This window comes from Gadus macrocephalus, chromosome 19, assembly GCF_031168955.1.
Source record: "Gadus macrocephalus chromosome 19, ASM3116895v1".
NCBI lineage: Eukaryota > Metazoa > Chordata > Actinopteri > Gadiformes > Gadidae > Gadus > Gadus macrocephalus.
Window position 1 is genome coordinate 6,349,978 of NC_082400.1, and position 70,896 is coordinate 6,420,873.

The 70,896-nt window shown below is 44.2% G+C and overlaps 4 protein-coding genes and 1 long non-coding RNA gene across 6 annotated transcripts; 1 reads left to right on the forward strand and 4 right to left on the reverse strand.

The window, feature by feature from the left end:
* Positions 1 to 2,952: 2,952 nt before the first annotated feature.
* On the reverse strand, positions 2,953 to 15,959 carry LOC132447893 (BCL2/adenovirus E1B 19 kDa protein-interacting protein 3-like). The gene is given in 6 exon segments (XM_060038905.1): positions 2,953 to 5,839; positions 6,060 to 6,197; positions 6,646 to 6,755; positions 7,534 to 7,612; positions 9,280 to 9,517; positions 15,677 to 15,959. Coding segments are annotated over 6 exon segments (699 nt in total). The 5' UTR covers positions 15,762 to 15,959; the 3' UTR covers positions 2,953 to 5,790.
* Positions 15,960 to 16,309: 350 nt separating this feature from the next.
* Positions 16,310 to 29,176, reverse strand: LOC132447887 (serine/threonine-protein phosphatase 2A 55 kDa regulatory subunit B alpha isoform-like). Its single transcript, XM_060038899.1, has 10 exons — positions 28,882 to 29,176; positions 27,538 to 27,609; positions 25,332 to 25,429; positions 24,264 to 24,429; positions 23,509 to 23,621; positions 21,432 to 21,609; positions 20,671 to 20,835; positions 19,927 to 20,096; positions 18,992 to 19,083; positions 16,310 to 18,605 (listed from the first exon to the last, which is right to left on the reverse strand). Exons 1-10 carry the CDS (start codon positions 28,886 to 28,888, stop codon positions 18,257 to 18,259), a joined length of 1,410 nt encoding a protein of 469 aa, XP_059894882.1. The 5' UTR covers positions 28,889 to 29,176; the 3' UTR covers positions 16,310 to 18,256.
* A 2,547-nt stretch (positions 29,177 to 31,723) lies between these two features.
* gsna (gelsolin a) lies at positions 31,724 to 50,727 on the forward strand. 2 transcript variants are annotated; one of them, XM_060038915.1, is made up of 18 exons: positions 31,724 to 31,882; positions 37,464 to 37,664; positions 38,157 to 38,311; positions 38,551 to 38,712; positions 39,221 to 39,370; positions 39,661 to 39,750; positions 40,324 to 40,456; positions 41,668 to 41,972; positions 42,376 to 42,509; positions 42,992 to 43,082; positions 43,305 to 43,331; positions 47,333 to 47,503; positions 47,852 to 48,026; positions 48,478 to 48,599; positions 48,879 to 48,956; positions 49,068 to 49,128; positions 49,640 to 49,873; positions 49,918 to 50,727. In XM_060038915.1, the coding sequence occupies exons 2-17, from the start codon at positions 37,469 to 37,471 to the stop codon at positions 49,807 to 49,809; spliced, it is 2,220 nt and encodes a 739-aa protein (XP_059894898.1). In that variant the 5' UTR covers positions 31,724 to 31,882; positions 37,464 to 37,468; the 3' UTR covers positions 49,810 to 49,873; positions 49,918 to 50,727. The 2 variants fall into 2 exon arrangements, with proteins under 2 accessions (XP_059894898.1, XP_059894899.1); XM_060038916.1 differs by lacking the exon at positions 43,305 to 43,331.
* LOC132447903 (uncharacterized) lies at positions 44,529 to 45,697 on the reverse strand. The gene is made up of 2 exons (XR_009523254.1): positions 45,457 to 45,697; positions 44,529 to 44,802 (listed from the first exon to the last, which is right to left on the reverse strand). It is a non-coding gene; the product is annotated as an uncharacterized LOC132447903 (long non-coding RNA).
* stom (stomatin) lies at positions 49,969 to 59,119 on the reverse strand. The gene is made up of 7 exons (XM_060038917.1): positions 58,758 to 59,119; positions 57,191 to 57,300; positions 56,780 to 56,852; positions 54,930 to 55,012; positions 54,341 to 54,544; positions 53,818 to 53,952; positions 49,969 to 53,030 (listed from the first exon to the last, which is right to left on the reverse strand). Exons 1-7 carry the CDS (start codon positions 58,819 to 58,821, stop codon positions 52,842 to 52,844), a joined length of 858 nt encoding a protein of 285 aa, XP_059894900.1. The 5' UTR covers positions 58,822 to 59,119; the 3' UTR covers positions 49,969 to 52,841.
* Between the last annotated feature and the right edge of the window lie 11,777 nt (positions 59,120 to 70,896).

The following is a 70,896-nucleotide window of genomic DNA, read 5'->3' on the forward strand; positions in this document are numbered from 1 at the left end:
GAACTGTCCCCTGATGATGTATGGCTGGGATGTGAAACTTGTCTCCTCCATGGCCTGTTTCCATAACAACGCCCAGTGTTGAACATGGATGTGAGCCTGCTATTCTCATGGTGGCCAGTGTGTGTGTGTGTGTGTGTGTGTGTGTGTGTGTGTGTGTGTGTGTGGGCGGTATTCTGTGACAGTGTGTGTGCAAACAGGACATAAAACAAACACCTTGATATGTTAACTACATGCTGACCGACAATAAACCTGAGATGGCGGTTGTGTTGGTAGTTGTGTTGGTGGTTGAGGCGGTGGAAGCAAGGGTTGTTGGGTAGAGAAGGATTAATGTGGAGGGAGTGGAGGGGATGATGATGCTCGTGCTGATGGGGGTGGCGATGGGGTGGGTAGGGTGGAGCTCGGGGAGGCCGAGGGATGGTGTTTGCCCTCTGGGCACCCCAGACATCAGATTGATATTAAAACGGGCTGGGCTTCAGTACACGTAAAACATCCTGTGTAGAATAGAGCCATTAAGTCTGTACAGACACAGAACTAAAGTCAGTTGTGTTGTGATTCAAAACACACCATAAAATATGGTTTGACAGCAGTAGTATGCAAATTAAATGTTAGAATTTTGGGACAAAATACTAATTTTAGCGTCAAACATTCAATGAATGAATGAAGGAATTACTTAATTATTTAATTCATATTTTAAGTATTTAATGAATGATTTGAACAGCTGTACCTATTGTGTTGATTCTATAAACACCTCAACTGAATGCCACTCCTCCCATTCAACAACTCACAGATTAGAGGTTTCCTCCTTCTTACAAACCATCCCTCTCCACCTTTCCTACTCTCCTCTCTTCCTGCACCTCCTCTCCATCTGTCCTTCTCTCATGTACACTCCGTCCTTACTACCTCTCCTCGTCTTCTCTACACTTCTCCGTCTCCTCTCCATCTATCCTCCTCTCATCTCCACCTCTCTTCCTCTCCTCAGCATTTCCTCTCCATCTCTCCTCTCCTCACCGTCTCCTCTCATCTCCTCCTCTCCACCTTCTCTCCATCTCTCCTGCTCTCCTCTACTCCTCCCCATCTGCTTTCCATCTCTCCATCTCTCCTCCTTTCCTCCGCCTCCCTCCAACCTTCTTACCCAGGCTCAGAACACCTGTTCTCAGCCAATCCACAGGCAGCACAGTCCTGCTAGCTCCGCCCACTGCAGCTAACCCCGTTGCTATGGGTTACAGGGTGGTGTCCACTGCCTATGTCTGTATTCCCTCAGTGGGTACACTGCATAGGAGAGAAAGACACTACTTTGTTGTGGGATGTAGAGGTGTGCGGTGGGGGAGATATCAAACCAAACATAGAGGGTCTGTAGCTTAGATAGAATGATGAAGTAAAACGATAGCGATAATGGAAAGGGAATCATAGTGCCCTCACTCACACACACACACACACACACACACACACACACACACACACACACACACACACACACACACACACACACACACACACACACACACACACACACACACACACACACCCTTGCTCTTGGGGAGTGATTCTGCAGAAAAGATAAAGGGCTGATTGTGCAGCCCTGATGCGACCACAGACTCTGATCATTTACACATCCATACCCATCCCCAACCCAAACTTAGTGGCCATGATTAAGTACATGGTAGTAATATCAGCATCATCTTCCAATAACATGCACATTGTAATAGCACAACAATGTAAAAAAGGTGAAAGATGCATACTTCAAAACCGGTTTCATACAGGAGGTGAGCAGTTGATTTGAACGATAACACCAAAAGCAGGAAAATGTAACATGGATTACTCAAGGTAATTTCAGACATTTGAGATGCCAAACTATTTAACATATTTTTGAACCGGTTTCAGATAAGAGGCATACAGTTCATTTGAACGATTACTCAAGGTTAAGGACGGCCAAACCACCGTCTATTTTACATATTATTTTACCCTGTTTCAGATATGAGTCGACTGTTGATTTAACAATGACGACAAACCTAAAAATATCTCCATGGTAACAGGCATAACAGCACAGCTGGCAATGTTAAACAATCACATATCGGTAGACGGAGGTGTTCAACACAGAACAGATGTGTCCATTTGTCTAATTGTAAAGAGACCCAAGCTGCGCTCACATTACCGTAATGATTCATTCACATTTACTTTGATTACATTTTACGTTTATCCCTGATTGCTAATGCAGCAAGTCCAGAGAAGAATTATATGAAATTGTATCAGATCTCATAAAAAAGTGGATTTGATTGGGACCTATCTGATTATAGATGATGTGTGCTATCCACACTGCTTGGAAATCATCAGATCTGTGTGATATGGAGAGGAATCAGGGTGCCATACCCTTTGCAAACACCAGAGAGCGCTACTTGAGTTGCTAGTGGTTCGATAGCCACCTTAAAAGAATATGCTCAGAGGCCCAGCTCTGAGTGGAAATAAATAATGACTGGAAAAGATTATTGAACATGGTCACAGAACCCTCCGAAAGTAAAGCACCCAGAAAATGCAGTCTTAGAAAGTGCATGGAATATCAAAAACTGAGGAGATCAAGCTTGTGTTTGTATTGACGTGAACGTTAGGCTCCTTTCCAAGAATATTATGAAAGGCTTCCAAAGCAGGAATCAGGAACAGAAGAATAAAGTTAATCTCTTTTAAGTAATAAGTGTTTCAAATGCTTCTTCCTTATACTATGACATGAGAAAGTCAGCAGACCTGGAAGGGAAATGCCACACATTCCTTTTTTAATTCTCCCTGACTGTAGGTCCAATTAGTTCAACTGCCCTCTACCGTATCCGTCTCAAATATGCTTTAACTTTGAAGGCCCTTTGAAGGAACTGTTCAATTAAAAAGTATCTCTGAAAGCTGATTTTCGGATCAACTCGATTGGACCAATGACCAGGAAACACCAAAACAAACTCTGCAACTTGCTTGATTCAGATAATCTTTAATGACAAAATGTTTATCAACTTGTTAATGAAAAGGGAGAAAATTAAAGCAATACACATTATTGTGGTAACTATCGTTACCGTAGAGGTGTGGAAAATCATTTTCTACACGCTTCGTTTCCTTTCTTTAAAGCAAGAGGCCTCCTCAACATCGGGTTGTTCACATCTCATATTTTGGTTTGATTGTACAAACAAACGTTGGGATCATTCCACTTACAGCACACTGCTTGCTCTGCATGCATCGTCCATCACCGACAAAACAACACAAAATAAAACCAAACCGAAATATTCCTCAACAACCACGAAAAAAACTAGAGTAAACAAAAATGCTATACACTTTTTTCTCAAATGTTGCCATGGCCAAAACACACACAAACAATCTGCTTTGTGGCACAAAAAGGTGGCAGAGAGACAAAGAGAGAGGAGAATATCTGTGGCTTTCCTAACTGTAAATAAAGTCTCTGAAAAGCTCAGGAAGTTTCTGGAAGGCTCCTGAAGCCTACACCTGGATTCCAGGCTCATCTTAATTTAGGAAATGAATACAGCTTCATAAAAAACTGAAGGAAAAAACAAAATCACTTCCAGGTCAGATGGCAACCTCCTACTGGCTAGACTGGGGTAAAAATAACAAATGGATGGTTCAAATAAAGTGTACACAGTGTGTATAACTTATGAAAAACTATGGACATTTACTGTTTATATTTTCTGGCAAACTTTGTAGGAGGACCATGACTTTGTTTATTATTACCATTATTACCTGGGGCCAGTATAGCAGTCATAACAGATGATAGAAAAGATGTAGTAAAATATCAGTTTAAGTCACACAAGCTACACTAAGCTTGATCAAATAGGCCACTGTTTACACAACCATCCCTTCTGAAAAGATCCGGCAAGAAAGTCTGTCCGAGCATCATGTTCGTTATTACATTTACTTTAACCGTTTTAAATCATGCTTTAAAAAGGTACGTGGCTTACCATGCTAGTCACGTACCCGATATAAGAAATAGAGTCGGAGGTTAGGGGGTAGGGGTTAGGAGTAAAGTACTTGGGGGTTAGGGACTAGGAACTAGGGGTTTAGGACTATAGATTAGGATTTAGGGTTCAAGGGTGGTTTCGGAGTTAGGGTTTGGGGAATGAGGGTTACGGATTAAGGGTTACGGACTAGGCGGGGTTGAGGGGTTAGAGATTGGGGTAGGGGGGCAGGGTTAGGGGGTAGGTCCAGCCAACATGACCACTGCCTTTGGCTGAAAAACCCTCAGAAGAGTAGAACAAAAAAAAAAAAATCTTTCTATCCTTTTTCCGTTCAGAATGCCGCCGGGACAGTATAACTTTTATCTGCCTGTTCCAGCTCATTTTTGGTAGAATATTAAAAGATATGAATATTTCATGACCAAATGTCTAGGTTTTATAAGATAAGTTATTGGAATCAGCTTTAAAAAATATTAAATATTTATAACTAATTTCCTTTAGTGAAATGTATTTTTTATATTATAACTTTTTTATATAATCACTCCAAACATCAGAATTTAAGAAAATCTGATGTTTTGAAAACACTTTCAACTTCATCATTTCACTTCCAAGCAAAACCAAAAGAGAAAAACATGAGTATACTATTAGGTATAGTAGAATACAGGTACAATTAAATTAAATTCCCTCAGAGGGGGAAAGAAAATCACAAGTATTACTTGAGGGCAGACAAGCTAATGGTAGGTAAAGGATGAGGGTGGGTGAAAAGCCCAGTTTGTACCAAGAAAAAAGGGAAATCACTAGGACATGGTACAGACACCTACAGCATCGTTTCACGGGAATGGCATCAGCATCAACTCACAAGAACTGCCGAAGAACAGAAAGGTTTGTGGACATCGCAATATTGGCACCCCAACAAAACACATTGTACGGTTTCACACCAAGAGGGAACACAACCTCCTCAAAATACAGCTCTAAATGACCGTTATTTGTAACGGGGACCCTCATTCGGAGATTGAACGGAATACTCTTCATAGTGGTGCAGTACAGTAATACAGAATGTTTTCCGGCAGGATAAATTAATTTAAATAAAATCTCCAGTGCAAGGCAAAGCTATAGGTGGACTGTGGCTGCTATAACTTAAAATCTCAATAGCTTGGGTTCCACAAGGCTGTGGAAAAAAATAATAGATACAAAGCCGATAATAACGATAACCTCTGAAAGCGACCGCGTAATCGCTAAACAAAATGGCCGCCTTCAAAAGTAGGCTCTCTGTCATTCTCCTGTCCGATTGCTTGGTTTGATTGAGTGTTGGCACAAGTCCTAAATCCTCTTGCTTCTCCCTCTGATTCCCTTTAATGGTTGACTCTCCCGTGCTCCATCTACAGCTCATCAACACGTGTATTAACAACAGTAGAAAGAAAAAAGTAAAAGAAGAGGAGGAGTAGAAGTAGAACTAGGTTTTAGTTGTTGTAATATCGTGCCCATGAAAACAAACGACACAAGAAAGAGAGAGAAAAGTATGACCTCGGTAATCGTCATTCCATGAAAACCGTATACAAAATGGGCGAGTGAGGGGTTGAGATGGGAAGGGTATCTACACAAGGAGAGAGAGAGAGAGAGAGAGAGAGAGAGAGAGAGAGAGAGAGAGAGAGAGAGAGAGAGAGAGAGAGAGAGAGAGAGAGAGAGAGAGAGAGAGAGAGAGAGAGAGAGAGAGAGAGAGAGAGAGAGAGAGAGAGAGAGAGAGAGAGAGAGAGAGAGTCAAGGAAGAGAGCTAGGAGGAAGGGGAGAGGGAGAGGTCATGACCTCGTCCTCCTCCACAGAGCCCCCCCCCCCCCCTCCAGATCAGGTGGTCCTAGAAGGAGCTGGTGGCCGTTGTGGTGAGCCGCTTCCCAATGTACACCCTAGAGAGGGGAGGAGAGAGGACATCAACCATCAAACAGGCAATGGTGCTTGCTTTTCTCCTAAACTTGTATATGAATGATAATATATATAATATTAAACTTGCACCATTTCACTTTGTTCCATCAGCTATTTACTCCATAAACAAACATCTGAGATGGAAATGTTCTCCAGAATAAAACAAACCAATAACAAGAAAAATCGTGGATTGGCTATTCTTACCCCAATCCGAGTGCCAGGATGTGAGATATTAGCAGAGAAGGGATGAACACTTTGAGGAACTCAGAAGAGAAAAGGCCTCCCTTCTTCATCGCCCCGGTATTCCTCATGCTGAGCGTTCCTGCTCGCCGTGGGTGACAACTCCCTGTCGGAATAATCCGAAAAGCGTTAAATACCGTTTGTACAGTTATTGCTAAAGAGTATTTTGTAATGTTTTCTTTAAAGTAAATGCCTCAGGGTTAGAGTGTCATCTAAAAATAATCCTTGCTAGTTGCCTTTTGGATAATTCAGTAAAACGTGGAGTCACTCTGATAAAGATTGAATGGTTTGATTGCGCTCAGTCTCACTTTTAAGTTACTTAAGTGTGCAGGCAAAATTACTTTAGGTAAATGTAGGATGTCGTTCCTTGCTTTCCCATTAAAAATCGTTAGTACATTCTTGAAATTAAGCCTTTAGTGGCATATTGCATTAACTAATAGATTATAAGATCATATTTTTAAAGGTACATTTACTAAACGGATGAATGGTATATCCGTTAGTCTGTCCATCAGTCATGATATTTCAAGTGCAGCAAGGCCAGTAATCAGACTCTTACTTTGGAGGAATGTTTTCTGGTCGACTCGACCAATCAGCGACCCAGTCTGTGTCCTTCATCAGGATGTCCATGTCTCTCTCCTTATCCACCACCTCTTCTTCTGACTACACACACATTTACAGACAAAAAGTCATAACAACAAACGTAACCAGGAAGTCGCTCTCATTATAACCAGCCTCCTCTTACAAACAATCATATACAACAGGCAAGAATGTATCAGGACGTCCCCTGCCTTATCTAGGACATTATGGACACACACACACACACACGCGCGCACACACACACACACACACACACACACACACACACACACACACACACACACACACACACACACACACACACACACACACACACACACACACACACACACACACACACACACACACACACACACGCGCGCACACACACACACACGCACACACACACACAGTGAATTGGTCGGGGCTATGTCTCAAAGGTTTGGGTGTTTGTGAGTGCGTGCAGTTTCCTCAGAACTGGATTACCATAGCTCAACGTGTCCAGAATCCCAATAACAACACATCTAATAATAGCTTTGTACTTCCACTCGTGTGGAACACACAAAAGCAGTTTGTTATTATAATCATAATAAATCATCTATTTTATTATTACTAATTGCTATTATTTTCCCCACAGAGAAAATAGCCAACATCAGAGAGAGAGAGAGAGAGAGAGAGAGAGAGAGAGAGAGAGAGAGAGAGAGAGAGAGAGAGAGAGAGAGAGAGAGAGAGAGAGAGAGAGAGAGAGAGAGAGAGAGAGAGAGAGAGAGAGAGAGAGAGAGAGAGAGAGAGAGAGAGAGAGAGAGAGAGAGAGAGAGAGAGAGAGAGAGAGAGAGAGAGAGAGAGAGAGAGAGACACTCACTTGGCTGCCTCTGTGGCTGGTAACGTCCACATCGAAGATGATCTGGCCTTCGTCCTGAGGGGTGTGTGGCCTGGGGGGGCTGAACAGAGCAACCAACAGTTAAAGAAACAAACAACTTATCCTTTACACAAACACTGCAAGGAAAACGAACCAACCCCACTGAACCAGTTAGACACAAACTACACCCAAATCTAGGTCATAGTTCAGAGGATGTCCTGCCATCAGTCAATGAACTGTTAATAAGGTTTAACATGGCATCTAAAACTAAACCTTAGACCATATGCAAACGTGTGTTTCACCAGCACCAGAGATTATTATTGTGAATGAACCTACAAATATTGTTAATTTATTTATATCTATGATATATATCCACAATATTTAGCATTGAATCCTTATTGATGCAGTTACAAATGCATTTATAGTACGCAAGTGAAATATCAATACAAGACATAAAAGTACATGCCAATGAAACTACATGATACAGTCCCTGCATGCATTTAATCTAGCAGTCTGATGTGTTCGGTAGATTATTTATCCATTTTTAATTTATTACGATTTTACAGTTTGAATGTTTTCAAAGAGCAACCAAACAAGTACATAAAACAGCAGGAAAAGCACCCCCTATGGTGAAGCACTGGTAACTGTGGAATTGTCACCCAGCAAAAGTAAAGTGTTGCTGGGGGACATCAGCCATATAGTAAACTATGGAAGTGAACTTGCAGTAACCTGGGCTGTGTCAGGTCCCAGTGGTATGAGTTTAGAGTGTGGTCAGCCTCTTGAGTGTCGTCAGAGTCTAAATGAGCATCTGCAGGTGAGTCATCAACAGCTGACGGTCACCGTTAGCTAATAAGCTGTGTTATATGATGATATGAGTGCGATGCTATCTGTGGCTTGAGTTTACAGGAAACAGGGCTAAATTAAGTCCTACTAGTATTTGCTTTTATACAGCAGACATTTATAGGTTTGAATAATTGCTGTTTACTTAATTACAGCAATTAGCCATATGCCATTAGCCATGTGGATTTTTTTGTGTCAACTGAAGGTTCAAGAGCTTTTATCCTTTGTAGGCGATTCCTGCCAACACAGGGTTCTTCCTAGGAATATTTAAGTGCTGTGGGAATTGGCATTGGATAACTATTAAAAAGATAGGCATTTATAGAGATAGAGTTGTTTTTTCTGCTGAAACTACCCACTCAAATGTTACCAGCTAATTTTAGGCCTTAACACTAATTCACGGCTCGGAGACAGTCCTGTTTAGCTCTGTTTTGGGGAAGAAAAAGTATAACAGTGAAGCAGTTTATTTAAACACCAGGGAGGCACTAATGTGTAATTCTAGATAATTAGCTTAACTCTCCAGGCTGTTAGTAAACCTTATAATAGGGGAAATCTGCCTTTGTTCACATTTCTAAACACCAATCTTGTTGCAACCACAGAGTCTAACTAGTAGTTACAATCTCGTTATGGTTTTGTTGGTACTCCTTTTGAATAAGCGACTCATCAACACATATTTGAAATCCTTGGAAAGACATTCAAAGCATATCCCCTAACACGAACAGGAGCTAGGCTACTGTGGCTCTGCAAGTCCATGGAATCAGCTAACGGAAAGCAAATGCTAACCTAGCAAACTCCTATGCTCGACTTGCAAATGATGAATTTGAAATCAAACAACATTCATCTCAATCTGGGTAAGTTCATCTCGACGTATCCCTTGGACCAATCAGAATAAAGAAGAACCTCTCCCCTCACCTATCACAGGAGGAGTTACTGCGGCTGGACTCGTGCTGCGCGTCCAGCAGGATCTTCTCCATGTCTCCGTTGTGGATGGAGGAGGAGGAGGGCACGTGCTCCAGGCCCCCCACCATGGCCTCCTCTTCCTCCACCTGAGGCAGGAGGGGCAGGAGGGGCCCTGAGGCCTGGGGCCCCTCGGGGGACGACTGTCTGAGGCTGGTCAACCCCCTGTTCATCTCCAGCTCCACCCAGGAACCTGGGGGAAGGACAGAGAGACACTCAGCCCTGGTACACCACCAAGTCCTCAAGGCAGGATGCTAGTCTCTTTGGGGATTGCGTTTTATTAGGTTTTTTACAGCCTTCTAATAATAATAATAATACATTTAATTTAGAGGCGCCTTTCAAGACACCCAAGGTCACCTTACAGAGCATATAGTCATCATTCAAAACTATGTAAAACAGACTAGGAATAAAAGGAAAACAGAGGTTAAACATGAAGAATGATAATAATTAATAACACTCAAAGACGCCTAAAGTGAAGGGGGGACCTCACTAACCACCACCAATATGTAGCACCCACTTGGGTGATGCACGGCAGCCAATCGGTGCCAGAACGCTCACTACACACCAGCTTGAGGTGGAGAGTTAGGGATGAGGTGGAGAGTGAGGGAAAAGAACATATTTAAACACTATCGACCATATTTAAACACTGTCGATCACATTTAAACAATATCGACCACATGTAAACACTATCGACCACATGTAAACCCTATCGCCCACATTTAAACACTATCACCCACATGTAAACCCTATCGACCACATGTAAACCCTATCGACCACATGTAAACCCTATCGACCATATATAAACACTATCGACCACATTTAAACATGCATGGTTCATGCACATTACTTTTAATTCAGAATCAGAACATTAAAAAGTGTGCTCTTAATAAAAGGACGATACGTTTCACGTCTACTGGCCTTTACTAGTTGCCAAGTTTTGGCAGTAGTCGTCTAGTCGTTATTCAAGGAAGACAGAGAGGGAGACACAGAAGGTTCAAGCACTCTACTGTGAAATGTCACACAATAATCAATTGGTTATTAAAAATGAGTTCATGTAAATTGACCGCATTTCTGTAGCATTTTTCTACCCAGTGGTCACTGTCAGCGCTTTCACAATTATTGCCTTACATTAGCCCCTTTAAACAGCCATTCACACACCGACGGCAGTGTCAGCCATACAGGGCGACAGCAAGCTCGTCGGGAGCAGGAAGGGTTGGGTGTCCTGCTCAGGAGTTTTTAACCTCATGGAGCGTCCCGCCACCCAGGGCCTCGGCTTCACTGGCAGCTGGGTTGCCGTGACGACAGACATAACAGACACATAAACATTAGCCGAGCATTTTATATTGAGCACGATTGGTAACGTCACAAGTATTAAACACTTGAACAATGAACAACAACAGCATTTTATAGGTTTAAACTCGCTCTAAATCCAGTGTGTTGGTCATAACATGTTACTTGCTGACATTCTCCAATATCAATGATAGAGGATGATACATTCTCTATCATTTATTTGATAAATTATGTTGTCCACGACTAGTTGTCTAGTTGATGAAAGTCGTGGTAAGTAATTGACTAGTTGGTAAAACTAGTGGCAAGTAATCAACAAATTGACTAAGTGATGAAACTAGTGGTTAGTAATCAACTAGTTGACTAGTTGGTGAAACTAGTGGTAAGTGATCAACTGTTTGACTAGTTGGTGAAACTAGTGGTTAGCGATCAACTGTTTGACTAGTTGGGGAAACTAGTGGTTAGTGATCAACTGTTTGACTAGTTGGTGAAACTAGTGGTAAGTGATCAACTGTTTGACTAGTTGGTGAAACTAGTGGTTAGTAATCAACTAGTTGACTAGTTGGCGAAGTGTTAGCGATCAACTGTTTGACTAGTTGGTGAAACTAGTGGTAAGTGAAGGACTAGTTCACTAGTGCGTGAGCCCCCTACACCTAGGCCTGCTGGGTTTTTTGTACTTATGGTTGACCTTTGCCTCTGCACATGAAGCTCACCATACATAACCACCGCGTTGAACCAAACACAACACCCCGATGTAATCCTCTACAAAGCGTTCCAGAGCAGCAGTGAGCCGGGGCTCCCGTTGGCTGAGCCTGAAGCCTTCCCTGTGTGTTATGCACAGGAGGGCAGAGCCCTCCTCAGAGCCCTGGGGTTTCTTTGGCCGAGCAGACCTCCCGCCCCGTGGGTACGTGACCCGGGGCACGGAGCGCAGACCACGTCTCAGGCCGTTTGGAAATGTAACACAGGGCAGGCGAAAGAGGGCAGGGCACGTATTTCTGAAATGTAAGACCCGGACATAACATCTCATTCATTAAAAAAAAAGGAGAATTTTTCCTGTGTTCCGCCATAGGTGTTTGGAAAGCAGCAGCGTGCAAGGCGGGCCACATGACCCTACGGTGCTAAATAAACACCCGGTTCATGTGAGGTGGCCTGGCAACCTTTAAGTGGTGGGCAGCACTGTTGTTTAGTCAGGGGGGGGGGGGGGTCAGTGACCCACGCCCAAACCCTGGATAGTAACTCCTAGTAACCCCGTACGTAAGAACACACACACGACTCAGCAGATCGCCCTCATGCTGGATTAGTTAACATGCCAGGCCTTGAGCCAGGTTGCCGTGTGTTGACAGCCTATTGTCCCCGCCTCGCCAGCTCCGAACACGTTGCCATGACGCCGAGCGGGCCGAACGTTCCGGCCACAGAGCGGTTATCAGCTGCTCGAGACAGACAGAATGACACGCACACGCGCGCGCACACACACACACACACACACACACACACACACACACACACACACACACACACACACACACACACACACACACACACACACACACACACACACACACACACACACACACACACACACACACACACACTCTAGTTTGATCCCCTGAAGTCTAAACACAGAGACTAGGATTGTTTTGGTTTAGCATAAAAGTTAAAGCAAAGCCCTCTTCAGTCCACATATATTTACTGGGGACTTGGATGCAAGGCTTTAACATTTGGGGTCAACATGTGTGCTGTTGTGGCAATTTATATATTAGATATTGCGTCAAGGACAGAAAAGACTTCTGAATGCAAAAACGCACACAATAGATGTAGACAATTAACCTATAAATGTATGCATACACCAGTCTTCTCTCGAGCAGAGTGAGTTCACAGAGCCTTTTATTTATTTATGTAACACTTTTCCTACACAAGGCAGACTCTTGTTTCTCTTGTAAACTGTTTCTCCCCCTCCCCCTAATGCATTGGTCCGTACATCATGTGAGGGATATGTTGACTCACGGGACTTTTCTGGTATAGATAAGGACGTCCTTTAGACCGGTCCACCCCAGGGAAAAGGTCAACTAAGTGGAACTAGGTAACACCAGTTAACAGATGGTGTGGCCAGATAACCCAGCCTGAAGGAAACCAAGCTTACCTGATTAAACAACATAGGATTTTCCATCAGAGTGCTGGCCTCTGTACACACCTGTGTTTCCTTGTAAACCAACACCGACACAAAAGCTATTGACTTGACGATTGACATTGAGGGCTCCCTTTGGGAGATGTTGTGGTCGTGTTTCACCACAACTTGGGGGGGACACTGACTTGACTACTGAGAAAACGGTACAGAGGTCTTTAGGAGGTGTTGAGAGGCGGGCTGGGTGTTTGATTACACAAGGTTAAATTCATTGAAATACTCAATTGGACTGCAGGGATTTTGATGTACACACACAGCGTGTGTGTGTGTGTGTGTGTGTGTGTGTGTGTGTGTGTGTGTGTGTATGTGTAACACTCATTTATTAGTGAGTCATTGGCTTTTGAAACAAGATTGACTTAAAATCGAGTTCAAATCCTTATCAGTCATCTATTGACATGTAGGTGAACAAACACGTCATGTAATATCTATTGATAGCCAGTGTGTGTGTGTGTGTGTGTGTGTGTGTGTGTGTGTGTATTGAAATCCCTGCACACCACTGGAGCATTTAAATTCATTTGGCCTGACAACAACCTGACCCGCGTTTCCTCACCTCCTTAAATCCTGTTCAACTCAAAACTGTCTCCAGAAATAGTCATGACACTGTCCCTCCCATGTTGTGGTCAAACACAACCCCAACCCCCCCTGGAAGCAGCCCCCAGAGTATCATGTCAATAGTTGGGTGTCTGTTGTTGGTTTACAAGAAAATAAAAGTGTGTACTCAGTCCCAGGACACAAGTTGACCAACACATCAAAGTCCCCTATAAATATAATTGGTGTGAAGGAGCGTGGCTTGGGTGATGGGCTAAATGAGCGATTAACAATAAAGTTCATGCTTGTTCTGCTCTCAATAACAATGAGACCAGGTTCAATGCCCACCTGACACTATTTGCTGTGTTCAGTGTTTATTCTCCACTAGCCAACAACAGCAACATGATAACGTCTGCTGTGAGTGTGCTGTCCATCATTGCACCCGGTCGTAGCAGCGATCCATTGTACAGCTCAGAGCATGGCAGAATATGCAAAAAAAAAAAACATGGCTTGAAGATCCAGCAGACTGGGATGACATACCTCCGGTCCCTGTCTCGGGTCCCTTGTCTCAGCCCTTTCTTTCCTTCCTTGACCGCCCCCCCCACTCATCTTCCCGACCCGATCTGCTGGCCTCTGCCCTGAGCTGTGCCTAAAAGTCACCCTGCAGGCCAGGCCCAGTCTGACGGCGACCTGCGATGAGCTGAGCTGATTGGTGAGGACAGAAAAAGGTTAACGCAGGACTTGACACAACATGCGCGAGTGCAAACTAAATGTCAGCCACCCCAAAAATTAGCACGGGTTTCATCAGGACCTTGGCTAAATAAACTAAGATTGAGTGATCAATAGAGACAGAGAGAGATAATAGAAAGGGAGAAAAAAGTTATTTAAAGATCCAACAAGTAGAATTGATTGGCATCTAATGGAAGGGACTTGGGGCAGAAATTGAATATAACCTTCATAAGTCTGTTTCAATTAGTGTTCCCATGAAAATATTTTTTTTTTTGAGTTCTTGTTACCCTAGTTAGAGCCCTAAATATCTACATGGGTGTTGGGTCCTCTTCCATGGAGGCCGCCATGTTGCACAGCCATGGTTCTATGGTAGCCCAGAACCGAAAAACAGCTCTGGAGAGAACAAGTTTTTGGTACTGTCATTGATGATACTATGTAATCAAAAAGCTTAACCCTCTCGTATGCAGACATTAAAATCAACTTCTGACCAGCACCTTTACACCTTTCAGTCGGTCACACACACACACACACACACACACACACACACACACACACACACACACACACACACACACACACACACACACACACACACACACACACACACACACACACACACAGGCGTTATTCTTTAAGTGTCCTAGGATCCCTCTCTGTGTGACAAGGACACTGCCGCACAGACAGAGCTCCACGTGTCCACAAACACATGGCGTCATATCCATGTGTCCTAGAAGCTAAACCCTCTCTTGGACGTGGACATCAACTGCTCCCCAGACGGAGTTCCCCACATACACATACACGTGTCTTTATAAATAAGTGTCCTATAAGCCTAAAGCTCTCTTGGACGTGGACATTAGCATCAATCTCTGCAGAGATGGGAGAATGTAAGCTACGACCTATAGTTCTACAAACTGAATAACTAAATATAAAGTATCTGCTGGCACATTCCACATTACAAGCCAGGTGGCAAAAGGGGAGATTTAGTTGGTTGCAATCTGCAACCTGACCGCTAGAGGATCCCTACACTCCATTAAAACACAAGCGTAGGCCTTTTGTTTCATGTTGTTTTAATGCAATTAAGGACATTCGTCCGTCTCTCCTCTCAAAAAACATTTACTAAAATTGCTGAGGCTCGACGCGTTGGCCGACATATATGCATACAAATCATAATTACCTATACACAAAATACACAATTAGAATCAATAACTTCGTATCCAAAGCCTAATTTTTTTGTTTTCCTACATTTTAACGCATTATAAGAGTGGCCATATTTAGCTATTTTTATTCACCAGTTTTTCACATAAATCTCGCTCCTTGTTGATAACATCTTTAGCCCGCCTCCATATAACGACAAGGATCACCGAATGGCTTTTTCGCTCATCAGTCAAACGGAAAGGACACTTACTCAAACGCTATTGGCCGAGCGGCTGTCAATACACGAGCGGAACATAGCGTTCCTGCTCCTCCCTCCGAACCCTTCATTGAAAAACCCAACCTGATGAGACTTTTAATTGTGAATTACTTGTTATAAACCTCCATAAATTCACTGACGTGTACTCGGACACATCCACCAACAAACACAACAAATGGCAGACTTTTACAGTAAAAAGCGATGTCTCTATTTACCGTTTAGTCCCGCGTCTCCGTGGTTATCTGTGGACGAAGTGGAAGAAGCGTCCGACATGGTGTCTGATGACTGACTGTTTTGCATAAGAGAGACCGTCAACGCAACACACTATTTCCCCGGGCGCACATGCAGACGTGCGCAACGCTGCGTGCAACAAACCAAACCGGGAGGAACTGTATAAACTATGTTCGGGAGAGCGGTCGTGCAAACCAGGGCAGTGCAACCATGAGCTGTGGGGCGTGTGTGACGCGCGTCTTCCTGGAGCTGTGTGATGACGCCAGCACAATAACAAAGACGGAAGACTCCCATTACGCAGAAAATAAATCTGACCCCACCACTCCTGGCCCAGAAATTTGCCCGAAGAATGTTAGAACTGTACAACAATAACCATCCCTTCTTTAGAAATCTGTGCAGTGATTAATTATTGGCTCAGGCCCGTCATCTGTGACTTAGTGTGACATGTCACATATTTTATTCTATGAAGATTTAATGTGTAAAGCTTCTCTACCGTTCCACGTGATTGAAGCAGCCCCACACAATTAACATAATCAATATGAATTATGTTAATTAAAATACATATGAATAGGTTCGCATCGCTACAAATGCATCAAAAATCAGTCATTCACAAAATGGAAAAAGTAGTTAATTTATTAACTTCTGTTATAGATTAAAACGAAAACGCACTTGTTTTGTCCAACTTATAAACAGGAGACAATATTGTGAGAATTTGCTAACATTTAAATGAGGTACTAGGAGACATCAACTGTTTTTAGTGCATCCTATATTGTACCACAACATGATAACATTATCGTCTACAGTAGTTACAAACATCTTAAAATCAACGTAATGCCTCGAGCCAAGACCTTATTATGCACTCTAAAAAAGGACACAGCAAAACCAAGTCCTTTAGTTGCCAGTGCAGCGATGGCATCCAGTGTCAAGGAAACCATATGGCACAGATCAAAGATAACTACTGTATGTTCATATATTTACGGTATTAAGAAGAACTGATTCAGCGTTTTGGTATTCTGAGAAACGACGATACTTGCGTAAAGTACAGGAAGGTCAAGCTTCATCGGACACATTAAATCCAGTGCGGCATTTGTTCCTTTCCATAAATACAACACTCTGTACAAGTGGTCGAATATAAACCTGACTTACTTTCTCCTTTTTATAGACAAAACTGAATGAGGAAAAGAATACAAAACATGGCCAGAGACACAGACAGCGCACGCCTGTGTCTGAGGTATCAACACAGATCCTCGCGTTGAATGGTGTCCAGTGGAACCACCCGGTACCTGGTCAGGTCACCGGGGTCCGCGAGGGCGCTGTACCCCTCCCACCGTGTCTCAGACTTGCGAAACGAAACAAAAGTCTTCCAAGATGGAGGATGCGTTAATTAAGAGCCACTCACACTAGGGCTGCGGCCCTGTGCCCGAGCTCATTTGCATACTAAAGTCTAGAACGTTTGGCTAGTGTGACCACGCCATCCGTATTCCAGCACGGAGCAGCCCCTTGGCCACGGCACACTTGGGAGAGATGTGCCGTGGCCAAAGTACAGATGCTAATGAGATGATACGCAACGTGAGCTGGATGACGTAGTCCTTGCGCGACCCTTCTTTCTTTATAGGTCCATGCCCTTCTTCCCCACAACAATCATTTTAAACAATGGCGGCAAGCGGTTCACGAGTGGGTTTACGTTGGTGCGATAGTGAAGTCGAGTGTTTACTTGGAATTTGGGCCGACGACAGCATTCACGTTGTTGTTCTCCATTGTTGTTATGGCGGCAAGGACGCTTGGTGATGACGTATTTATCGTATTACGACGTGATGACGTATGTATGAAGGAGCAATCGTGCCCAGGCCACGGCCTTTGGGAGCAGTGTGACCACGGGCCAGCGGCGGGAGTGGGGAGGGGGGGAATCGTGCTGAATCTTCCTGCAGCACGGAACAGGCAAACGGCCCTAGTGTGAGTGGCCCCTTAGGGGTGGGATGGAAACCTAAACAAAATGTTGTCATGACTGTGGCGAGTGTGCGAGGATTAGTTGTAGGATAGAAGGAGGATGATCTATGTAGAAAACAGAGCAGTGCGGAACCGTTGAACCCACACCCACACACTTTCTTGCTAAATTTCATTTTGTGAGAGAAAAAAAAAAAAAAAAAAAAAAAAAATGGCACAGGATAAAATATAACCAAATCTTCATATGTTTTTAAGAATTTTCTTGTTTTTACAATATATTCATAGAAATAAGGACAAGAAAAAAAGAAAGTGCATCCGGTACCGGATAGACAGACAGACACCCAATAACACATGATGCCTGGAGGAAAGGGGGCGGGGCTAGAACAGGTAGCGGGAGTTTGAGCAACAAAATGGGAAACGAAACGAATGGCACGTCATTGAAAAGTCGGAGGGTTCGAGTGTCTCGTTGCCACAGACACGCCCTAGGCAACCAAGGGAGAGACTTTACCCCAGCAACCACTGGTCTCAACAGTGAGGGAAACGCTGAAAGGGGGCTTTCAAAAACAGATGGGATAAAAACAAAACAAATGGGAGGAAGAGGAACAAAATGGCCGAGCGCCTCAGATCGTACACATCATGTCGGACGCGGAGAGGTCGTCGGCGCTGTCCGGGTCGCTCACTTTGTCCTGGAAGATGTAGAGGTTGTTGATGGTCGCCACGGCGATGATGTTGTCGTTGGGGTGCCAGGCCGTGTGCAGGATCTTCTTGTTGAAGTCCAAACTGTCCACGCTGATCTCGTCCTTCTTGCGCTTGCTGCAGCCGCCGCCGCCGCCGCCGGTGCAGACCCGGCGCGGCTTCAGCAGCTGCAGCGGCAGGTTGTGCTCGCGCGACGCCTCCAGGGTGGCGTCACGCCGCTGGGCGCGGTCGAACATGCGGAAGAAGTTGTTGTACGAGCCCGTCATGACAACGCTGAGCGAGGGAGGGAGAGAGAGACAGAGGAGACCAAGTGAGTGTGAGAGAGAATGAACTGCCAGCAACAGAAGGACAATGCAACTTAAAAAGGCCCCTATTTTATTCTTCGGAGGAGTTATAACAAGCCATTTCTAAATCTATCCACTTAGGGCAGATGGATCCACCTCCAGTCTCCCAGTCAGGGTAGTCCATTTAGGGGACCATAGAGTTGACCTACGTCCGGATGGACACTCCCACCTGTGATGTTTCAACGTGGACTCATTTACCAAGGGCTTGTTATGGCTTATACTCTGCAAGTCCTCACCACGGTGGGGAAATAGAGGCGCTTTCAAACGAGAATAGAAAGAGAACAATAAAAACGTCTAACGGTATTTTATGCCAACCTGTCGTTTCCGTTCCAGCAACATTCAAACTTGTCGAAGAGGCAGTCGTTCTCGTAGAGGGAGCACATCTTGTTCCTCAGGTACTCATGAACCTAAGAAGAAAGAAGAAAAAAAAAAACATATTAAAGTTTACCATTTCAACTAGCTCGTTGCTTAAAATAAACTGGACATATCTTGAGTTTAATGCTGATCGATAGGGAGTGCAATAATGTCATCATTAAAAAGCTAATCCTAAAACGTATTATTTACTAAGAAAACAAGGCTTACTATGGGCACTCCCAAAACCCCTCCCACTCACGCCACCCTGCCGGCCCAACGGCGCTAGGTCTCGTCAAACAGTCGCACAGTGAGTCAGAGTGGACCAAACGCGGTTCTGGAGTTCATTCTGAAAGGCTCCACCCTGAAACCCAGGAGGGGCTCCGTCTTACACAGTGCAACATTAACAGGGTTTCTCGTGAATGTATTGAAATAAAAACGAAATCTTAGTTTGGGTAATTCCTGAATGAAACATGTTTCATACATCACTGGTCAGAAGTTAGTCTCTGAAAAAGCATTTTCTTTCAGGCTACTGTGGCTAGGACATCCTCTAGTGGTCGGTCATCAAACGACAATAAGATATTCTTCAGGATATACAGACAGGAAATGAGGGATTACATGCATTGTGTTTCAATCATCTTCTCAATGACCACAATACTGAAATGATCCATGAGGAAGATGCATTTAATGTTAACATAATATAAATATATTTAAATGACGCGACTCCTCTTTGAAATATTCAAATATGCAGACCGCAATCGGATTCACGTCAGTGTTGGGCTGCCAAATTTACAATCGATATTCAAATATTTTTGGACTAGTAAACCACCATTACATTAAAATGTCTAAATTAACCAACATAAAAATTAAAACGTGCACTCGGTTCTGTGGCCCCCTACCTGGTAGGTCTCGATGGGCCGGGTCTCCATGTTCAGATCCCAGATCTTCACCGTCAGGTAGTCGCGGGTCATCAGGTAGCGCCCGCTGTGGCTGAACTTGACGTCCGAGATGGAGGAGATGATCTCAGAGAAGAAGGAGCGGTTGCTGGGGTCCTCTGGCTCCTCAAACACTGGGGGGGGGGGGGGGGGGGGGGGGGGAGGCGGTCGCACGTTGAGTCAGTGAACAACACCACATTCAGAACTTTTTAACACAATCAAAAGGACTCTGGTTGGTTTCTTTACTTCTTACATAACGTTAACTTATCAGAGTGTTAAGTATTTTGATACTTTTGCGATGCCGTCGCAGAAACACAGCCGGTCAACATTTCCGTGAACCATTAACATGTCTACAATCAATCAGTAGCTGATTTGACATCCTCCTACGTTTTTGTTCTGTCCCAGTAAACCCATTTGCTACCTGCAAATGCTGCACAGTACGGAACGACAAACACTCTGCATGCTGTGTCCCACTAGCCTACCGCCCATAGTCAGAAAATCTGTTTAAAGATAATCAACATGTAAGCTACCGATACCGTCATTTAAATATTCACATTGAGCAGACGTTTTCCTATCAGGCAGAGTAAAAACAAGGTACACAAGCGCGTCTCGTGATCTAAACAAACTGTATCAAGTGAAAACGCCCCATGGGCCGAGGCCCGGGTCACAGCGCCAGTAAGGTGGCGCGCCCCCCCAGGGCCGACGTACGCTTGGTGTGCTGGTCGCAGAGCGCCGACGCCCTCATGTCACACAGGCGGATGCTGCCCTTGCTGCTGCTGTACACCAGCGTGTGGCAGTGGTGGGGGTGGAACTCGGCCGCCGTGATGATCTCCGTCAGGTCCTCCATGTTGGCCGGCTTGATGTCCACGATGTCTGGAGGGGGGGGGGGGGGTCCGAGGTCAAGGAGAAGACGTGCAGGAGGCCGTGGGTGGGCTGTTTTGTGTGTGCGACCGTCGCATGTGATGAATACAAACAGACACTCAGATTGAAGAGGTTGGCTTCACGTGACAAAAACAAACCATTGAAGGAAGGATTTAGGGAGTTAGGGTATGTTGTAAACATATTGCCCGTAAAGCCCTTTGAGACTAAATGTGATTAAGGGCTATTTAAATAAAATTAACATGACATGTGGATCATACTCTGCGTTCCCTACATATAGTAAACATGCTAAGACAATACACTCACGATTTTAGAATATCTTCCAAATAATGAGATAAGATTTGGATATGAATATAAACCAATTCAATAGCCATGTTGAGTGGGTGGGTCACCTGAGATAAGAATCTACTTCAACAGTGAACAGTTCCACCGCTCTTCTAAAGCTAGATAAAAGGAGTAGGCATTTGCCGTTAAAATAAGTCCCTAAATGATAGAGAACACACCCACACACACGCACGCGCGCACAGACACACGCACTCACACACGCGCGCACACACACACACACACACACACACGCGCACACAGGATACTGAAGCTGCGGTCGTTGATCTCCAGGTTCCAGAGGTTGACGCGGAGGTCGTCGGCAGACAGGTAGGTCTCGTGGTCGGAGTTGACGGAGATGGAGTTGATGTGGTAGGTGTGGGCGTTGGAGAACACCCTCCTGGGACTGGCCTCAACCATCAGGTCCATGGGCCGGAACACCGGCACCTGGCCGGAGGAGGTGGGGATTAATGGTAGGATCCGTGGGGGATAGCAGGGCGTTTGGGTCGCGTAGCAGTGTGTGAGTGAGTCAGGTGTGAGAGTGACATTCAGTGCGTTTACATGCAGTCATTATCGGATAAAGAAACGGATAAGACCTCAACCGGAGTTTTAAAGCGCGTGTAAACACCTTTACCCGATTTACTTCGGACCGAAATCGGTACATGAACGGACAAGCGAGATCGGATAAGAACACCTAGATAATCCGATCATAGTCCGGTTTCTACCTGCGTGTAAACCCGCATCGTATCTCGTATCGGATTTTGCGTTCTGCTCATGCTCGAGATCTTGCGGCCGGGGGACGTGAGCCGGAAGTAGAAGGAGACGGTAGTCGGGTTGTTGTCGCCATAGACATAAAAATAATTCTTATTTCTTTATAAATATAAATATTTAATTATTTCTTTAGATGTTAATGGTTGTCGCCGTCGGAAAACGAGAAATGGCGATTTATTTAAAAAGGTGACGCAGAAGAAGGAGGAAGGCGGTGTCATGCCATTACCCCCTATAAGAAGTGTATCATCATCAAGATGCATTTTTAGTACACACTACGCTTCGATTTCACCCAAGGCTGAATTAAAAGTACATGTTCTCCTAAACGTTGGTCATCAACGAGGTTGTAAAGTAGTAACATCGGGCACATCTGCCAAAATAAACGTTTTTTTTCTTCTGACGTGTATACGATCATTATTCATTCATTGCGCCGCGACCGAACTGACGGGGATATTCTCTGATATTATGAATCTTAAAGGCTGCGTCGGGTTTTCCGACTCTCTGGTACATCCACAACAAAGACTCATAGTGGGGGTTATATCGGCCATGGTGGAGAAGGAATTGGGAGAAAAGGAATTTTGGCTTTGACTCTCTGAAGTCAAGATTGAAACGCTACATGGAGGAGAAAGGGATTGTTGCCATACAGCTGTCAGTTCACTTCGGGTCCATGTCATTTCTCCGACTCTACATTGTTCCTACCTCTCGGTCAATGCGGACTCCTCCGGCGGCTGAGCAGCGGGAGGAGTCCAGCCGGAGTTGAGTGGTCGGAACAATGAAGCGTCGGAGAAATGACATGGACCCGAAGTGAATGCTCCGGCCATTATCCGATCTCTTAAAGGCCATGTACGTTCGGATAATTGACACGGTCCGTTCCGAGTAGCAAAATCGGTGTAAGGCTTAATCCGATCTAGCTTTCCCATGTAAACGCACTGATTGAAGTGTAAAACATTGGCAGAAGGATGGTCCAAGAATGTGATGACCATAGAAAAACACTATTAGTCAGACTATGTTGAACAAGAATTAGGAATAGAAATTACAGGTATGGAGGTTTTCTAAATATAAAAAACGGCAATCGAGTGTAAAGACTGAAAGGAATGTAGTGCCAGTTATCCTCCTCCTAAGATAACTAGGAAAGCAATTACAGGCATGCAGAATCAAACACGCTTGACACGAAACCACAAATTCCAATCGAAATGCACCATAGAAAGGTCATTGAATAATATTAACTGTTCATAATACGATGGTAAAAGAGTGACGGGTAATGTCTGTTGAAGTGCACTTTCTCCGGAAAGTGTCAGAGAAGAGTGAAACAAACCAACAATGGCCAACATACAACACCAAACACAGACTCAAAATCGAGGTCCTATGAAAAGGTTACAAATCAAATTGGCCTGTTTCCTCAAAGCCTCAATACTGATGCTTAAGATAGGTACCTTGTTCATTCCCAAAGGGAATTTACGTTTGTTACCGGAGTTCTTCTAAACCTTCAAACTATTAAAAATGGTCAAGTAAATAAATGAGCGTTGTAACCCCGTCAGGTGGTGACGCTCAGCGTCAGTGCTAATGTGGAAGACTCACCCTCAGTGATGTCACGTTACCGGGGTTGATGTAGCGGCCGTCTTCCTCCTTCAGGTTGTAGCCCTCTGGCCTCTTGTCGCGCTCGCTGATCTTCCATAGCTTGATGGTTTTATCTGGAACAGTTAAAAAAGAAAGATAGAAAATAAATCGAGTTGACCTTTGAAGCCAACATACATGGGCATGGATATCCTAAAAACTAAAAGAAGACACTGAAAGTCCTGAGTTCAGACCTTTATTGGTGTAATTAAAAGCCTGTTTGCGGATGGGCTTCAAGCTGAAGGACGTATAAAGGTTAGGCTACAGGTACAGAAGAGGCATTGTGGGTAGAGACAATGTTTAACAAATTGCTGCGGCAGGGATGAATACAGCGAAACACAAAACATAAGATTAATTTCAGCCACAACACGGGCGCCCTGCCAATATAAAGTGGACCGATTTTATTTTTAGATGGGGGACGGGGGGGGCAGCATGGCCACCGCAGACAGGCTGAAGTCCCAGCTCGCTTCAGAGCAGAAACCGAAACATTTATCCCTTGGTTTGAAGTAAAAGGCACGGTTAATATTAGGCTGATGACAGATGTATAAAATAAACAAAGGAATGAGCAGGGATATTTCTTTTGAGTGGTAGAATTATGATGAGCAGGAAAACACTGAAATATGGGCGTGTCCAAGGATGACACAATGATACGGTTGAAAGCTCATTAAACAGTTGAAGGTGGGGATCAAAGTGAAGCACAAAAGAAACAAGCCACCGACCGTTGGTCGACAACAGGAACTGCGAGGCGTTCTGCTGGGGCAGCCAGCGGATCTTGTTGATCTTCTCCTCGATCTCCAGGCTCTTCAGGTAGTCGAACTCGGGCTCGTGGCTCTGGAAGGTGCTGTACACGTTGTACTCGCTGCGGTACTCGGGGACACTCTTGTTCTGCAGGGGCCGCGGGCGGAGGAATGGGACACCAATAGGTTTCAAAAACACCCAGACACACAGGGAAATATTTCATGCATTTAAAAGTTACATTTAATTAGTTATGGCAGATCTGTTATTAATTTTTCCTGCATCTTGTCTTTTGTCCAATTTATTTTAATTACTATATTCCTGTTTGCTCTGACGTCCAAAGAACTTGAACATACACATCCATATTTACCATGCTATACATTAATAGAGGGATTCGGGACAATGAAACTATGGGATTTTCTGGATTTATCAGAGCAGAAATAAACCAATGAATGGCTTTCCCAGCGAGGTGAACAAATCCACTTTACTAATGACACAGTCTCCCTAGTCTCTTTTGTGTTGCATTCTTTGACAATATACATCCGTGAGCGCGTGCGTGCGTGTGTGTGCATAAGAAAATATAAGTGCACAATTGAGTCAGTTTTCCTCTGTAAAAGTTGATAATGCATAATAGCCCATTCATAAATTGACACCCAATACAACATTCACTACTCGTATAGATTCAATCATGCATTGGAAACAATAACATGTAATGAGGCTAGAAGTCAGTCGATGAGATGTCAGGCCCACTGCGTCTTCACTGTTAATTCATGACAGAATGTAACAGTGATCACCACGTTGTGGTGAACTACACTCAAATCAAAAGAGGAACAATTGCTGAGACCCACAACAATTCAATGCAGTGGTCAAATTGACCTTTTACTCTGAACCATTGTTCTCTACTTCCCATTGGTATTGGTATATAACTAACCTTTACTTCATGTGGCTACCTCTACTTCCTGTTTGAATCAGTATGAATCCAACCTCCACCTCAGGTGGGTATCAGTATGAACCGTGCCTCTCCCTCCTGTCGGTATGGGTATGCAACGCACCTCTACTTCCTGTTGGAAGATGACCACGCGCCCCCCCCGGTCCCCGGTGGCCAACAGCTCTCCTGAATGGTTGAACTCCACCGTTGAGATGATGTCCGCTGAAACACACACACACACACACACACACACTTAATTGGCCCTTTCAAGTCTCAGGAGCGCTACACTGCCCCTGGTTTAGAATCCAGACAGCAATTATCAAGGTTCTATTAAACAAAAGATAGCTCATCACAATTGTTATACATGATATAATGTTTGAATATAAAAGAAAAAGGGTGCAACTGGTCAAATATCCAACTAGTATGCCATCGGTTTTTCCAGAGGGTTGTGGTGTACAACCCCATTGTACGAAACAAGAAATGCACAGTTCCTCCTAAAAGGTCTTCGGTATCTCCTCCTCTCTCGACATAAACACTATTCAATTGTTATCTATTGCGCACCCCAGGTTATGTCTTACCACTTTAAGTCGTATTTCACATTACCCCGGCTAAATTCCTGTAGAATCAACACAGAGACATTGCTGCAGCAGTGACAATGTGCTTTAATAGGAGTAGTTCTTTAAACCACTTTAACTTCCAACATAAGCATCAGATATTAAGTTTAATTCCCAACCGAAAACTACTCGGTTCTCGGTTGGGGCTTGGCCATGATCTCCGTACAGCTGGATAGGCTTAGCCCCAGTCGATGAGGAAACAGCCAGGTAGTCACGGTTAACCCTGACGATGTGGTCCGTTCTGGCAGCGGGGAGCCCAGATACGGCTGGTGCATCTGGGTTTCAACATGCAAACAACTACCATGTTGTTCTAGAATGCACTGCTGGGGGAACTGAGACTAGTGTTGCCAGGCTAGCAGTGCTGTTTTCACACAGTGATAGTTGACATTGTATCGCCCGTTTGGGGTATCGTAGAATAACGCTAGATGTCCAATTTACAGAATGAATGCAGCGCTTCCCACAGATCAGGTAGCATTGTGTTGTGCCCAATCTCGCACAAAATACATTTTAAAGTGGATCGGCCCACTAACGGTCTAACACCGTAATATATATAAACTTTAACCGCTTTTTACATTAATCGCAAATATCCCGCTACTTCGGGTTTTCCTTTGTAGGCGCGTTGAGAGGAGGCGCGGGCGAATCCACTATAAGCTGAGGCGGGGTAAAGAGCGGCATTGTGGGTAACAGGAAAATAGCACGCTGGAGCAGATTAGGGAAGACAGTCAGAGACAAATTGCCAACCCTAACCCAATAATGTACAATATTATACCAATTGCAAATATTGGTCGTGGGGTGCATTGTACAACTACAACAGGTTTTTCTAAAACGTGTTTTCAGGCTGCATTATTACTTTAGGTAAATATCTCTGCAACACAAAAGACATATTTTGAATGTTTTTTTAATGTTTCAAACTAATAATCTGACACGTTTCATAATATCCCCATAACACAAAGTGCATTAATAAAAATACCACGCTCAACCGGCGTCCAGTTAATCCGGTTCAGCCGTCAAGGAGCCAGAGTGGTCCGCCCAGCCAGACCGCGGGCATAAGGATGTCAGGGTATGTAGAGCAGACGGAGAATTAGAACTAACCTACTTCACAGACACACAGACTAAAGGTTGTGGTTGGCCGGCTTTGTGTAGGCTATTGTCCTGAAGGTCTGTTGGCAGGGGGTTCAGAGGGGGATGCCCCTGCTTCTGAAAGCCTTGGAGGAGCTAAGTGAGGCTACACAGCTGTCCCAGATTGACCACCTCCATCCCCGGTGTGATTGCAGACAGGAGTGAAACGTGTCACTGGTACACACACACACACGCGCTCAGTGATTATGGACCACTGGGTTTGTGGAACGGTTCAAGCATAATACTATTCATAGGTTTAGTATTTAACCTATATTTTATCCGAGGCATTGGGAACAAATCCTCCCCTACAATGGCAGACCTAATAGAGTTCAAGATAATTCAGTGAATTCTACGTGTTCAATACCGTTTGTGCTGTTCCTAATGCATGACTACACTGACGTGGAGCAAAGTGAGACAGATCCCTCAAATCCACCACACAGTTATATACTGCAGCCCTTAGAGAACATGCATTTCCATTCCAATTAATTCAACCTGAGCTTTAGTTCCACACAGACTCAAGTCCCAGCACCAAGACCAGGCTTAAGGAACGACCGAAGCCCAGGACTGAAGACTGAAATCCTCAGGTGTGTGTCTTACCTTCAGCCACATCATCGTCGATGGCTCCCTTGACCTGAGAAAAACACCACTGCATGTCTTCACTCCCACCTCCTATACATAAAATATAACAAAAATGGTGTTGCAGCATTAAAACATATCTTTATAACTGTTTAATGCAATGACTACTCCATCCCAACAAGATTCCTTACTGAGTATGCATGTATTGATTGATAATTATGGATAACATAGATCAGGATCTATGTCCATGTGCAAATTCCAATATGCCACACCCCCATCAGGATGAATAACTGCCTAGGTACCAAAGAATCTCACACAATGACATAGCCAACATTTTTACATTGTAGTGAAGACTGCATAAATACGCACTGACTTCAAGTTGAAACAGGCAAACGTCTATTTCCCTTAAGGCCCTTAACAGGTTATACACTGACAATGCACATTGCACAACGATACACTCGGCATTGTTTTGATAAAGTAGGGCATATTACACAATTAAACAAGTTTGATACTGCCATGATCTCACTATCCAGTATTATAACAATGCATGGAGTGGCTAAATTTGACACACGGTTTAACATGGAGAGATATTGGATAATATGCAGAAACATGCAGATTGTAAACTTGTAGTACATGTTCAGTCAGAAACAAATATGTAAGGTATGCTTTGCAAACGGATACATATTGCATCACCAGTCTATATTTCCTAATCCTTAATTCAGGCTGCAGTCTGAACATCGGATAACGCACTCGAGTGCACTTAAGGCCGATTCATAAATTGAATATTATAATGTGATCAGTCAAAGTGGGCCCGGCGTGCTGTCTAGCAGCAGTGCTGCAATGTCAAAGTTGATGCTAGCGCTGTCTAGCCACATTCTCCATGTTCAGGTCCCTTCAAAACTTTGTCAATCAACTTGCAAAAGCTAAAGCACACTTTGCATCCAGCTCTCAGTGTGGATGTGATTTGGCTCAAACGCACACGCACACACACATCTCTAGTAACCACACCTGCAGAGAAACACACGCTTTAACTTAGCACCGCTAGCGTTAGCTTCCCGGACCCAACGCCTGGCCAGTGAACGCGATAACGTTAGCTCCAGATCACGCTAGCCGGGGCTAGCTTAATCCAATGCAAATCAATGGAACTCTTTAGCTTCAGATAGCTCATAGATAGCTCAAGCTAGCCAGGAGTAAGTTAGTTTGCTGGCTAGTGAGGCTAAACTGGTCCGCTAACGTTAGCAGCCTCAGTCATTGCAAACACATTCCGACGCAATCATTATAAACTTTGCATACAAAAAAACCCAGATAATAATTAATTGACTGGTGTGTCATGTGTTCAATAAGTCCGTCTTAACGTTTTATTACCTGCCATTGTGAGAGTGGGGCTCGTCTCCGTCGGTCACGATCTGTCCTCCCACTCCCACGCGTCAAGACACGGGAACTTTTCCAGTGTTAAAACCCCGGTGCGTTCAACTACCACCAGCCAACCTAGTCTTTTAATCTGAACCCAAACACGTCTTCTAACTGTATGTTTGTTAATAATTATTTCAGTATCACTAGCTCGCTCTATATCTCTCTCATCTGCCGATACTGTCTCCCCACCACTGCATCCGCACAAACTCTCCTTTATTGTTGTGCACACGCACACGCACGCCCGAAGGCACTCAGAGCGGCGCGCAAGACAATCGCCATTCACTGTCAATGCATGGATGGATGGAGGGGCTCCTGCTGCCCAGGGATCCTGGGAAGGAGATGTCTGTGTGTAGATGCGGTTGGGTATTTGGAGGTTCAATTCAATACAATTCAATTTTATTTGAACAGCCATTAATTACCGGTAAAATCACAAAGCGCTTAAAATCCCATATATTTATGACGTCCCCCTGACCCCTAGCACCCAAGAGGGCAAGAAAAAATCCCCTTAATTAGCAAGGAAGATATCATCAGGAGGAACGCAGATTTGGGGATCCCTCCTTCCATGGATGATCATCATGAGTGCATGGTTGCCGTAATTGACATATATATAGGCCTACATATATAGAGGCAAACTGTTCAAACTACAGTGAGTGTATTGCAGCGTCCCTATCGGGACTGTACTGAATATTCATTGATATTTTGTGAAACAATGGTCTCAATAACGATGCTAAAAATATGCAATGTAAAGAATATTTTAATATTATTTTTTAAAGAAAAGACTAAATAAAGTGATAAACAGAATATGAGTCGTAATTGTAATATCACCACGTTCACTATTTTTATTTAGGTGCTTTATTATGTTCACCCTTTTTCCATGCAAGCCGTGTCAAAATGCACTTTGACCAGGGGGGGGGTCCTGTAACCAACCATGCTGATTGTACACACTTGAATAGCAAGACACTTGGTATAGAAGCACCCGATCACATTACCATTTGTTTCCGGTTAATACGGATGGTCCAGCCATGCTGCTTTATGCTTTGTGGTTTTCGAACATTATGCTTTGTTCGAAAACTGAAGATTAATTATTAGTACAGGAACAGAAAAGTTTTGAAAGACATTGCCTTTATGTTGTCATACACACACACACACACACACACACACACACACACACACACACACACACACAGTAAAACTAAGCATTGTAAACGAAAACCTTATACCACAGAAGTTAGAAGATACTAACAATTGAGAATTACTTCACTAACTCAAAGTGTCCCAAACGACATGACAAAGTCCATCAACTCCAAGGAAGTTTGCCTATTTCTTATGGTGCTTGGTGTGTGTGCTTGCCTTGGTGTGCTTGGTGCGCTTGGTGTGTGTGTGTGTGTGTGTGTGTGTGTGTGTGTGTGTGTGTGTGTGTGTGTGTGTGTGTGTGTGTGTGTATGTGTTTGCATCTGTCTTTCTCTGTATGTGTTTGCTGAGAGGCATGCAGTAATTAGTACATGTTTGTTGACATGCAGTAGCCTACAAATCGGACAGCCACAATATCTAAATTCACATCACTCATCGAATGGGGTTATCAATTGTGAACGTTTTAATGGTCAGTAATGATTAATTACACACTTTAATTTTTATTGATAATTATTGTTTAATGAGTGATCTTACAGTTTAAGGCTTTTGGCGAAAAATATGAAATATTTTCGACGGATCCTCTCCTCTCAATGTCTGCCAATGTAGGCCTACCTACAAGATCCGAAAGGTCAGAGTGAGGCGCCCCCTAGCTCTCAAAATACATTATATCAATTTACGTCTTACATTCCCAGTGGAAATGCAACCAAAGTTTCAACCAGGGCCGTTGGGGGACTCAGAATATGCTCTTGCCTGTGCCATCACCCCCAGGCTATGCACACCCAAGGTTTCACCACAGAGGGTACGACTTCCTGAACCGCTGGAGGGAGATTCAGACGCAACAGCCTCAGAAGGGTAAGAGAAACCGTGCAAGCATGATAAAGATTATTAAAAAAAACAAGCAAAAAATAAACATCCTCCAAGTGAACTGAATGCATAAGCAGCATATATATACATCCTCTATACAGAGGAGAATAAAACAAAAATAACTTAAATACATTGACATATGTTAGTAAAAATTGCGTGGATGGTTTAATAACAATGAAAAAACATACGCATTGGGTGTTTGATGACCACAAAACATTGGGATGAGAGTCCAGTTCCATTTCTCTGAAAATAAATGTATCTGAAAAATATTATTTTACCAAATGATTGTGTTGTCCTCAAGAGGGCGCCATTTTACCGCCATATTCTGGTTGGAGGAATGTGCGAAGCATTTTCCATGTTTTTTTGAGTAGTCCAGTTTATCTGAACAGATGGATACACTAAATTTCCTTACTTAATAAAAAAGCTACTTGTAAAGATCCACCAGCGGTTCCAGTTTATTTCCAACCAAATATTAAACAATAAAACCGGTCAGCAAAAGGGTTGTGTTTATCAGGGATGCCAGAAGGTGACACTGTTGTTCTTATTGCTGTTGTGGATAAAAGCGACTGACTAGATTATTTATTAATAGTTTTTCCTTATTAACCAACTGACCGTTCACATGTAGTTTGTCTGACTCTGGAAGCAACAAACCAAATTAAATACATGTTGGCCATGGGGCTGAACTGGATGAGACTATCATAGCGTAATAAGCACCCTTGGGGGGCCTTCCCTGAAATCAGGGAAGGCAGAGTGTGTCCGGGCAGGTCTGCGCTCTACGCCCCCCTACCACATGGTACCACCCCTGCAGCCGCCAGTGGGACAGACCCGGGCTGTGTCGTCACGGGGATCCGCCCTGGCCTATAAACTACAGACGCTGCCGAATCAAAGCACTTATAATCCCGCAACAGCAAAGACGTGTCCCCGTTGAAAACCGGCCTTTATCGTATTCGTCAATAAGGTAAGCGGAAAATCCAACATTTAATTGACATGGCCTGCATTGCATAGCTGTTAGTCTGTTAGTTTACATTATAACCCTGTAATATGATACCCGATGACATTGCATAGACCCGTTGTTTCTTCCACGCAATAACAAACGCAAAGGGATGATTGGCCGTGGAATCCAGTATGCAGTGGCATTAGATGACTTCTTAGACCTCTATATCTTCAAACACGAGAGAAACGTCAGGGCTGTTTAGAGACGAGAAATTGACGAGAAAATATATTCCTTATATGGAATGAAAAAAGACGTCTGTTGCTGGGTGGATTGTTGTGTTTGAAAGGGTTTTGTGTGTGTGTGTGTGTGTGTGTGTGTGTGTGTGTGTGTGTGTGTGTGTGTGTGTGTGTGTGTGTGTGTGTGTGTGTGTGTGTGTGTGTGTGTGTGTGTGTGTTAAACGCCTACAAAACCAAAATCCACAAAGTTTCACATGCGTGATCATCATCCACAGGCCTACGTCGATTGGACTCGCTGCATTCTCCCACACTGTGTTGTTGATGATGGGATGCCCCAGGTCTCCATAGAAACAAGGAAATAAATGGGCGAGAGGAAGTTGTTATATATGGTAACACCGGATGCGATTTGTTATATTGTGTTCACACTTCCTGTTACCTAGGCAACTGCCTCACACATTTAAAAGAGGCAAAATACAAGACACAGCCTTGAATGAAGACAGCCAGACACACACACACACACACAATCACACACACCCACACAAAAACACGCACGTGCAGACACACACACAGACATGCAAGCAGGAAGACAGAAGGCACATTTACATATACATGGAGACACGCATACATGCACAAAGGCATACACACAAACACAGATGCTTTTTGTTTGTGTGTGTGTGTGTAAGACCATACCTTTGCATACATATACGTATGTGTGTGTGTGTTAAAGTGTTTGTGTCCAAATATGTTTGCGTATGCACTTGAGAGTTTGTTTGTGTATTTGTCTATATATGTGAGTGTGTTTCCATACATGTGAGTGTGTGTGTGTGTGTGTGTGCGCGTGTGTGTGTGTGCGTGTGTGTGTGTTTGGCCCTGTGAGCCTGTTGGTAACAGCTGAGGAGAGCACAGATGATGGTCAGGGAGAGAATGAGTCACCCTCTCCTTCCTCCTTCAGGAAGCTCTTTTCACCACCATAAAAAGACACTGGAATGGCCCTCAGACATAGAGGAGAAACGTTTAAACTGGGTTTGTTTATATCCTAAGTGCACATTTCCCCCAGTGGCCTTTTAATCGTTTGTAATCAACTAAGATTGTTATTTTTTCTTTTGCACTAGTTATCAATATGGCAATCAAAATAGTTTGTCCCTCACTTACTGGACTCCGTTGAAACAATTTTTAGCACTTTTCCTTTCTCCTCATCTCCTCTCCCTTCCTCTCAACTCCTCCCTTTACTTATTCTCCTCTCTTCTCTCTCTCCCCCCCCCCCCCCCCCCCTCCTTCTCACTTTTCTATCACCTCCCCTGGTTCTCGTCCCCTTTCTTCTCGTCTCGTCTCCTCACCTCTCTTCTCTTATCGTATTCTTTATCCTCTCCCCCGGTTCCATTCTCTCCTCTTTCTTCTCACCTCCGATCTCTTCCCCCCACCGACCGTGTTTGAGTGGGACTCTCAGCTGCCTGCTCGTGTTGGAATGGACTCCATTGATTCATCGTATCGCACCAAGAATGTGAGCGTGTGTCAGGGGAAGGGGTCTATGCCTATCCCCCCGGCTGCTACGATCGTTTCACGATGAGACGCAACCCTGGCAGTCATGTGACCTATGCTATTCATGCCTCAACCCGCGTTTAAACCCCGACTGACAAACTCAAACTAAAACAGAGTTTAATGGCTCTTTCTTTGGTAGACTAAAGTGATTCATCCAGATGATTTTACCATTTTACAGATGCTTTTATCCAATGGGAATTTGATACGGTTTAATAATTATCGTACATGTGATTAAGGGGCAGATTTGGGTTTAGTGGCATCTTGTTCCGACACTGGGGATCGAACCCAGAACCTTTGACTATCCTGCACCCCATAATATCCCCCAGAAAAACTCATCAATGAATGCATAGTGCAAAAGATTGGTTCGTCTACTGTCTTGTCTCGGTAGAAGGCAGTGAGAGGAGCCTGCTTTAAGAGCACAGGTCTATTAAACGCTCAGATCTTGGAATAATTGACTGAGTGGGATTCTGGTCCCTCTCTAAGCCCCTCAGACAGGAGGATGTCTCTGTACTAAATTGTTGACAGTACCGGGAATTCATATTCCCTTGCAGTGCGAGTAATTGAGTTGACTGTGTGCACCGATAGACACTTCCTCTTCCCTTCAGCTGGCTCACACGCTAGTTACGCTTTGCCCCTGAAGGAACTGCCACTTTTGGAGTCGGAAGTCACTCAAATAACGTAGCCTGAAATGCTATCCACTGAAATGCATTCCGAAAGAGAGTTTCCCAACGCTCCCCTGTTGGGTCGAAATCCCTTCTTCTCCACACAACTCAACATTTCACAGGATTTTATAAAAAGGCTTTTTTGTTTTTTTGGGGGTCGACCAATGGGAATTGCTTTCAGTGGATCCAAGGGAATTTTCATGTCCTTTTAAGGGATGATGTAAAATGTCAGCCTAGCTGTCAGTCTAGTTTAACTGGAAAAGGAGAAAAGAGAAATGAATAAAATTATTTTGGCCATTTGATGTCTCTGTGTGACATCAGGGAGTAGTTCTTTATGGGTTCACAGGATTGTGTCTACCTGCGGGTTTGGTGTATTACCATTTCATAAACACTTTAATATAGTTTGGTTTCGTTGAAGTCTGTTTACTTCTTTTGTTTGTACATCCCAAACGCGCCTGCTACCCACCCCATCCACACACACAGTTAGTCTGTTGAACAGATGAGCTCGATGTGTACGTGTAGGTGTTGGTGTGTACACAACTCTGAAATTATAAAGCAAAACGGTTGGATACCAGGGATTTTAGGCCCAATCCCATTTTTACCCCTTACCCCTCCCCCTTGTTTTGAAGGGGTAAGGGGTAGAAATGGGATTGGGCCTAAGTTTCCCAATGATAGAGGTTGTTTATTGTTGCAATTATCCGGCAGAACACGCATAACAGCAACTACCTTGTGAAGGTAATAACTATGTACAAAGGACAGAGTAGGAATATAGACAGGGAAGTAGAGAGTCAATATTATTATTACATTAATATCATTTTATTGTTTATTGTTGGAATTATCCAGCAGAACACGCATAACAGCAACTTCCTGGTGAAGATAATAACTATGTACAAAGGACAGAGTAGGAATATAGACAGTGAGAGTCTTATCATTATTACATTAATATCATTTTATTAGTTTGTCCTGTCTGGGGATTTTCCATTTTGGGTCACATGGCTTATTGCTATTCATGGATAATTGTGTTGTGTGTTGTTTTGAATATTGAAAATCGACAGCGATAAAGTTATCAGAAATGACTAGGGAGAGTTTGTCTATTTATTGGAGAGCAATGTGAATATCCATATCAAAATGTATAAATGTGATGCTAAAGTATTATAATATATTATTTTTAGAAACGGATTCCTGCAGCACATTGAATTATTTAGTAAGTACTCAAAATGTGGTCTCTTAAGCTAAAAGCATCTACTATATATTCAACTTGAGTACTAAAACTTAACACCCAGACTCTACATGTCAACGAATCAAGTACATAGGCAGCCAGTTGGACATGTTAGCCTTCATAAAAACAAACGTAAGGGGTTTCCGAGGTTTACCAGCGGAATGGGGTGAACTTGGCCTTGGCTCGGGGGTCGAGAAGGGAACCCAAATATGGAGGCTTGGTTTCATGAAACCGCTCTCCAGAGCTCCAGATTCCTCCCGTGTTTGTGGGCAGCTCGCTATGCAGAAGAATCGTCTCTCTTTGCTCAATCACAGAGGGTTACTCACGCCACATCGTTTCACCCGGCTGTCCCTCATATACCGGAGGTCAGAAGTTCCCATGAAATCAAGAGACGATGGCTTATTTTGTCTCTGTCCTTTCCCCAATACAAAGCACTTTATAGCAGCTTCAGACGCAGCAATGCATGCCACAATAATCAGCTTGTCTTTTCACTTGAAGACACTGTATCACAAGCACCTACTTCAAAACACTTAATTCAATGCCGCAAGCCGTCGTCTATGCAGTGAAAAGATATGGCTCAAGTGTGTGTGTGTGTGTGTCTCAGTGCGTATGAAGGCAAGTGTTTGTGTGTATTTATGTACATCGAGATTGCAAGCACCTATAGTCAGACAGCATAGTCTAGTCAGTGGTTCAACCCGGTTGCTGACTCCCAGCCAAAAGGATCAGGATTCAAACCCTTATGTCTTAGGTTTTTCCATCCTAAAGAGAGATATACCTAACCCATTGTTTAGTCTTTTTTTTTATTTTGGATAAAACCATCTGTTCCTACACCATGCATTTCATGCACCATGCATGTCGTGCACCACGTATCTCCTGCACCATGCCTTGCCGCACACAGCTCATAGTCATTCCTTCACCCTATACCGAGTCAAAGCTGCCACCACCCCTTCCTGCCCAGAGAGGGAAGTCCTTGTCACAGGGCTGTGTGCCACTGAGTCACCCTCCTGCTTGTATTAATAGCTAACTACAACCCCAAAGTTTATCTCTGTTTCCATGGCAGTGCCTCATGCCTAAAAGGGAGTGCCATAAAGAGTTCCCAGAGTGAATATCTTGGAAGCGGTAGCAGGCTAGTTCCTCGGGAGCTATGGCATAATAATAAAAAGAGTTATTGGGTATATCATTTTTGGCATTTTTATACTTTGATCATGACAGATACAGCGAGAGTAAGACAGGAAGGTATTTATGAATTAAGCCTTAATTGTGCTAATTGCTAATTGTACCGTCTAGGTCATCATTTAAACGCTGTTCTACGTGGTGCAGTACAGTTTTTCCCCCAACTTTTTGATCGGGCCCCACCTTGAGAAAGCCACGTATGATGTTTGTGAGAAGACTGACTTATAGATATTTGAGGGTATCTGAGATAATTTATTAAACGGTTTAAATGGTCTTAAAAAAATAGGGTTGTCTTTTCGTTCAGGACAAAGAAATAAGAAACCTACGACCCCTCCCAATCGTGGTGCAATGCGCAAAACACTCCCTGGAACATTGATTTTATGGGCAGCTGTTAATGGGGTTCCAACAATGTGTGTGGAAGCAGACACACACCAGAATGTAAGAAGTACAGGGTGGCAGGCACTCACAGTTCACTGGCCCAAAGATTTGACATCCCTTTTTATCTGCCAATTCTGCCACCTATTGCGCTCCTAACCATGTGTGTTCCTTCTTAAGGACGGAGTAGAAATGAAGACGTAGAGGGAAGTTTAGAGTAAATATGATTATTATCATTACAATATTATTATTTGATTATTGTTTTATTGGTATTATTTTATTCCCCATATCTGGAAGGAGTACTCCCTCTCCTGAGTTCCCTTTTAAGGTTTCTTCCCTGAGCTCTAGGGGAGGGTTTGTCCGTAAGAGGGCTCAGGTTCAACCCCTTGCTGCCCCTATAGGAAGCATGGCAGCGTACCACGCCGAGTTTGAGCGCGCGGGCCAGAAGCCGGGGCTCCAGGTGTGGAGGATCGAGAAGTTCGACCTGGTGCCGGTCCCGGAGAACCTGTACGGGGGCTTCTACACCGGGGACGCCTACCTCGTCCTCAACACCATCAAGCAGCGCTCGGGGAAGCTGCAGTACGACCTCCACTTCTGGCTGGGTGAGTGATGAGGGAGAGCTCTGAAACCTGCTCCTATTGGCTGTTTCACGAGACAATGGTTGTGAGGTTGAAATATTAGGTATAGGTTCAGGTATCATGGCTTTTAACGGGAAAGAAAAGGGCCAGAAACGATGGCAGAGTCTAAACGATTGTAATTGTTTATCTGAGCTGCAACTAGACTTTTGAGTATCATAATTGTTTAGGTGTTGATCTGGGCCAATCCCAACCCTCAGCTTAGCTTGATGGGCGAATGCCCAATGACATAGTTAAGATATATCCGAAGCAGCTTCTTCTGCAGACACTTTAGGCCGTTTCTCTAGTCCACTACTCATTAGAAAAGTCGGAACCATGGAGATAAAGGAAAGCAGTTTAGGAAGTGAGAGTGAGCGAAGAGAACACTCCCCTGTCAGTGTAGCTGTGTGTTTCAGGCCTGGTTCCTCCTTGGGCCTTGAGTGAGTGTTAATGGTGATCCTTGTGGTCTGGACCCACCAGGGGACTTCTGCACCCAGGATGAGAGTGGCTCAGCGGCCATCTTCACCGTCCAGATGGACGACCACCTGGGGGGACAGCCCATCCAGTACCGCGAGGTCCAGGGCCACGAGTCCAAGGCCTTCCTGGGCTACTTCAAGACCGGCATCAAGTACATGGTAGGACGCCAGCACCCATCTCGTCGGCCCATGCTCAATGACCCTTTTATGACCAGTATATGACCTAGCAATATATAACCAATAGTGAGCATTGCCAAATACACTAGTGTCATAATGTTGACAGTTTGTTTTATCATCAATGTTTAATATGTTAGATGATGTATTTATGTCTTCATAATAATTGATTAAAACTACTACCACTATTTGAAACAACCGGGTGTGTTTCTGTTCCATTCTAGATTGGGGGCGTGGCCTCTGGTTTCAAGCACGTTGTCACCAACGAGGTCATTATGCAACGGGTGCTGCAGGTCAAGGGTCGTCGCGTCGTCAGGGCGACAGAGGTGCCAGTGAGCTGGGACAGCTTCAACCAGGGAGACTGCTTCATCCTGGACCTGGGAGCTGTACGACCCCTCTTTGTTAACTAGTCCTAGACACAAGTGTGGTTGCTAATACATTGTATTGTTGCTGGAGGCAGGGTAGACGACCAGTGGTTTGACTCACAGCAAAAAGGTTGTGGGTTCGAAAACCTCAATGTGTCTGCCTGTAGAGACCCATGAGCAGGATGAACACTTACTTTCTTATTAATTACAAAATGTCACTGTAAGTAGCATTAGATAACAACATCATGCATCAGGTATTCTGCCAAGAAGTGACTTTGGATAACGTTTTCTGCTAAATGACTAGATACATACATGTTTGAATGACATATTTAGTGTTCCGTTTATAGATAATAACTGGGCGAGGTGTAAACACATATGACTGCAAAGTGACACTATCGTCCGACCAGTGTTTAACTTATGCCCATAAACTCTCCCTTACAACCCTACAATCAAAAACCCTGCTATGTTGACACTGTCCTTGCGGCAGAGCTTGTGTTGACTCTGTGTTCTGCTTATCATGCCTGTCCAGGAGATCTACCAGTGGTGTGGATCGCAGAGCAACCGCTTCGAGAAGCTCAAGGCCACCACGGTCGCTAAGGGCATCCGTGACAACGAGCGAAGCGGGAGGGCGCGTGTCTACGTCTGTGACGAAGGGAGTGAGAGAGAGAAGATGCTGGAGGTGAGGGCGGGGGGGAGCAGGAGAGGGCGGGGGGGGAGTCGGGGGAGGGAGGGGAAGGGGAGAGGAAGGGAGGGGATGATATTATGATATGATATGTTAATGATTTGTGTTGATCTATCAACTTCCTTCTGCTACAAACCCCCCCCCCCCCCACAGCCACACACACACACACGCATATACACAAACAAAAAAACACACACGTGCACGCATACAGACTCGCAAATGTACACACATCCACATAACAGCCCCACACACATGTGCGTGTACTGACCCAGTGCTTCTGTCTTCAGGTTCTTGGCCCTAAACCAGATCTGCCTGAAGGTTCCTCTGATGACATCAAAGCAGACGCCTCCAACCGCAAGATGGCCAAACTCTACAAAGTAAGTCCCAGAGTATCGCTCACCATTCAGTCCTATCGTTGCTTTGGTTTTATTTTCAGTTACAGTAGAAAATAATTTCCAACTTGAACCTATGTATCAAAATATCCTGACCTGCAAAACTTTTACGATTTGAAATATTACAATACTGTGTGTTTTTGTTTTTTTACGACTCACTTGTTTGGTCTCGGTGTCCATTAAATAAGCTTTGGTTATGATGGTGGTTATATAAGCTACGATTATGAGGACAGTTTATTAACTAAGGTTATGACAGTGGTTATATTAACTATGGGCGTGATGATGGTGGTTACATTAACTATGTTCGTGATGATGGTGGTTATATTAACTATGGGGGTGATGATGGTGGTTATATTAACTATGGGGGTGATGATGGTGGTTATATTAACTATGGGGGTGATGATGGTGGTTATATTAACTATGGGGGTGATGATGGTGGTTATATTAACTATGGTCAGGAATCTGATAGTTTTGTTAACTAAGTTTATGACGGCGGTTCTATTAACTATGGTCGCGATGATGGTGGCTCAGTCATGTGATCCTGGTTGTGGCGTCCAGGTCTCTAACTCGGGCGGGGACATGGCCATCGCCCTGGTGGCGGCGGAGAACCCGTTCTCCCAGAGCGCCTTGGAGTCCAGCGACTGCTTCATCCTGGACCACGGCTCCAACGGGAAGATCTTCGTCTGGAAAGGTCAGTCCTGTGCCGCTTGGCATGACGTCTGAACGCCTGTTAAAGGATGCCCCTATGTGTGGCATCAATTAGCCGTTCAGAATCAACTCGGTGTGACTGGCCACTGTATTAATACACACCCTAAAATCCCCTTCTGAAAGCTTTGCCTACTTGCACAAATGAGTTTCCCTTCGGTAGAAATTGCCACATCAATGTTTGGTTCCTCCAGGCTCTGTGCTGTCACCCGTCAGAGGTTCTGCTGTAGCACAGTAGGACAGCTGGATCCCAGATTACAAACATCTCCATCACACAGGGGTCTACGTTATAAATGCCATGTCTAGAATTCCCTCTGGTCCCACTAAGTAAATTGAAGTGCGCCAACATTTGCAAAGCAACAGTCAGTGTTGTTCAGGCTTGGCTCAGGTGTTAGCCTCCCCTCACAAGGAGCAATTTAGATGTTGTGTACTCCGCCTGTAAACAGCTCTGGGCTCCACACTGGCGCCTCTTACAGAGTGCCCATTTAACCAAGAGCTCACCAGGTTACAATATTTATTCAAATGGTCCAAAAAGCCAAAGACTTTGCTCATTATATCTATGACCTCACAGATCCACTAAAAAACACAAGAACATGAACACACCGATTGTCGGAGAGACATAAATCTGTTCAAACCTTCCCATTACAGTCTAATCCATCACGCTAACTGTGTTGTGTATTACACTAACTGGAGTTAGTGTAATACACAACACAACATGCAGTGTCTTCGCATATGTTGCAAGTTCCTACCCTCAGAAGAATTGTAATGAGTAGATAGATAGTAAGAGTAATAGGAAGATGGTTATAGTGATAGTAATAGTAATAGTAAGATAGTAATAGTAAGATATTAATAGTAAGAGTAATTGTTTGTTTCTGCCAGATGAAACCCACCAACTGTAACTTTGTTAGCTCATTTGAGCTTTTCTGTTGTTTGACACATTGTTTGTAAACATCCTCAAGACTTAAATTGATTTGATTTAATTGAATTCCTTTCCGGGTCAATCAGATCAGGTCAATCCAAATCATCGCCGTTGTGTCATGTTGTGCATCCAACGCCTTTGAGCAATCTAACGAACGAACACAGGTGGCCAACATTAAACTACCAAGTAGTCATAGGGCAGGACGGTTACCGAAGAAATGTCCTTTCCTCTGTCTTTTTGGCTTTCGCTCACAACGATAACCCCTGACCCCAAACCAGGCAAGGACGCCAACCTGGAGGAGCGCAAGGCCGCCATGAAGGCGGCCGACGACTTCATCAAGAAGATGGGCTACCCCAAGCACACGCAGGTGCAGATCCTGCCCGAGATGGGCGAGACGCCGCTCTTCAAGCAGTTCTTCAAGAACTGGCGCGACCGCGATCAGACCGAGGGCATGGGCGTGGCCTACATCTCCAACAGCATCGCCCGCATCGAGAAGGTGGCGTTCGACGCCGCCACGCTCCACGACTCTGCCCCCATGGCCGCCCAGCACGGCATGGTGGACGACGGCACCGGGGAGAAGCAGGTGAGAGACCGGGCTGAGCTGACTGTCTGTCTGTTTGGGTCTGACCCTGGATATCAGGGTTTGTGTGTCAGGATCCTTGATGTTATACTGATAATACTCCCTTTTTGTGATGAGTGGTGGTCTTGTAGAGGTCTGAATAAAGGTAATTGAACCGTAACCTAGGCTGAAACTTAGTTTGCAACGTCTTGCATGAGAAGCGCTCTGGTGGTTTGAAATACAACAATGTCAAGATGGAGCCGGTCATTTGGACGTGATGTCAATCCCGATGGCTTCCGATCTGTCTATCTACCAGTCTGGTTATATGGTTTGTCAGTTCGTTTATGTCTGGCTGTCTCCCTGACATATTTTTATTTACGTTAAACTGTTTAGTGTCTGGCCGTTCACCCTCTGGATCTCTGTACAGATCTGGCGCATCGAGGGGGCGGACAAGGCAGCGGTGGATGAGTCCACCTACGGGCAGTTCTACGGAGGGGACAGTTACATCATCCAGTACAACTACCGCCACGCCGGGCGCCAGGGCCACATCATCTACATGTGGTGAGAAGAGCAGCCCGGTCTATAGCATGGGCTAGATGGGAACATGCTAGATGTTAGCATGCTAAGGCCCAATCCCATTTCTACCCCTTACCCCTTCCCCTTACCCCTCCCCCTTGTTTTGAAGGGGGAAGGGGAAGGGGTAAGGGGAAGGGGTAAGGGGTAGAAATGGGATTGGGCCTAAATGTTATCATGCTAGATTTTAGCTTGATATACGTTAGCATGCTAAATGTTAGTATGCTAACATTGGACGAACCAGATGCATTGTTTACAGTGTATTAGCATAAATGCTAGTTTACAACACCTGTTACCATTTTAGATGGTAAGATCTTGGTATTCTAGATGTTATTGTGGGAAATGTTATTAGAGATGTTGGCATGCTCAATGGTAACATGCTAGATGTTAGCATGCTGAATGTTCACATGGCTAATGGCAGCATGCATATTGTTCAAATACCAGTTGTTAACACGCTAATTGTGTCCTAGGCAGGGAATGGACTCGAGCCAGGATGAGATCGGAGCGTCGGCCATCCTTGGTGCGCAGCTGGATGATGAGCTTGGCGGTGGGCCAGTACAGGTAGCCCACCAGTTGACCAACCTACCGGGGGGCCACCACAGGGAACCTTTACTCTGTTTTAATTTGCTCTTCTATAATATGATCTACTCCATCCTCCTGCTTCTCCAGCCTAATGACCAGTGCTTTTTCTGCTCTCCCTCCCCCCTGATCTGGTACCCCCTTACGGTTCTGTTCCCTCCATTGCTCCTGCCCTCCCTCCCTGCTCCTCCCTGCTCTCTTCAGGTTGTCGGTGCTCCCATGACCACCCAGGTAGAATCTCTCTTCTCCCTTCCTCTCCTCCAAAACTCTCAATACAGACCCAGGAAGTGGAATGCAACAGAGCTCATATCTTTTGGGCTCTACATGTTTAACTTCTAGAAGTCGCATTTCGTAGAAGAAATCTTAAAATGTAGTCAAATGATCTGACTCTGTCATATTGGCTTTGTCATCTAGAATACCCCTTCTAGAATAGTCTACATCTCATAGTTCTCCCTTCTAGCATCTAGATTCTAGGGATATGGATTTGCTTTGCGTGCTCTCCGAAACAAGGACATAACTGAGTTCATGTCCTCGTTTCCAGATTGAGTTTCTAGAATCCTAGAATCTAGAAGGAATAAGGCTCTGTAAATGTTTGGCTCTCGGATGCAAGAAAAGTTGATTTTAATCAAAGGGGAAACAGTGGGGGGAACCCAGGAACAGGATGTATCAGCTCCGATGATTACAAGTGGTTACCTTCTCATAAACACACACACACACACACACACACACACACACACACACACACACACACACACACACACACACACACACACACACACACACACACACACACACACACACACACACACACACAGCACTCTGGGATTTTAAGGTAAACTTATCCAACTTAATAATATGATGACAAATATCTGATGAGCAAACTCAAATGTAGACCACACCCTGGCTCTGTATAGGAGGAGTTCATCCGAGTCATTCCGTCCATTTCTTCATTCGGCTCCCTCCCTCTTTCTTCCCCTCACCCCATGTTTTTATTCAGCGTGTGTGTGTGTGTGTGTGTGTGTGTGTGTGTGTGTGTGTGTGTGTGTGTGTGTGTGTGTGTGTGTGTGTGTGTGTGTGTGTGTGTGTGTGTGTGTGTGTGTGTTATCGTGCATGCCAACATGTGGTCAAACGATATGCCCTGGGTCCGGTCCAGACCGGTGATGAATGTTTTCATGTGCGATGGTCTTTGTTCCAGAAGCTTCCTAATCACTATAACTAAATGGAAACCTGCTGACTCACCAGCATGAATTCACTGTGTGGAAGAGTTCTCAAGGAATGGTCCACCATCCTGGCCCAATGGGTTGTACTGCATGAAATAGCAGTAGCAGAAAAATGCATGCAGTCATCCAAACAAAATAAATTATTTATTTATTTTGTTTAGTTTTACCCATTTACCCATACTTTTAAATATTGTTTTTCAACTACACACTTAATACTCTGTCAACCTTAACAGAGTGAAACAGAGAGCACGGCAGTAAAAACCAGCGTCCCAGCATTGTAATCTGTGTTGCAAACAGAAATCTGCTTATGATATATGTAAGCACATGTTGCTTCCACAACTGATCTGACAGACAAATCCTTCAGTTGAAGATAGTCATTTAAAATAAATGATAAATATGGTTGCATCTAGACATATGATACGTCTGTTGTATATATACACATGCTACGTCTGTTGTATATAGACATTTATACAATGGGGGACCTAAATCCAGCGATCTGATTGGTTCCCAACTGTTGTATAAAGAGCGTATACATAACTGCTATGACGCCCGATCATTTTGTGAAAGTATCACTCCGCGCCTTGAAGAGGAAACCGTTACGAAAGTATCGTAAGAAACTTTATCACACGGAGATTTAGCTTGACCATGGAGGAGGTCGTATTTTTACTAGTGTGTGTGTGAAGTCATTTTGCCATAATTTTAACAGTTGTATAAAAGCAATAGCACAGTTCACTGAAGTCTAAAATCGGCGAGTGAACTGCTCCATAGGATAAATTGCCGGCGAACCGCTCTATCGGAGCCTTCTCTCGGAGGGACGCTAAAGTGTGTTGCATAGCGACCGTCGATGCATAGCGGCAGCCAGGAGGGACTACTTTTTTGTATTCTTTAACAAAACGGCTACTTTGATTTTCTTTGTTTCTTTTTAAATGTAGTGTGTCTATGACTTTCGTTTCGCCATAACAGTAACCATTGTATAAAAGCAATAGATCACTTCAGTCAGTGGTATGTGCTCACATTATACCACTGTGAAGGGGGTCGCCGGCCCTCCGCTGCGCGTCGGGGCCGGACAACGCCCCTTAACAGTGGTATAATGAGCACATACCACAGCCTGGCGGGATCTATTGCTTAAATGCAACATCTTGAAAATATGGTCTTGACAGATGTAGCCAACACTGCCCCCTCGTGTCCGGGATACAGAATGTTTATTCCGTGGACTGTTATACGATAACTAATGTAGGCCTAGCTCAACTGCGCCCCCTTGTGTAGGGGGGAATAACCGAGAGGATTGCAAATTAAAGGCCTACGTGCAGGTTAACCGGACGTTTTGATTAATGGGTACATAAAGCACTCAAAATAGGTGTTTCATTTATAAATTGTCTCCAAAATAGTCCCGTTTTTGTCGTTTTTGGCAGTAACAGGTGTTTTCTAACGCAATTCGGCGATGACCTCACGTTGGGGGGACGTGGTGGAAGGAAGCCTCAGCCTAGTACTAGAACTATGGCGTCTAAGAGGTGGCAAGAACCGCAAATAACATCTATGATGGCCCACAGCAGTATAATTTCGAACCTGTCAGACGTGAGAGGAATTGCCGAGAACTGATGGCGGTCAAAGCCAATTAAATGCATGGTCAGAGGAGAATGAGTGGAGAGTTGCTATCATTTAGCAACCAGCAAGAGCGCGGGAGCTAATCAATGAACAGCAGTGCATACAATAACGACACTTTTATTTATTTTTACTGTCAGTGAATAGCACCGATTGAAAGTCAACGTTTTCTTTATATCTAGTGACAGCGATTATGTTGATTATGTCGTACCGGGTAAACTTAGTCAGAAGATCTAGAAATAGAAGGCATATTGCTAGCTATGGGCTAACTTAGCCTATCGGACAGCAATCAGTGCACTAGCAAATGAGTGCCTGCAAGTATAACCGATCGTGGTATGACATTATTTAACCATCAATCTACCGCAAATACGACCAGACAGATGTACATTGAACACATACACAAAGCACACCGTTAAACCCGGCGAATGCTGAAAGACAGCCCACAACAAGCCAAACATCACCACGGCGGGTGTGCTCTCTCTCTCTCACTCTCGCACGCCCGTACTACACAATCACTCCAACTCCAAGGCTAGGCTGCTTCACTAAGACCACAACTAACCACAAGGCCTTGATCATAACCATGCAGTATGCCAAAGCCGAAAAGGACACACGCACAGTCGCACACACTCATCTTATGCAAAACATCATCAAAATTCAGTCATTGCAAAGATTTAAAGACTAGCCTCTTACCATAAGTTAGAATGGACCCAAAATTTGTGGTTGATACAGTCTGGTTCGGCTTTCGCTTGCTATCCGTTGTTAGTATGACTTCTCAACATGGCGCACATGGCTAATTTGCATACGTGCACAGGATTGGCTGGCTCCGCAAGGCAAATAATAAAACATATTTAATTATCTTTCTATCTGTCTATCTATCCATCTATCAACGCATGGCTCTAGTTTTAATGTGATGTATTTTGTGTATGTCCAGTCAGTCCAGTCTCTACTCTCAAGGGTCTCAATGCGGCTTTGGTCCGTGTCTCCCCAACGTGACGTCATGCAATCCATTCTCGGGGAAATGAGAATCAATAGCAAACCGCTAAAATAGTACCTACTTTTTCGTATAACATTCCATTTTGTGATACCTAACAACATTAAATACAATAAATAACAGTTTAAATACCAGCAAGCAAATTGCTCAAATTCGTTGGAAAATAAACCCTGCAACACGGCCTTTAAGCTTGAAAACTGACCTCGACAAATTTAGCGCATTTCGTCAGGGTTAACCCTTTAAGCAAGATTACAATTATTCAAAACCTTTCAAAACAATCATGCATGATTTGCCGCATGTTACAATATAAAATGTATTAGTTTGATTCGTCTAAAATGTTGTGCTTGTGTATGTCAGTCATACGGTTGTGTGTTCTGTCTCTCTTTAAATGTGTCTGTCTGTGATTGCTTGTGATCCAGGTGAGGGTGGTCCAAGGCAAGGAACCGGCCCACCTGATGAGCCTGTTCGGGGGGAAGCCCATGGTGGTGTACCGGGGGGGGACCTCCAGAGATGGAGGTCAGAGTGAGCCTGCAGAGACACGTCTCTTCCAAGTCCGTTCCAACTCCACCGGACACACGCGGGCAGTGGAGGTACACCCGATGTCCACCGGGAAACACGCCCAATGCTTCACTTTATATACATACCCAATCAATATATTTTATACTTTTATACAGTCATGTTACAAGTCTTAACTGTAACCATTGTAAACAATAACAATACATTACACATTATACACCTTTATCTAGTCAATGTGATATTTATTATCAAATGTGCACATTCCATCTTTGATTCATTTAAATCTATATTTAATAACTGGTGAATCACACAGATATGTACAGAGTGTGAAAGTCGGCCTTGCTCCAAAGCACTGTATAAACAAGGTCCAATTTGTTATTGATTTGTTTGCTGTTATTATTTTTACGTTTGCGTTCATCTAGCTCGAAGCAGTGTCTTCCAATCTGAACTCAAACGACGCTTTTATTGTGGTGGCCCCTGGGGGCTGCTTCCTGTGGAGCGGGCAGGGGGCCAGCGACACAGAGAAACAGGGGGCCCTCCAGCTGTGTGACATACTGGGGGTGTCTGCTGCAGAGCTGCCCGAGGGGGGAGAGAGTGGTGAGAGAAAATACACAGGCACACAACCATGGTGAAACGTAGTAATAAACCGTTGGGATCATTTAGATGTGAACATAGTACACGCATTTAAGAATATTATTCACATCGTTAAAAACTAGAATTTCTCAATCTCAGATCCAACTGATTTACATGTACGATAATGCTAATCTGCACTTACCTATAAATGCCTGTAGGGCTCAGGATTTTCCAAAACAGCAGCTTTAGAAAATTATGGAGGCGTTTATCTATTTAAGAAATAATTGTAATGTTTTACTTTTTTTAAGATAATTTCGATTAACAATCAGATCGTCAGAATTATGTAAAATAGTTCATATATCCAAGATGTTTGAATGGAAAACAATGGAAAATAAATTCAGAGGCTTGAACCTGCCTTCATCTTAATTGAGTTGAGTGCTTTTATTGGTCAACTCATTGGTTTTGGCATCCACAGATGACTTCTGGGAAGCCCTCGGCGGGAAGAGCGAATACCGCACATCCTCCCGCCTCAAGAACAAGATGGACGCCCATCCTCCCAGGCTGTTTGCCTGCTCCAACAAGACCGGCAACTTCATTGTACGTTTTCCCTTACCACGAATCTTAACAATAGCTAGCAAGAGCTGAACCTACCAGAACTACCTTAAAGAGCCAGTGGGCCCCACTGTTTCAGATGTGGAACTATGCTAAACTAAGCTAAGCTACAAAGAGTACCGTCAATGTGCCCATCATTGCACGTTGCCAACGGATACTGCATCATCCTCACCTCAAAATGAAAAGCATGAAAAATATATAAAAAACCCAATCCCCATACACGGATGAATAACCCCTTCATCCTTCTGTTCTCCTGCCACACAGATCGAGGAGGTGCCCGGGGAGCTGACCCAGGACGACCTCGCCACCGATGATGTCATGATCCTGGACACCTGGGACCAGGTGAGATCGGCCGGTGGTTTGATGCCGGTTACATGCGCAGCCTCGACAGCCAGCGAACAGAGACACAAAGGATGTTAATAATTCATTGATCTGACTGCCGGCGTTTTTCAGGTGTTTGTGTGGATCGGAAACGAAGCCCAGGAGGAGGAAAAGACTGAAGCAATGGCCTCGGGTAGGGAAGAGAGTGTGTGTGTGTGTGTGTGTGTGTGTGTGTGTGTGTGTGTGTGTGTGTGTGTGTGTGTGTGTGTGTGTGTGTGTGTGTGTGTGTGTGAGATTCCAAGTGTGCCATTCACATCCATATTTATAGAGGTCTTCTGCCACATTTTGATTGACATTAGACATTTGCATTCTCAGTAATTAATATATATAATACAGTATTGACAAACACACTGACATTTACTAGTCATTGAGCAGGTGCTTTTAATCAATGCGACTTAAGGGGATTAGATACACCTTAAGGAACAGGGGTTAAGGGTTATCTTGCTTCAGGATGGCTGCAGGTTAGGCTGCGGACATCGGGGATCGAACCCGTGACCTTTTGTTTGGGGGTCGAACACCCAAAGCACATGCCCCCCCCCCCCAGCCTGGTGCAATGTGTGTGAGTGTTTCAAACATGAGGACTGGGACTGTGAACCTGACCGGACCATTCTCCCCCTGCCCCCCCCCTCCCACCCCACCCCCAGCAATGCGCTACATCGAGACGGACCCCTCCAACCGGGACCGCCGGACCCCCATCGTGAAGATCAAGCAGACCTTCGAGCCCCCCACCTTCACGGGCTGGTTCCTGGGCTGGGACATGGACTACTGGACCACCGACCCCCTGGAGAGAGCCATGGCCGAGCTGGAGCTGTAACCTCTGAACTGTAACCCCACTCTAACCCCCCCAGCCCCCGCCTGCGCTCCCCCCCTCCCCCCCAGTGCTAGTTTTGCCACGCTACTACTGCCCCCCTCCCCCCCCCAGACGCTCCACCTTAACTCCAGCCAGTTAGATCCAGCCCTGAAGGGTTCCCTCAAGGACTCGTCTCCGTTACCATGGCAACTAATTAGAACGCCATAATAATTACTTTATTTTTTACTTTTTTTAATATTTCAAAGGACTGCCAGATAACTCTGGCACTCGTGGGCACACACTGCGTTCATTTATTGAACTCTCCAAGTCTTGCATGCAAAGTTATGCTCCAGTGGGTGCCAACAGAGAGGATCAAGGGATGCGTAGTTTCACGTGACACACCCAGGTTTCCGCAGGGAAGCCTTTTTGCACATTTTGTCCACAAAAATGTTTTGTTGATGTGATTTTTTCATTGTATTCCCCCGGTACAACTGAACCCTTTAAAAGGCTACGAGAGGGATAAAGATACCACGTGAGGTGCAAAGCCATTTGTTTGTTGGTTAAGTCACTGCCAGGAACACCTTCGTTTCCAAAGCAATACAACCGATGCCTTAAACTTCTGTTTTGTATCCCAGGGTCTTGTTTAGCTTCTCAACTACGCTTTAATATTCACACTGCTGCTGAATAACAACTGTTGGATGCCACAATACTCTCTCATGGGGGCGTTTGGCTCTGGGCCTTTTTAGCAAAGAAAACAGTTCTCCCCGCTAGTTGCCTGTGCCTACTTCTCTGTTTGTGACCGGGCCCTTTTTGCAGGCTGCTCTATTTTTAGCAGGAATCTAAAGCTTTGCTGCTGACAACAATCAAAACAAGTGACTTCCAGACAGGGCCTCCCGTAGTGCCCACACCAATCAAGATGTTCCAATAAACCTTTGAAAGAAGTGTGTTTGTCTCTGTAACGTTTACTATTTACACTGGTTCCATTTTGAGTCACAACCATGTCAGAACAGAACACACAGAGGTGTTCTTATATGTTTTATTAGTATGATCCAATACAACAGGATGACTCAACATATAGTGAGCGTGTACATATTTAAAATAATCTAAAACTAGCATGCAATCGTAAACTTAAATTCATTGACTACAATACCCTTGGCTTCCACTATTTTGAAGTGAGTCAATCGGGACGATCTTCTCGTCATTAGTGAATCAAAATCTCGTATGACAGACGGACATGAATAGACGTAACGATATGCAATACTATGTACCTCTGTAGGAATAAGCAGGACCTGACTAGCTGGCCCACACTGAGACATCGGTCCTCCTTAAGGCACACAAGCTCTGTAGTGTGATGTGTATCTAAACTCGACTTAACCTGGCTAGGCTTCAGATTCTCTATAAAGAGACGAGCCGCCTGCTTAGTAGCGTAACAGGTTAAGCATTGGGACAGAAACTTGGCAAAAACATGTTGAGAACCGTGACATGCAAACCATGGTAAATAGCTAGACTAAAATTGACCTTTGGTTATTTGCAGTGTAAACATACAAGTTAGGGCTTCTATCACATTCAAACTTGGTAATCTACAACAATACAACATGAAAAAGAAAACATGTCCAAAGCTTAATCCAACTGACTTTTTTGCACGGTAGGTATTATGTGTCTTAATATATATGCACAGATCTGAAAATATTCAACTTGTGTTATATATGGATTTCAAATCTCAATGAAAATCAGTTGAAGGTCGAAATGCATAGTATCTGTAATACGAGGTTGTAAAGTGAATCTGTGGCGATTAAGGCTTTAAGCAGATATAAGAGGTTTTAGTTCAAACGCACGTAACATAAGAAATACATGTTGATGTAAATACATTAAAGATATTAGTGTTCAAACAGCTTGAGGAAGAGGAGCAGTTAGCCCAATACTTTACAAAATGGCAGTGGTTAAAATGTAACATGACTGGCACTAGACAATGTAATAGTAGGAGCCATGAGGATGTGCACGTGTACGATGGTGTGTGTGTGTCTTCCACGGTGAATCCTGTTAAGAGCTGTGTGTCAGTTTAGTGTGTGTTTGCGGTGTCGATTGGGGCCCGCGGCCCCTGTGGTAAACAAACGGACCAGACACTAGATGAATGGATGAAGCTTCAAGCAGAGGACCATGAGTAGATAGATCATCAGAGGACCATTTTTTATAGATGTAAAATCTGCTGTCTTTTGGGTTCCTTGTGGGCAATATGACTCAAGTATTATCATATATTAAAGGAATAGGTTTAATATAATATAATGTCGATATTTTGGTTGTAGCATTAACAAACGGCATAAGTGATTGCTAAAATATTAATGTGATACTGCGTATGATAATTATTTTACTCAGCTCAGCGTGGAAAAGTCTCTGGAGTTGGCTAGAGACAGCGGGGCGGGGCGGCATAATCAAGGGGAACAGAGGCAGCCGTTGGAAGGGAGCATGATGAGGAAGCAGGACAGAAATACTGACCTATGTTGCGTTCACTCTCGGACAGTGAGGTCGGGTCCTGGTCCGTGCGATCATAGAGGACGATCGCAGGGCTATTTTTAAATTCAGCGTATAAACGTGTACTGTACTGTACACATTGGCCGTGGAGATCGGGCGCTCTCCGTCCACCCCCACCTCCACCATAAAGACTCATTACAACCGCTGATTTCTTCATTCCCGATTAAAGTGGTAGTAGCACCAGAGTTGCTATAGTGGTACGTTTCCCTTTAAAAAATAGCATCAACTTATGCCTGGGCAATAAATTCCCTCAGCCTGCAAATTAAGTAGAAATAAGTCTTCGATCTCTTGTAACAAAGAGAAGAGAATGGAAGAGAGAGAATATGTCATAGAAGAGTACCCGAAAAGTATGTATATCTCTGTCAGCATCTTTGTGTATGTCAGCATGTGTATGGATGTCAGTACATGCATGTGTGTGTGTGTGTGTGTGTGTGTGTGTGTGTGTGTATTTGTGTGTCAGCGTGTGTATGTTTGTTAGCGCATCAGTGTGTGTATGTGTGTGTAGCTGTATGCTGCCCTCCTCCTCCTCATCTCTTCATGAAGGCCTGCATCATGTCCATGGGCAGGGGGAAGATGATGGTGGAGTTCTTCTCGGCGGCGATGGTGTTGAGCGTCTGCAGGTAGCGCAGCTGCAGGCCCGACGGGGACTCGGCGATCACCAGGGACGCCTCCTTCAGGGCCCGCGACGCGTTCATCTCCCCCTCCGCCGCGATCACCTGGACACACACACACAATCACACACATACATATTATATCATTGTTCATCTCATTTACGTTTTTTCGTCAACATTTTCCCAAACAATTTTTTCATTTTTTTTTTTAATCAAAACAAATTCATGATTACAAAAACGATGACAAAATCGATTGACGTTTGGTGGGGACCGGCGGGAATCGCTCAAACCGTATTACAATTCCATAATAATCATTGTTTCTTCCAGAAAATGCAATCTTTTTCACACACAATTTGCTGTACAATGTCGTCTCACACTAAAGCCCTGGATATTTCTCTATTTATAGGATAGACGCACCTGCCACCTCTACCTATATTTATATATTCATACACGTGACACCATTTCATGCCGTGTCTGGAGAGGGTTGCGTAGTGGGCGAGGGTGTTTGACTCCAGCTGAGAGGTTCTGTGTCCAATCCTCAATTTCTGAAGATCTGCACATCCCAGAGCAAGATGCTGTAGCCCCTACCTTACTATTGATCACACGGAACTGAATGATGAATGGGGGCAGGATAGGCAGCTAGCTGTTAGGGGTGCTCGACTCCCAGCTGAAAGGTACTGGGTTCGATTCCCAATGTCCACAGCCATAACTGTATGCATCCTAGAGCAAGATGCCCCCTAACTCCTACCTTCTCCTGAATGACACACATCTGAATTCACTGTAAGTGGCTTTGGATAGAAGCATCATTTGTCTGACTGACCAAATGAATGAGTGAATGAATGAATGGACAAACAACGGATGAGTGAGTGAGGGGCGGAGAGGACGAGCCCACCTTGGCGCGGGCCTCCCTGCTGGCCTCTGCCTCAGCAGCCATGGCTCTCTGCAGCTGTTGTGGCAGCTTGACATCCTTGATCTCCACCCGCTCCACCTTGATGCCCCAGTCGTCGGTAGCATCGTCCAGTGTGCACTGATACACACAAACACACTTGGTTAGTCCATGCATGTGAGGGCCAACCTACCGACACATACCGTCATAATAACAAATAGTTACTCAAACTGACAGTGATCTTGTTCTGCTGGTTTGATGTGTACACCCCTGGCTTCCTTTTGTATACTTAACAGATCAGCCTGTCATTGAAAGTACAACATCCACAGTTAATACACCCATTTTCTTTGGAATTGGATGTTCTTTTAAGTGCAATTAAATAAAGTACAATTATTCAAAACAACATTGTTAACAATGATGTAATGTTGCAATAGTGCTAATTTACTTTTTTTGCAACCCTTCTTGCATGACAAAATATAGTAACCTAATTTATGCAACTAAAATTCCCGGACCCCTCCCGGCGGCCCACCTGCATGCTGTGGGCGATCTCCTCGCGGTCCGACAGGATCTCCGCCAGGTTCTTGGTCCCCAGGACGTTCCTCAGGGTGGTCTGGGCCAGCAGGCGCGTGGCCGCGTCGGCGTTGGTGATGTTGGCCACGGCCAGGGTGGCGTTCTGCACGCGGTAGTACACCACGCCGTCCACGCTCACCGTCACAGAGTCCTTGGTTAGCACCTAACCACAGAACAAGGACACGTCTGTGATGAGGCTGAGGTACTGTGTGTTTACTGCAGCAATGTGTGTGCATGGTTTGTGTCTGTGCGTGTGTTTATGTGTGATGAAGTGCAGGCTGAGAGTGAAGATGTGTGTGTGTGTGTGTGTGTGTGTGTGTGTGTGTGTGTGTGTGTGTGTGTGTGTGTGTGTGTGTGTGTGTGTGTGTGTGTGTGTGTGATGAAGTGCAGGCCGCGTATTTCCGCTCGTGTGTGCTCTGTATAGATTTATAGATTTACGTAAAGATGCATTTGTGTGTGTGTGTGTGTGTGTGTGTGTGTGTGTGTGTGTGTGTGTGTGTGTGTGTGTGTGTGTGTGTGTGTGTGTGTGTGTGTGTCTGCATGCTGACCTCCTGCGGGGGGATGTCGAAGGTGATGGTGCGCATGTCCACGTTGATGAGGCTGTCAGTGCAGGGCAGGATGAAGAAGAGCCCTGGGGAGGAAGGACAGCAGCAGTGTGGGTCAGAAGCAAGACATTCAAGCACGCACGCACGCACGCACGCACGCACGCACACACACATACACAAACGTTTAACTAAATAATTACATTATGCTTGGTTTGGTTTTGGACATCCTGTCACTGTGGTCTCATAAAGATGTTTAATCTCAAGATAAAAATATTTCTTGCTCTCCATTGATTGACCTTTTGTTTCAGCCCTCCGACAAATGCTCCTTTTCTGCATTACTCTCACAATCGCTGTTCATCTAGTCTGGAGGCACACTGGGAACATCCGCTCACAACCACAGCCAGGCTTTTTTGCCTACATTCTTCACAGCGTTGCTTTAACAGGGAACACAATAAAAACTCCCTGTAGCCGAGTCAGACATCAAACTACCATGCGTGTGGTTTTCACACAGCTCAGTAGAACCTGTGCTGGCACAACGTGAAGCTTCAGAACCAAACATCTCTGTCCGTCTGTTTGTTTGTGTGTGTGGGTGTGTGTGTGTTGATGTGTGTTGGTGCGTGTGTGGGCATGAGTTTCATGAACCAGGGTAGAAATAGACACCAAACACTAGACTTAAATTTGGCAAAGGCTCCTGAAGAACTCTGGGAATCCAGTGGGGGTGGGGCTGAGCATCTGTTCAAGAAATGCCCCTAAGAATTCTGGGAGATGCCTCCCGGGCCTAAACTGCAATGGGACTTAAACTGACCAATAGGGGAACTGAATTGCCCTCAGACAGCCGATCGATGGGCCAACAATCAAGATGGTCGCATGGATACACACCTGCCTACATACAGTCCCAGAATGGGACCAGGGGAGGGGTCACGAGGCATGTGGGTGTTTTTACACAGCAAGAGAAAACGGAGAGCAACCAAGCATCCCGTCCTCATCTTGAGTCTGCACAGAGCTCCGGGATAATGTTCTCCGTCTGCTGATACAAAGCCACTCACAGCTAATGAAAATGCAGCACCATTAGGGAGTGGTGCACAAAAGCAACTTCGGCTGCCACTGTTGGCTATGCCGCAAACAGAGAGACTCATAGCTACTATACAGAAGTATAAATGAAGCTTTAGCCCCACCAATGACTACACTCCGGGCACTAACAGAATCTATTTGGCATGCAAAGGAAGCAAATGGAGTATTGTGCCTTAGAGTTTAAGGCGGTTCCACAGGAAATGTGATAAAGACCACAATACCCGGAACATGGGATTGTCTGGCCTGGTCCATGGGGTGCATTAGCTAGCATTGTTCTCTCTGGCTCTACCGCAGGTACACTGTACCTGGGCCAGTATGAGGAGGATCAGTGTTGCTGGTTGAAGTAATCAGTGTATTATTACATGTGAAATGTCCAATGTCTCTCCCGGTGGGTGTGAGAGCAAAGCTGTTACGATCCAGGGTATCCCCACTAATATATGTTGTATTGGAGATCAGATGATGATGTTAATCTGTCATTCGGATCTTGGTGACCTGTTGAAGGTTTGTGTTGCAGTGAATCAGACCGAGTGGTGTCCTGTCCTCCCCATGCAACCTCTTCAAAAATAGACTGACTGACTGATGATATTGGGAGAAATGAACCAAGGGTTAAAGGTAGGATTAGCATCATCTTACCTACATGACTGTAATCAATGTGGGAAAAAGAGCAGAGTCAGAGCTGGCCCTGTAGGGTGGCCGGTGACGGCTGAGGCTGTAAACCCATCATGTGAAGTACATTGAATTGACATTGGTGCATGTCACACCATGATAATCAGAGGACCCACCTGGGCCTTTAGCGCCACCTCGCAGGATACGGCCCAGGCGGAAGATGATGGCTCGTTCGTATTCCTTCACGATCTGTAAGGACCACAAAGTGCATCATGTTGTTTCACTAGCCGTTAACGAACCCATCTGCTGTTTGTGGTAATCACCAACTTTTTGTCATATTTTACAATGGCGGTTGGTATTAACTTAAATAGAATGACTTTAATCATCCATGTCGTCATCCAGTTCTCAGACCAACACTTGGTCAATACAAAACCATGGACCTCCCCCCCCCCTGCTATAGAGAATTTAGATGACCACTGACCACTCCACAGATTTGTGGAGCCCACTTCAAGTCAATGCCTGATAATGGACATAACGTGTATGGGTGTAGTGTAAGTAGAGGGAATAGAGGGTTGCTTTGGCCTGACCTTGATGCACATCCAAATGGACACAGGGAGAGTGATTATGGTCAGCAGGAGAGAGAACAGAACCAGGACCCAGCCACATACTCCAAAGGAACCGTCGTGGTTGTCTAACGCTGAGGAAAAGATGAGGTTACACTTTATGTACAATAAAACAATCAATAATGTACATTAATGAACGTTAGTTAGTGCAGTTATAAGCATTGTTATCTAACATTCGGGGGTTAGGTTTAAGTTATAGTGAGAGTAAGGGTAACCCTAACCATAATAGATAGTGAATAAATTAATTCACCTTTAGTTAATGGATTTGGATTGAATTTATATAGCGCTTTTCTAGACACTCAAAGACGCTTTGTTAACACCTAGTAAACGATTATTAGACTATTAGTTAACTTTTACTTAATGCTTATTACTGTATTCACTAATTATGACTAATTGTTAATGAATGTACCCTTAATATAAAGTGTTACCAATAAAAATCACACGTGTTATGTGCAGACAAATAAGGGGATATGGCGAAGGGTTGCGCAGGTGTCAAGCTATTGAACACACACTAGGTAAGAGTATTTTAAAGAAAAACAAGTCGATTTAAAAGTTGATACAAAGCTGTACATATTGCAAGCACAACGAATCAATATCATTCGTTTCTAATCAATCAATGGGTCCTCTTTTATCATCACTGTTATAAACGACGCTGAAGTTGGCATCCGATTCGCAGCATCCGATTCGGCAATTGCTGGTCCACCTTAAAACGGTCGTGATTGAAAACCACCTAGAATCTTCAAATCGGTCCTGATTGAAAACCACTACACCTAGACTCTTCAAATCTGGACTACATTATCACAGTGAGGCTATACATTATGTAAAACATAGTTTCAGATTTTTGAAACCTTTACCCTATTTGTGAAAATGCAATGCTGTCTGGCCCTAAAAAGCATTCAAATGAGCCTGTATTGCATTTTCACAAATAGGGTAAAGGTTTCACAAATCTGAAACTATGTTTTACATAATGTATAGCCTCACTGTGATAATTTAGTCCAGATTTGAAGAGTCTAGGTGTAGTGGTTTTCAATCAGGATCAGTTCTAATGCGGTCTGGACCCCTAAAAAGCATTACAATTTGCCTTTATTGCATTTTCACAAATAGGGTAAAGGTTTCACAAATCTGAAACTATGTTTTACATAATGTATAGCCTCACTGTGATAATTCAGTCCAGATTTGAAGAGTCTAGGTGTAGTGGTTTTCAATCAGGACCCGTTCTAATGCAGTCTGGACCCCTAAAGCATTAAAATTAGCCTGTATTGCATTCTCACAAATAGGGTAAAGGTTCTGGTCTTGAAACCAGTTTTAACGTCGAAGTACTATCAAACGAAGGCCTCCCAGTCCTCCCAGTACCCCAGACCATGAGGACAACGGCAGAAGGCTAACAGTGAGCACACAGTGTGCATCCGGACGAGCCTTGAACTGAAGTGACATCGGTATCGTACTGGTCCTGTTGGCTGATTAGCTTCATGCGCACCATTAACCTGATTGTTTACATCGGCTTTATTCGCTCTGTCGTTCATCCACATACCCGACTGTCGTTCCCGTCTCCTCTGGTCCTTCATCTCGGCGGATTCCCTTGCGTCTCCGGCCATAGCGTGTCTTCAGCCGATGAACTGATTAACGGTTCCTCTTTGGTCCTCTCTCCGCGCGCTGGTCCTGTTGTTATTTTCCTCGGCTCGTAACTCAACATGCCCCGCCCCTATCGCTGTGATTGATAGGCGATCATACCACGTTGTAAAATTATCTTACAAATCGATTGGACGCATTAGACGGGCTAGGTGTTACGCAAGAGTTGGTGACGATGTTGTCGGATAAAGAAATGGTTCGGGTTGTAACGCAGTTTGTTTACCAATGTAAGAAGTGGCTGGCTGGGGAGAGGGGGCCTGGGTTTTTAGGGTGGGCCCCCTACGTCACTATCCAATCCACGCACGTCGATAACAGCGATGGCCTTTTCCAATCATCCTTATCCTTTTTTTTTGTAATCTATTGATTATTGGTTACAATTTAACATTTTTATAATCGTAAACACCAAGTATAGATAATTGAGATCTCCAACATAAATGCTATATTCACTGCTGATATTGAGATTGATTTTGGGGGATACAATACGGGGTGTGAATTACACAACAGTCACAAATAAATAGAAATCTATAGCCTATATATACCCACTTAAAAATGAGCGGGGTGTGAATTACACAACAGTCGCAAATAAATAGCAATCTACCCACTTAAAAATGAGCAATTGTCTATAGGGCTTTGAGAAAAAGTTCAAATTTCCCAACTGTTTCGGTTCAGGAAAGATGGGAAGCGCATATTTCTACATTTGCCTAAACACAGTGGCTCCCACTTCAGGAAAGTTTCCCACTCAGTTGGGCTCATCCACGGGCCCTTTGTGGACGCAGACGTCCTATTTATTTATGTGAATGTAGGCGCCAACGGCAGAGTTAGGGGTTCTCCAAAGCAGGACCCTCGAGCTACGAGATCCAAAACCTCAGCTATCCAGCATACAGCGAGCCCTTACATCATCATGGTGTTTGATGGGGCGTTTGCCCTCAAGACAAATGTGATGAAAGCCTTGTTTGACCAACAATGAGATTAGTGTTCAACTACATTTCAGTTTTCCTATTTTTTCACTTGACAATACGAGTAGTGATATATGTGTGAGCAATTATTACCAGAAAGGCTCATTAACCATTATAAACGGGCACATAAAAAAACACACCTTGTACAACTAGGCTATTTAATAAACAATTTTGACCATAGGCTTTCTTTTTGACAGAAAGCAGAATTTACTGTTTTGAACGAAAACGATGTACTTAGAAAGAAAAATCATAAATATCTGTGCACCTATACAATTGTTTAACAGCTATGGCATTGAGTCTGTGCGAGGAACGTCACAGGCCTCTTATGTCCATGCTGTCTTTTCCTGACCACTAGGTGGCAGTGATGTGTGCCTGTGTGGTCTTCTTCCTGAGATCTCATGACTGCAGCTCCTTCTGAAACCTGTTAATTCAGTGCCAGATATGGGAGAAATTTACAATAACATATAAAGGAAACGTATACTCATTATCTTGCCTACATGCTATGTGCACCAAATAAGAGTGGAAAAAGCATAGACTCAGCAACAGGGCAAACCTCCGTCTGTTTCAATGGAGACCAAACGTTGCTTCAGAGCGTGGAAGATGTAGGACATATTACCTTGGGGCGGCAGTAGCTTAGGAGGTAGCTTGTAACCTGAAGGTTGCTGGTTCGATCCCCGGCTCCTAGCTGAGTGTCGAAGTGTCCCTGAGCAAGGCACCTAGGCCTAACTGCTCCCGGCGAGCTGGCTGTCGCCTTGCATTCCAGGCTCCGCCGTCGGTGTGTGCGTGAACGGTGAATGTGGGGCAGTATTGTAAAGCACTTTAAGTGGCCAATAGGTTAGACAAGAGCTGGTGCTGGTGCTCTTGCGGGTACGTCGATGACGCCTGATCTCCGAGCGCTTCCTAACACCGCCATCCTCTGATCGACGGCCAGGTGCTGCCCGGGCTGGAGGGAGGACTCACAGGCGGTGGCGACGCTCCTGTAGAGGGGCTTGATCTAGCCGAGGGGGGTCGTAGCCCCATCGTGCGTCGCCTGCTCTCGTTCTCGGCGTCGGCGTCCACTCTGCTGAGATGCAGGGCGGGGGAGAATGACGCCCGAGGGGAACGTGAGGCGGTAGAGCTGCGACCCTCAGGGGTGGGTGGGTGGATTGTAGGCCTTAACCAGCCCTGTGTGGATGACCAGGGACAGGTAGGAGGACAGCTTCGGCTGTAGGCTGAAGACCCTCCAGGGCTTCCATGCCGCCTGTTTCCGGGCTGCGTACTCGTTCGTGTCGGCGATGAGGGTGCCCAGCACGCCGGCTAAGAAGAAGAGCTGGAAGAGCTACAGCGGTGGGCGAGCCTGCGTCCTGCTCAGCTGGGGTCCGGGGGGGCCCAGCCGGCTGGAAAGGCTGGACGTCCGCCACCGGCCCCCTGGCTCCTCCCCCGAGGGCCGCGAGCGCTCGGGCCGAGTCGGCTCCGGGTCCGAGTCGTCGCCGGACTCCTCCGTGACGGGGGGGCCAGTCCCCTTCACGGTTGGAGTCGCTTGAGACAAACACAGAATCTGATTTGATTTGGAATCGATTTATTACCAAAAGGTGATATATGGATCTGATGCAATTGAAAATAGGTGTATTCATGGTCTAAGTCTCATCCCCATCTTGGCCCCATTAAAGAAATACAGGTGTGTAACCCTGACATAAAGATGTAGTAGTCATCATGTGTAAAATAACCCAATAAATGACTCACCGGTCTAAATTGGAATCCGGCCCTTCTGCTGAGAACGTCTTGTCCTTTGAGTTGACCTGGGACAGATCATCTGATTCATTGCTCTCCCATATAACTTCTGCCCCTTCCGTCTTTAGCCATAGTAAAATCACGAGATGATTGGAGTCAAAATCAAAAGTGTCAAAAGTCAGAGCACATACAATAGTGGGTGAAGTTCATTATTATTTTTTTTTCCTTGAGTTACATGTTCCAGAAATTGTAGAGAAAATGCGTCATCATCTAGTGTTACTTAGTACATATTTGTGTGGAAAGCTTACCTCCTTGCCCAGTTCCACTCTAATCTCAGCGGCTATTGGCTGCTCCTCTTTCTCCAGTTTGTGATGAACTGGTACTTCCGAAGGATCCATCTTGATCGTCACAACTGTGACGATCAAAAAAAGAGCATGCAGATTATTTCTAGTAGGCCTAAATTATATAGTCTTTTGTGGTTAATTTGTTGTTTGTTGTTGCTTTATGTATTCTTGGCATCATTAAAAATGTGGGTCTGCCCCTAGACTTATTCCTGAGAAGTATATAACGGTTGAATGAATGAATGTAGGAACTTGAAACCAATGCTTAAAACGTTTTTTCATTGCTAAGGGTAACAAGCTAACAGCTGATCACATATAGGGATAATCCATACATTAAGTAGAACTCCTCATTGTTTGGAAAAGTCTTCCCTTTGAGAATACCACTGTTCACTCAGATAGGGATGTAGACAAATGTGTTACCCGTTTGAGACGTTTGTTTGGGAAGCTTTCTTCCTCTTCCCACGGTTTCATTCTAATATGGGTGGCTTCGTTCTTCTCCTTATAATGGCCATCAACTGACATTCCCGTACTGACACACTGTGTCTCGATAGTCACAGCCTGTGCTTAAGTAGTTAAAAAAGGAAAGAAGGTGAAAGAATAAACTAAGATGGGGATGATGCCACAACACTGCAATATTGGCTAATACAACGTTTACATCGATTACTTCTCAGTCATATATTGTCCATCAGCCAATGGGCAGCCAAAGCATTGTTCTGGTTGTGGGATTAGTTGCTACACTCATAAACAAAGCAAGATTAGGTTGTTAACTTGTTTATACATTCAACGGTTTTGGTCTTTAAGTGTGTGGAAGGCAACCGTACACCACAATAAGTGAATCCATTCCCCATTGAAGTGTTCAGCTGTTTAGCTGAAGTACACTTAATGTATTAGTGGTAGGCCTATATGGCGTACAATCTACCTGAGAATCATGGAAACTATAAACATAAGAAAAGCAATGAAGAAATATTATACGTTAAACTCCCTACAACAGAAGTAATGCATCACATATCACGGGGAATGTTGGTCCATATGCCGTCAACTTGTCAAAAAAAACATGACATGCAAGTCCCAAAGGTTTCAGTACATTCATTTGGTTAAGGTCCTCTCCCGGCTCCGGAGACTCAAGGCGACAAAGCCATCGGTGATAGTGACGCCCCCTGGCATGATGATAATAATAACAGCCTAATAATAGCCGCAAGTGACGAGTATGTTTGCATCAGCCTTCGTGCATAGTCTAAGTCGCAGTGCCTTCCAATGACCTGTTCATGAAAATGTCTAATCTGAATGTAGAATATTATTTTCACCTCTATGGACAGCTTGTGTCAAACTGTCTATATTAGGATGGTTTCACAAAACAAAATCTACATTTGTCATGTATGAAAACCATTCTGTAGATAAGTCTTTAATTATTTTGCTCTCTGCATTTGATCATTATTGCCACCAAGAGTTGTTGGACAAACAGGGCACTGTAAATGTTAAAAACCTATAAAAAGCTATAATGTATCAAACATAATAGGTATTGAATTCCAATCTCTGTGAAGAACCAGAAGGAACCTTAATTGCTGCCTGAACGCACAGTTCCGTGTCAGTCCGCGGCCTCTAGATGGTGGCAAAGAGCACACGCAGGAGTTATGCCGCGTCGAGATGCATCGAACACCACAATAATAATACAAAATTGCATACCTTTACATATTAAACGTGAATACTGCGTGCACTTCCGGTATGATTTTCTTTCTTGTTGGTCGCATGTAGGTAAACCGTTCGTGTATCAACCGCCTTTTTTCCGTAAGGCGAGCTGAGGCTCCATGGCTGCCCTGGCACCCGTGTGCCCCCCCCGGTGCTTTGTGCGCTCCTGGTTCTGGAGGTGGCATGGCCCTCAGTGCACGCCACGCCGTGCATCAATGCCACTTTTTGATGGGATATGGTCATGCCTCCGCTCACTTTGGTGACTAAGCAATCGATGACAGTGATTTCCCCTTTGTAATCAATTGTATTATATCAATAATGATGTTGTAGAAGTCCGTAAATAGGGATAAAAGGAACAGGGAGACTTCTTCTCTTCGTTTGTTAGCGCGTTGTTGTACTAACTATGGATGCATACCGCCACCTACCGAACCGGCGTATATAGATCAGGATTTAGCAAGCCTTATTCTATAATTGAATGTACTATATCAAGTTATATAATGCAGTGTTTATTAAGAAATCGAATACCCCTCTGTTCCCCACAACTCAAGGGTTCATTTTAAACCTTCCAAATACCATCTCAAATAAAGAAATGCAACGCAAACCTGTTGAAGGATAAAGGTTACGCTCACACCAGAGCCATGCTGGAGGAGGCTTTAAACAACTTTGAAATTCAATCAAATGTAAAAAAAAAAAAAAAAAGGAATTTTCAAAAAGAATATCCTTTAGTAAAAATAAAAGAATGGTCTGATCCCAAATTATTTCAAAATAAATCTTCTCTTTCTACAACTGTTTTTATCTTTTTTTATATGTCCTTCTCTGAACAGGACGGCTTAACGCTTAACGTCAGGACTGCTGAAACAGGTTTTATTATGGGGGAAATTATTTTACAGTCACCACATCACACCACATATCCCCATTATGGAACAACAAATATATATATACTTCACAAAATAAAATATTTTTAGGAACTTGATTAATGGGAATTGATGGTCAAACTATTTCACATGGACTATTGCAACAACAGTTTATAACCTGCTCGTTCTTGTAGAAATAATATTCTCAATATCATTGTTCAAAAGTATCTTAATTGAGAACAAAGATCTTCAGATACCTGGTATCACCCCAAACATAACACATTCACCACATGAATAACTCCTACCCATTGCGAGTCTTTACGGTTAAGGTTTGGCATGGAGAGCAATGAGTGTTGTTTTTTTAAACAACAGAGCTTTGTTTCATGCTTCATCCTTATGATATAGAACATTTTAGCATTATTTGTTGTGTCTTATTAGAAGACCAAAAGATGTACAAATGTTACAATTTACAAATTCTTTCTTACGTAAATAATACCCCACCTAACACGCTACCAATGAAACTCTGTTATTTCCGAGAAATTAATGGAATCCAAATGGTCCAAATATCTACATCTCTGTATCTATATATATAGGCTATCTATACAAATATATAGAAAGCGATCCGAACAGCCTTAAAAGGGTTATAACCGTTGTCAATCTTTTTTATGAGTTTTTGTTGTGTCCTGCTTAATCTTTTCTATTTTTTATAAACCTTTTTTGTATTGTCTGTGTAAATGTTATGTCTCATACTATTTATATTTAATGATGAAAATATTATTAATTGCAATGATTGCCTCACTGTGAGGTTTCCAACCTAAATGTTCAATCAATTCTAGTATTCATCTAAATTATTTGGTCAGGAGACAACTACTATCCATAGAGCCAATGATTGTGTCAACAACGCTCATGGCTTGAGTGGTGAAGACATCATGTAAGTAGGAAAACTTGATTTGTTTGTTTACAATGAGTTTCCTTTGAAAAAAAACCCTTTTTGTCTCTGCGGGAAGCCATCTTAATCGTCTAAGAGTTCCCCCTCAATCTCTGCCACTTTTGCTCTCTCTTCCTTCTCCATCCCATAATGGATGTCATCAACTGACATTTATGTGCCAGTTGAAGTCTAAACCTTCATGGATGGCCTTCAGAGACGTGTAGGTTCAGATGCAGAAAGCAAAGGTTGGGATTCAATGAGACCCACCTGGGTGTATTTAGTGCCTTTTACAAATCTCTTGTTGAATCGCTCTTCAGATGATAAAAAGTAAGAGAGTGTGTAACTTCTTTCATTTAATTGAGCCTTATGTTGACGGCTCATGGACCAACATTCCCTGTGATATATGATGTATTACTTCTGTTGCACAGGGAGTTTAACGTATAATATTTCTTCATTTGTTTTGCTTGTCTTATCTTCATAGTTTCCATGATTCTCAGGTGGATTGTATGCCACATACAACTGATGCATTAAGTATACTTTAACAACTAAACACTTAAATGGGGAATGGATTCAGTTATTGTGGTGTACCGTAGCCTTCCATACACTTGAAGACCAAACAATTAAATGTATCGTTATCTATTATCAGATGTGTGTTCTCCAAAGTTTGCTAAATTTGATCAATTGCCAGGCATGACTCACATTCAGAAATCCCCAGACGTTTGGTAGGCGACAAGATCTCAGATCATGTGGTATAGCAAGACTACACCTCAATAAATGCTTCAGTTTCACAGAATCAACCAAACCAAGGAATTACATCATTTGTCTTTATTTTTAAATCCCATTTTCTATAGTTTTCAAGTAAATTTATAATCTACACTTGCTGTGCAGTCTTAAACCACCCCACCAGGGGGCGGTGTCTAAACCGGCCCTCAGACCGATCAACTGCCATTTCAAAACGTTGTCTACTGTGAACAGTGGTCGACTTTATAAACAACAAAAACACCAAATATTCCCTGACTGCAGGTCCGGGAGGTGGGATAATCCAGGAGGGAGGAGGGTTATGGGAGAGAGGAGAGAGTGACTGACCAGGGACGGCCTTCCTCACCATAATCCTCTTTTAATTAGGCTAAGTAGAGGGACTTTGGGACCCCTCCCGGATTAGTCACAGCACATTGACAAAACATCAAGCTGGGACCAGGGTGTGTGTACAGTATTACTGGTGGGCGGCCAGTTAGCAGGACCCAGCGAATAGCACCCGCTCATGCGTGAAAAATAAAATGCTATCCCCTTCTCCCAGAAGATACCTCAGGGTCTGACCTTCTCGCTTCTTAATGCCGCAGGACTTGTTGTCTCTGGTGGGCTCGACGGATCAGTTACAGCTCATGATTCACCTCCTTCACAGACCGGAGAGAGAGAGAGAGAGAGAGAGAGAGAGAGAGAGAGAGAGAGAGAGAGAGAGAGAGGAGAGAGAGAGAGAGAGAGAGAGAGAGAGAGAGAGAGAGAGAGAGAGAGACACACACACACACAAGACAGAAAGACAGAGAGAGAATGGGGGAGAGAGACACAGAGAGATGAAGGAGAGCGAGGGGGGGAGAGAGAGAGATACACTCAGTATAATATGTGGGCACGCTTGCACCCTATTAACCACCCTCTTTGCTAATCCCAGGGTACGTTGTCTTTCCTCATAATGATATCCCTTTTCAGGCCTTTCTCTCTCCCTCTCTTTCTCCCTCCTCTCTCTATCTCTCTGTTCCTCCCAACCTCCTCATCTCTCCTCTCTTTTCATCTGTGACCAGCTCTCCTTCCCTCATTGTGTTTCTTTGAGGTATTAGTGATGCTAGTAGGAGACCATGTGATGATATTAGAGAGTCAATAGACTATGGTTTGCGACCGCAGAGATTCAGGGTTTAGTCGCCCTTAGTCTTTTGGTCCCCGTTTCCATTCTCTGTGACCTCCGTTAAGTTGAGCTGTTACATGTTTAGCTTTACGGATTTGCATCATTTGGAGTATCTCAGTAGAAGGGGGGGGGGGGGGGGGGGGTAAGTGGTTAATGAATGTGTAGAGAGGCAGGCCATGTAGAAACATCAAAATCCTTGGCACTATTGTCCAGGTACAGAACTACACTTTAAAACTATGAAGCTTATATATTCTTTTATCCTCTTTTATTTGCAAAAGCCTAACGGTTGAACCAAATAAATGGATCATTAAACACATTTACAATTGTATTGATTTATATTACTAATTTGGACCTTGAATAATGAAATGGCAATGAACAAATATAACCCAGCAAGTAGCCATCTACAGTCTCGCTAATTGAGTTACAATGGATTCCAACTGCATCCATACAGAGCTGGATGTGGCTCACGTGTAGTCACACCGAGGGAGGACCAGTGGATGAAAGGCACGCATTTCCACTAACCGGTATTCCACTGGGTGGCAGTGTTGCACTCGAAACAAGCCACAACGAAAGGGTCTAATTATGATACATGAACATAGGGCCAGCAATTTGGCACTTTGCATGATAAGCGAGTATTTGGGTGGAATTTTGCTGAATACCACACGAAGCGTTAAACATAAAAAGTTTAAACAAATATGTTGTGTAGAATGCAAAAATCTCTGTGCACTGTCTAGTTTTAGACAAATCAAATGGTCAGGGTAGGCCCAGACAGACACATTCTTTAAATACAACACCTACCTGTCAAGAACATAGTTTAGTTATATGTTGTTCAATAAAATATTGTAAATTCATCAGTATGAAATTTGGACGAATTAGAAAAATATTGCCCTATAGTTCAGCTAGAGACAAGCATAGAATATTACATATATACCACATCTATTGCAAGGTCTGGACAATTAGTTATTATAAAATGCTTACATAGATTTTACACAACGTAACTTGAACTCTGATTTGAGATTCGGCAGGTGTCAGACGACCTAACAGTATTACAAAGTAGGCCCACTGTCTGTCGTGTTTCTCCATTAGGGATTTAAAAAACATTTGTATATCACTTTTGTTTTATGTTTGTGCTTACGCCAGTAGAATTTAAAAGAAGATTTATACCGAACTTTCACATAAAGCAAAAGTACACTTCAAAGAACACTTCAAATTAAAAACAACAAAAAACCACAACAAAGGCAAAATTAAATACACCTATAAAGTTTAAGTAGGATTATATGTTGTTTTTCAAACCAAGCGAGGATCAGAGGATCATCGTAAAAAAAAAGGTGAAACACAAAAATACACACACGCTGTATTATAAAAAGAAGTGGCTGCATTATAATTTAACACATCAAATACTGAGAAAAGCTGCCTTCCTCCACAGAACAAAACACTTAAATTCACCCGTAGAACTTTACGGCATCAAAGAGATTTAATAACTTGGAGCCCGAGAGAGCAAGCAGGGTCAATTATTAAATCACACTACATTATTTATTTTTATTTATTTTCTTCACCTTAGGTTCATTCCATTTCCACAGAATCCTACACACACACACACACACACACACACACACACACACACACCTACACATAACCCCCTGCCCCATGATATTACCATTATTATATACAACACCAGATTATCACAGATACCAGAGGAACATTGTGGAACATCTGGGGATGAGCCTTCCGTGATGCGATTCCCCTCAAACAAAGTTTCCCCGCCAAGACGCGGGGGTCAGCGAGGTCGCAGCTAACGGGAGATGAGAACTTGTAAATTCTGTCAATCTGTTGTATTTTTATATATTTATTTCTTGGAACCGCTGCAGTAGCGGTGTGTGTGTGTGAGGTGTTGTTCTCTGTGTGTGTGTTTTATGGTAATGTATGTTATGGTAATGGGTGTTATGGTAATGTAATAGCGCATGCATACGATGGGCCCCGTGCAGGTAGAGAGGGGCTCCTGCCATCCCAGAGAAGACCCGCCATCCCAGAGAAGACCCGCGCTTGGCATGCAGACACTGGCCTGGCGAACATCGGTAGTCCCTCTACCTTCCCTCTCTCTCACTCTCTCTAACCTTCTTTCTCTATCTGCCTCTCCCTAACTCTCCACCCCTCTCTCTCTCTCTCTCACTCCGTCCCTCTTTGTTCCTGTCTCTCTCTCTCTCTTTTTGCAGTTATCTCCCTCTCTCTCCATCTCTTGCCCCCTCTCTCTCTCTCTCTCTCTCTCTCTCTCTCTCTCTCTCTCTCTACCTCCCTCTCTCTCCATCTCTTGCCCCCTCTCTCTCTCTCTCCCCCTCTCCCTCTCCCTCTCCCTCTCCCTCTCCCTCTCCCTCTCTCTCTCTCTCTCTCTCTCTCTCTCTCTCTCTCTCTCTCTCTCTCTCTCTCTCTCTCTCAAGCGCCCACACAGATGTTCTCCCCCGAGTCCAGTGCACATAAAACATAAAAGATGACGGGGCCCTATATGAAAAATGCACACAGAGAGCTTGAATATAATGCGGAAAGCACCCTGCTGTGCACTGGCCAGGAGGGAGAGAGGGGGGAGGAAGAGGTAGAGAGAATGAGGGAGAGAAAGAGCTACATAGGGGGGGGAGAGGGTCGGTGGTGGGGGGTAGAGAGTGAGACGAGCGGAGGGGAGTGGACACCACAACCATCTTAGTGAGGTAGCGGTGAGTTGAAGGAACGGATCCAACGTCTCTACGTTGTACCAAACCCCTGAAATAAAAAAAAGATTCTCAGCTCAGTGGCGGAAAATCTATATGTGGCAGAACCGACCTATACATTTACCGTACAGTTCTTCAGGCTCCTCTGGGAAACACAGAGAAACCCCGGAAAAAAGGAAAGCAGCGTGTGAGGAAAGGGAAATCTGCTCATGACACGATAGCCCCGCTAAACGTGATCCAAAACGGGTTCGGTTAGCATGCCGTGCAGATGGCCGTAGCCACCATCGCTCTCCATTCCCACCCGCGATCCCCCCAACCCTGGTCCCTCCCAGACCAGTACACCAGCCAACCCAGATCCACCCTGGTCCCTCCCAAACCAGTAGGCCAAACTTTCAGAGGGTACTGGTAAGACCAGGTCGATATTGTTTTTTTTTTCGCAATTTACTGTAATTTTTTTTTCGCAATTTTTTTCTCTCAATAAAATACATTTTAAGAAGGGAATATATTTTGATGCATGTTGTAGGGTCAACAACATTTTATTGTTCGCAGCCGTATCAGCCGTATCATTCTCAATCATGTGATCCAAAGTTCCAAAGCACATCCAAGACGACTTCCAAAAATCATCAATCATTTCAACAAAAAAATTCTATCTAAATGATGCTAATAATAAAGGACCACGCAACAGAGCAACCAGTTGTTATTAATCTAGAATTGTGTCGTGAATAGGAGGCTTTAATAATGGTGAAAAATGACCAAAATGGCGTCTTGGAATGCGGACAGTAGTTTGTCTGTGGGGGGGTGGGGGGAGGGTGGTGGAGGTAGTTGAGGTGGAAGAGGGCAGGTGCTATGTGGGCCGGTGGGTGGGGAGAGGGGGGGGGGGGGCTGGAGGTCAGCACACAGGATGCCCAGAGTTCTACTGCTCTGATCTTTGAAGATAAGTAAAGCTCTCTCCGAGACCCCAGACAACCGC

What these genes read in the sequence shown, in the direction of transcription:
- LOC132447887 (XM_060038899.1), bottom strand. An exon ending in TCTTCCAACAGGAAGTAGAG is followed by an intron (nt 24,430 to 25,331) that starts GTGCGTTGCATA and finishes CGGCCCCTGCAG; the next exon opens with AACAAGAGTGTCCCCGAGTA. An exon ending in GTAACGTGACATCACTGAGG is followed by an intron (nt 21,610 to 23,508) that starts GTGAGTCTTCCA and finishes TCCTCCGGCCAG; the next exon opens with GTGCCGGTGTTCCGGCCCAT.
- gsna (XM_060038915.1), top strand. Translation starts at nt 37,469, where the DNA reads ATGGCAGCGTACCACGCCGAGTTTGAGCGCGCGGGCCAGAAGCCGGGG. An exon ending in CGACCTCCACTTCTGGCTGG is followed by an intron (nt 37,665 to 38,156) that starts GTGAGTGATGAG and finishes TGGACCCACCAG; the next exon opens with GGGACTTCTGCACCCAGGAT. An exon ending in GCCCGAGGGGGGAGAGAGTG is followed by an intron (nt 48,027 to 48,477) that starts GTGAGAGAAAAT and finishes TGGCATCCACAG; the next exon opens with ATGACTTCTGGGAAGCCCTC.
- stom (XM_060038917.1), bottom strand. Translation starts at nt 58,821, where the DNA reads ATGGCCGGAGACGCAAGGGAATCCGCCGAGATGAAGGACCAGAGGAGA. An exon ending in AGATCGCCCACAGCATGCAG is followed by an intron (nt 53,953 to 54,340) that starts GTGGGCCGCCGG and finishes TGTGTGTATCAG; the next exon opens with TGCACACTGGACGATGCTAC. An exon ending in GCAGGGAGGCCCGCGCCAAG is followed by an intron (nt 53,031 to 53,817) that starts GTGGGCTCGTCC and finishes GTGTGTGTCCAG; the next exon opens with GTGATCGCGGCGGAGGGGGA.